We start from the raw sequence: 72089 nt of genomic DNA, 5'->3' as shown, positions 1-72089 counted from the left end.
GATTACATTTACAATATATATATATATATATATATATATATATATATATATATATATATACATATATATATATATATATATATATATATATATATATATATATATATATATGTATATATATAGTGAGTACCGAGTTTGACACTGAGCACAACCAAAAAGTAGATATTATATAGCATGCTTACAGGATCAACACTTTTGTAATACGGGCAATGTTTGTTCCTGGTGGATCAGGAAAAAACAAACATGATAATGTTTTCTTTGTAGAAGAATCGGAGACTGTCCGGGGATGAGAGAGAGGAATGAAAGAAGAAGAAGAAGAAGAAGAAGAATGAAAGAAGGAGAGGGAAGAGGCCCAAATTGAATATTAATGAGACTAACAACTACTTACCCTTCTCTAGATCAGTTGCACCGATGCAAACAAAACTAAGACCGATAACTATCATTATCAAACACCGTCTCATCTTGTTCCCGGCTGGCCTGGAATCTGTCAGAAAAGTTTGGAGCTGTGCCGTTCCAACGTCATAAATGTGTCAAGCTGCCTTGCCTCCCACAATATTTATGGAGAAGACCAAAGTGTACCAGGGGAGTGAATATTGCATAGACCTGTGACGATGATGGACGCTTCCATTATTCAACGGTGATTCTGAATATCATTTTTTCCCCCGGTTTTGATAGCATCCGCCGAATACTACTACGTCTCGTCTAGGTCAACATCGCATAGTCTTACTTCGATAGGATAGTCTTACTTGAGCTTGTTTTCTTCTTGGCTTTGTCTGCGTGAGTGCCAAGGATCCGTTGCTATATGTGGCGATTGTGGATGAGGAACTAAATTCCAAAGAGTCTTGATTAAAGGCTACATCATTCCCGCTTGTTTTTTCTTGTTTTTTTTTCACGTGCAAATTCTGCATTCTGCGAAATGAAGAAGCGGGATCTTCAGCACAAAGTGTTATCTCTCTAAAAAAAAAGTACCTAACAGTAGCAGACCAACTCAAATCTTCCAGTCACTTCACTTCAAGGAACTTTCACTCTCTATACTCCTTGCGTAAAAACCCAACCCAGTGGTTTCTTTGTTTTGTTTTATTTTTCTTTCAGCATTTTCAGTTTGATTATTTCGTGCTTTGTCATTTCTTTTTTTTAATGTATATGTGGTAAATTAATATTACTCATCTTTTTTTTTTATCATTGAAGGACTAGTGTAAGTGGTTTTGCTTAACTTGCTTTTCAAATAAAATTAAGTTGTTACAAGTAGGCCTAAAATGTATACTGATCTGACTTTGACAATGGACAATGTACATTGTGCATTCATTGTGATTAGGATGTGTAAAACCTATCATACACACGTTTGTACGTTAAGTGTTCCAACGTTTAGCCATTTAGGTGAGTACTTATATATCTTATTGTTTGTTGCATCTTACCTGATATCTGGTAAAAATTCCCAATAAGCAGGCCTTTAGACAACACCTCTCTGTGTTATTACTTGTTAACTGCACTGAACTCTCTTGAGAATACTTGGGCCTTGCACGCATAGCACAGTCCCAAATGCATCATTTTGGTGTAGGGTTATATCATATCACATCACTAATTTGTATTGTCTTTAGTGACCACGGTGTGGACGAGCAAATGAGACATAAAGTGGGTGTCATTATTACTTTTGAATATTAGTGTTGGACGAATTCTTCAGTTGGTGGCATTTGCACGATGTTGTTTCATTCTTATTTTTTTTTCTTTCAACAAGACGGCGAGTCTCGTGTCTTGAAAGTCCAGTGCCTCTTTCAATCTCATTATCTTTACTTTATTTGAGGTCAGTGTGTAAAAAACCCCAACAACAACAACCCTAATATTCCATGCATATCTTTGCATAGAAATGTAATGAATGGATGCCAGATCGGGGATAGAGAAATTTCATCAAAGTTCTCCGTGGCTTCTTCCAGACATCACATGTCGCGGTCTAATTGCATCAGCCAAGTACTACAACTGGGAATGTTTTCCAAAGTGGTCAGAACCAAGGCAGAACGCAAGACGCACACTTGGAATATAATTACTTGGTAACTTGATAGCGACGCGCACATTTCGCTCTCGTCTCCAGTGAAATTGAAATGTTATGCCTAGGTACAACGAGTGTGTATACGCTCTGGTCAGTTTTTGTGCGTTTCATGGTTCCCATACTTTCAGTGGATGGTGAGAGATCCGCATCACAAGGCGCGAGGTATAGACAGCGGCCGACCGTTAAGTGCTACGAAACGTTTCAAGTTATGTAAACTTAAACTCTAAGTGGTGTTTGCGGTATTAAACCACGATGTAGCAGAGCTGGCCAAGATTTGAGTCCGCGGTTTGACATACTGATCATCGCCCGATAAACTGACCATCACCTGATATGATATACTGATCTTCAACCGTTCAGGTTGCCTCCTATTATGTTCAGATCCTGGTTGTAGATGATTATTTTTTTTCTTAAAACTCTTCCATCTTCTTCTTCATTTCCATAATGTCACAAGGGGATAAGTCACGTTGCGGAGAGGAAGATGAGAGACAGTTTTGATCTCCCAAGTCAAAAATGCAAAAATCAACCAAGACATACTTGCCTCAATGTAGTGAGAATGGATATTAGTCTTGACATAATTCAGTCTTCAAAATGGCGTTAATTTACGAGCTCTGTAGTGACGTAACTGACATTTTACGCAGTACAGAAACAAAGACTGATATGGAAGCGATAAAACACAGCACCACCCAAACTTTCAAAGGGACGCAATAATGATTTGGCCAATTCCAAGGTAAAATATTTTTAATTGCTGCATATACAAATGTACTCTTGGGTTTTTTTTAATCGGCGATTAACATACACATAATCCACGTGTTCACAGTACAAGAAATACGTTAAGGTATAACATTTCATGGATGTAACGTCTTACAGATGTTTGGCATGCCACGCTTTCGAGCCTATTTTGGATTCCAGACCAACTGCGTGGACTATTTTGCTTCCCAGAATATTAACGCCCTCTAATGACGAAAACAGGTATAGCCAGCAGATTGAGCTGTATGACCGCCTTTGCCTTATTCGGTAAAGGCGACTTCTTGGAACGGGCTGTAATTGGCACAGCGTTTGGAAACCAGACTACTTCGAACCATCCTTTGCCAACTTTGAGGGCGTGCATAATAACAGAGCACGCTAGCCAAACATAATACTAGTAAAAGGACATTATGTTTCCTGCCGCTAGTGAGGGGATCTATAATGCATGCTGACTTTCTGTCGGAACGTACTACATCTTTGGACTGAATACAAAAACAATAACTATGGTGGTAAGTGAAGAGAGATTTATGCGAAGATCTTTAAGAGTTATACTTATAGTTTTTGCACTTTATCGGTTTGGCAAGGAAGGACACATTGAATTAAAGGGCGTGCTCCATTGGAATCAGAATGCCCCATTAGCTCGCACGCTACAGTACAGTATGCGGTATGTGATAGATGATGTGAAAATGGGGAAATAACGAAAACATTAAAAAGATAAAAAGAGAAAAGGAGAGAGAACATCTCTCCCAATTTGCCGCGATATTGATATGCCAATGACAGGAAACGTGTTACACGATACAAACACCAACAGTGTTGTAACCATGTAACAAGTGTGTATGTTAATAAGTTATCAGCCTATCAAATTTGAATGTTCATTTCATTTCATATTACTCTTTGTCTTTGTTACGTTTTTGTTTTGATGTTCGCGGTGCGAACGGCTAGAAGTATTGGACCAGTGTCAGTACACTTTCTGGACAGATCAGGGAGAATAAAAGGGACTTTTGTGATTGTGAAAGAAGATGCCATCCTCGTTCTTAAGCCGTGCCAAATTGTTGTGGTTCAGTCGTTACGCCCACTGTTTAAATGTTCATCAGTGCGCGTAGTTCACGACGCCCCGTCATGATGATTGTCATGGCTCCGCCTCCTTCCAGCTGGATTGGCGCGCAATTTAAAACCAAGGCCGTCACCCCCATCCTAGAATGGGTGTGACCATGGAATTCATGAAATCCAGGGATGCGTACCCGAATCTGGAGTTGGACGTTTTAAAGAAACTGGAGCATGCATGAGCACTATCTTCAACTGACCTCATCATCAACTTTCTGGACATAAAATCTAAAAGCCCTGTGGGTAGTGCTTGACCCTTCTGCACTTTTCGTCCTTGTGTTTTCAAGGCTGTTTCCGCCTGCAGATAATAGTAAAACAGAATAGAACAAAACGAGCTATATGTAGATATAACAGTAATGATGAACAACATTTTATTTTTCGAGTTTCTTAGAGTACATTCTGTCTCGCAGTTCGTAACGAATCGCATAATTATGGCTTCATTTATTATTATTTTTTTTTTTTGCACAGTATGATTGAATGATTGATTTTTGATGGGTCTTTTCTCTCTGTGCATGCGTTTTTTGTAAAACGGAATAACGGTGAATGAATTTTTGTGCGTGCGTGAGTTGTGACTCCCTTACACATCGGACCTCCATTTTACTGTGCTATCTGAGTGACAGAGTGACCTGGCCTCTTATACTATAGAGGCGATGGCATGATTACACCAGGGAGGTGGGGATAGAATACCCGCCTTCCTGATTACACATAATGTGTTCATTGTGTGTGTGTGCGCCTAGCAGCACCCTGCACCCCTCTCCTCAGTCTTGACTTTTTTCTTCTGACACCGTTTGATCTACTGGATTAATTTTACATCAGTCTGTTTGGGATACCTTCCTGATCCTACTGGCCAATTGTGGACTTATTTACTTGTTTACTCTTTATGGTCTATGAGCATAAAGATTTTCTGTTTTCAATTCAGAAACTAGAGACCAGTGGCCATATTTCTTGTACAGTGACAACATGGCCTATTGATATTCGCTCAACCATACTACTGAGTGACACCATTGGAAGTGAACAATGGTGTCTTGGAGGATTACACCCCTTGCTCTGATTCTTCTATGCTGCACTTTCAACTTCAATGAGGGCTGCTTGACTGAACCCATTCAAGTTAAAAAAGGGTATACAGAAGACTCTTGGAGGTCTTTTGTTGGAGGAAGAGTCTTGTATCATACCAATGGTACAAGCAGTTTTCGTATTGAACTAATAAAACATGGCGACATCCATCCAAATCCAGGCCCTCTACAGCGAAGCAATTCCACACTCAGTCAGGAACACAATGATTCATCACCAGCTGTTTTGTCTTGGCAGTGTTCGTCTAAAGAACACATCAAATATGATAGGGAAGAATTATTGAACCTTAGACCCCTTTCCACCACTTTAGTGGATGCAACGTTATGGTCTACACTAAAGTCACTTGGAATATCTTCTAAGCGCCCCACTCATAGAGGAGTTAAGGGAGGACGTCGAATTCAAAAGCAAATCAGAAACAACCGGGTTCCGTCATCTCAAAGTGTACAACATGGAGAGAAACGGCATGAAGTATCTCATCTTTCTCAGTTTGCATTATGGAATGCGAGATCCATTAAGAACAAGTCCCATATGATTTCGGACTTGGTGATTTCCCACAATATTGACATACTGGCTATAACAGAGACTTGGCTAACTGGTGACGCCCGTGATGACCGGTCTTTGGCAGATAGGGGCAACTCTCCCTTCTTATCAATTTCTTCATTCCCCACGAACTGACAGACATGGTGGTGGTATTGGTGTCTGCCTGCATAGGAGCTTTAATGTACGGGAAGAAAAGTGTGAAACTCCAGAATCATTTGAATACATGAATCTTTTCCTCACTGGGAAGAAACTGCTGAAGCCACTTCGTCTGGTTGTTGTTTACCGTCCGCAGAGGAAAAGAGATGGAAGGATCACTGCTCCAATATTTTTTCAAGAGTTTTCCACCCTTCTTGAAAGATTGATGACTGAACCAAATTTTCTTGTCATAGCAGGTGATTTCAGTTTTCATTTTGAAGATGAGAATGATCCGGAGGCATCTACGTTCTTGGACATAACTGCCGGAGCAAATCTTAAACAGCTCATTGATTTTCCAACCCATGTGAAAGGGCACACACTTGACTTGGTCTTGACCCGAACTTCCGAAGACATAGTCTGTCAGACATCATGCACTAATTATCTACCGTCTGACCATTCAGCCATCGTTTGCTCTCTTTCAGTGGGCAAACCCGAACCTATAAAAACCAGAATTCGGTTTCGGAAATTGAAGGACATAGATATTGTTTCATTTCGTGAAGACATTCTGCAGTCCAAACTGTATACTTGTCCCCCAGATGATGTAGATGAACTTATCAATCAATATGAGTCGGTACTTGAGAACCTTCTTGATAAGCATGCTCCTGTGATTGATAGAACAATTACATCTCGACCGCAGTCACCATGGTTCAACACTGACTGTCGTGAGGCTAAAAAACACCTTAGGAAGTTGGAGAGACGCTGGCGTAGTACTGGGCTGGAAATCGATCATGAAATCTTTGTCCATGCAGCTGCAAAATATAATAAAACTCTACTTCAGGCCAGGAGGAAATACTATTTGTTGGAACTCGAGGACTGTGGTCCTCGGGAGTTTTTCCGGAAAGTTGATAGATTGTGTCAGGCCAAATCTACTAGAATTTTACCTAAGGATGATAATTCAAGTCCATCCTTAGCTGACCGTTTTTGCATATTCTTTGCAAATAAAACTGAGAAAATAGTAACTTCCCTTCGAGAAACCTCCTATCGAGAGATAGCTGATATCGTGTTTCAGATTACTGAACAAAGATTTGAGGAGTTCCATGCTGTCACGGACGATCAAGTTCTCAGGGTACTGTCTGCTTCAAAGTCAACAACCTGCGGGCTCGATCCTATTCCAAGTGATCTTCTGAAAAAGTGCTCCATGGAACTGATTCCATTTTTCACCAAGATTGTCAACATATCCCTGACTAATGGCTATTTTCCGGACACGTTAAAATTTGCTCACGTCACTCCTCTGTTGAAATCAGACAAGCTTGATCCAGAAGTCCTGAAAAGTTACCGTCCCATTGCTCACTTGAAGTTCCTTGGGAAGCTGCTTGAACGGTTAATGGTCTCCCAAATGCAGAATTATTTGATGAATAACAATTTGTTTGCTAGTGCTCAATCTGCATACAGACCTTACCATAGCTGTGAAACTGCTATTGTTAGAGTTGTAAATGATATTTTGTTAGCTCTTGATAGGGGACATGAGGCAATCTTACTCCTTCTTGACTACACAGGTGCATTTGATACCATTAGCCAACAAATGTTAGTATCGCGCCTAGAAGAAAGATATGGATTTACTGGAAATGCACTGAAGCTAATCACATCTTATCTTGAAGGCAGAAGTCATTGTGTAGTTATTGGGGACTCAAAATCCCAGGTTTATTCATCTACCCATGGTGTCCCACAAGGGTCGGTAATTGGCCCTTTAGCATTTACATTGTACTCTGCTCCATTACAGGACATCATTTCACATCACAATTTGAACTGTATGATGTATGCTGACGATACTGAAGTTTATGTATTTATTGAAGGTGGTAGGCAAAATGATGCCATTCAGAAGCTACAGGCTTGCATTTCAGATATCAGGCATTGGTCTATCCACAATTGTCTCAAACTTAATGCAGATAAAACTGAGGTTCTTCATTTTATCAGTAGATTTAGACAACGTAATCAACTTGAATCTGTTACACTGGATGAAGGAGTTGTTAATACAATTGCCGACTCTGCTAGAAATCTAGGTGTCAGACTCGACAAACATCTTACGCTGAATTCTTACATAAATGATACTTGTAAAGCTGCATCCTTCGCACTCCATAAAATTGGGACAATACGACAGTACTTAAACCGGAAATCAGTAGAGAGACTTGTTCACGCTCATGTGATGTAACGTATTGATTTTTGTAATAGTATTCTGTATGGTCTTCCTGACATGCAAATAAACAAGCTTCAGAGGATACAAAACTCTACTGCGAGATTGGTGACACATGCTCAAAAGCATGACCACATCACTCCTATTTTACATGAATTGCACTGGCTACCAATAAAGGTCCGTGTGCAATACAAAATACTGTCGCTGACTTTCCTATGCTTACAGGGTCTGGGTCCCACATATCTCCAAGACCTCATCCAAAGGTATCATCCGACTAGAAATCTTCGCTCAAAATCCAAGTCTCTTTTAGTTTGTCCCCAGACTGTCACCAAATTTTATGGAGCACGAACATTTGCTGTGGCGTCAGCAGAATTATGGAATAGTCTACCTGATAAAATCAAAGATGCTGAAACAATTGATTCATTTAGAAGAATGTTGAAAACATATTTATTTCTGCAATGATAAGGCTCATGGCCATCAGTGTTTCTCAGTGTCAGCTTAATCTTAATTTTCTATTGTTTACTTACCTGTCCCATTTTCACCTTACTTCCTTTACTTGTATTGTTTCATTCTTAAAGTGCATAGAGACTTCTCCCTGAATGTGATATGCGCTATACAAGCACAGTTTATTATTATTATTATTACACATAACAATACCCAGCTAGACTCAATGTATTAAAATCGAACCCGATCCATTCGATTGCGAGGTAGACGCGCTACAGAGCCACACCACCGCCCTCTATAAACGAAATAGATGAAAATTCAGCTTGAGTTTGTGTTATTTCTCCACATGTACAATTGATTTTGCCCACCGATACCTTAACGCAACATTTTTTATCCAAAATATTGGCGTCTATATGAATGATATGAAATTAAAATTTTTGCATTATTGTAAGACTATTTATAAAGAAGAAGTTATTCATATTATTGTCAATGTAAATGTCAAAGACAATTCATTACACTTGAACCATGTTGAAACTTTCAATTTTATGAATGAATGACTGCGGCTGGTTTTATAAAGAAAGGAGATGCCCGTTTCATCTGCAAACAGAATGGAATTTATTGATCAACAGACGTATATACCCTGCATCACAAAACCACGAAGAAGTCGCCAGACATGAATTGTAAGTTAAGGGTAGATTCTGAAAGAACAGACTTTAAGCTTTAAAATAAGGTATGACTCAATAGAAAATGGACCTTCTTCACCTATCTCAATAACAGAAAGAAACCTGCACACTCTGGTTGTTGAGAAAAAGAGGTTTTGAAGTTAGGGGTCTTTTCAAGTGCTTATGTCCCCAAAAGCTCTAATATACAATGAATGGGACAAAAAACAAAAAAACAAAAACAGCCAGTAAATCGCCATAACGACCTCAATGAAGTGATTATCAGACATAACTTAAACTGCTTGCACTTTAAGTGCTATTCATGACTAGTAGGCCCCTACTCACTTCCAATGCAGTTACATCATCTCTTCAAAAGTTATCAGAATTAAAAGTGAAGACTGTGTGTGAAAGGTTTTTAAGATATGAAACGGGGTCTGTCAGACATACCTAATTATTCTTCAAGGAGTTAATGATCTAGAAAAACTGCAAACTCCCACAATTTCCAATTCGTTTTATGATTCCAAACTTTAAAATGATAATATAGAAGAAGAATTATTCTTTCAGAAAGACAAAACAAAACCTGAAGACTAACCAGGTATTCCCAGTTCACCTATTTTGAGTCCTCACAGTCCGGGGCGTGTGATTTTTTGTGCGGTTTTGTAATGCAAGGTCATCCCCACATACATAAGCCAAACAATTGGGATTGTTGAATCGATCCTTTATGGGACACCGCAGAGGATGTTCAGTGGATTCAGTTGACTGATGCAAACATACCGCTTATCTAGACAGTCTTTCAACAAGTTTAGAGATTGACTTCGATTACTATTTTTTCCCCATTTTGGACAATAACATGTTACGCTTTATAGTTTATGTGAGGTCGACTAACAATGAGTGACAAAACCAATATTATTTACAACAGCGTTTGAAACATCCGAGTTCTAATATCTTTGATTGAAAAGGGGATTGAATCTGTCTATTCTTTTCTGGTTTCCTTTTTTTTTTTTTTGGCTCTATTTTGGTCAGGTATATAATGATTAACATTCATTCAGCACACACACACACACACACAAAAATACAGTGAAATGCAGCCAGTTGAGTGAGAAAGAAAAAGAACATTATGTAGCTCAAATGAAAAAAAAAAAAATAGGGCGACATTTTATTTGGAAAAGAGAAGGAAGTTCAGTTTTGAACTTCGGGAGAGAAAGGAGGGCAGAATGTTTTGCAAGTACACATACAATGTGACATAACAACAGCACAGTGCAGATGAACATCCAGCGTCAGACATGAAGTCAAGAGTCTATTGAGGATTGTGTAAAAAAAAAAAAAAAAAAAAAAAAAAAAAAGGAAACGAGAGATTATTTCGAACGTTCATTAATCCAAAAATGATATAAGATTCACTATTTCGGGTGTTCGTTGTTCCGATATACGCAAAAAAAAAATCGTATACCTAGATGTTCGTTATAAATCAAAACATTTTGTGCAATTACTCCGAAGGTCGTTATTCTGAAGGTTGGTTAGTCCGAAACTGGAATAAGTCTCGTTTTTCCGAAAGTTCGATAGTCCAAAAATTGCATATGGATCGTTACTTCAAGAATGGAAAAAAAGAAGAATAACGAGCTTTATTCCATTTTCGGATAAACGAACCTTCTTGATAATAAACCATATTTTATTTTCTGATTAACCAACCTTCGGAAAACGAACTGAAAAATGGCGGATTGTGTGCAACAACAGCTGCGCCGCATGGCATGACGGTTTTCTAATCCAAAATTCGTGCAACTTGATACTCTCTCGACAGTTTACAAGCAATACTGTTTAGGAGCAATATGCGACATAATGGAATGGGGCTCATCCATAAGGTCACCCGCAGCCATACAGCCCATGGATTCAACACGAGGCAAATAAGGCCTATCTCACCAAAAAATATTAGAAACCTGAAATTAGGTCTCAACCAAAACTATAAGATCCCTCATTATTACTCTTGGGCTGTATAACTCGTGGGCTGTATGACTCATGGGCTGTATGATTTGCGGGTGTCGAACTCGTGTCCTGCGTCCATATTATTTAGGGGCAATGGTAAGAAAAGAAAAACAAAAGAACAAACAAACAAATGTTACTCTAAGACACATATTATAAGCCACATGACGCAAAAATACGTATTAATGTATTACTAACAAGCGTTGAAGGAAACAACGACTGAGGTTATAATGATAGTCGGTGTTGAAGCAGATTTTCTTTTCTTTTCTTTAAGCGAAGCAGGATGGCATTAATGCATTACTTATGACGTAGGATAATAGGAAATTTGTAGGACACGTATTGGACCTATTATGTGTTTAAATGCAAAACAACTTGGTTGCACTCACTGCGTCCGGATCAGGAGGAGACAGTCATTGTATTGCACACCACAGGTTAGCGGCACTTCTGGCCTCGCCCCGGGCTCGCCCTAGATGGGCTTCCCTGGCGGTCACCTGATCTATTAAAACAACTTTGAACTCTGAGTATAATAAATGAAAATAGAAAAATAAATAATGATATTGCATCAAACTTATCCTATTAATAACTCATGTCAAGTTTGGTGAAGATCTGGTCATGAAGATAAGAACGCCAAGTTTATGCCAGGGTATAATTATCACTTTGACTGAATTATTTTGTATATAATAATTACCAATGCCATTGATAGAATAATACATTTTCAAGAGCATGGACATGTAATACAACGTGGTTGTATGTCATCTAGATGTGGATAAGATTTTCAAAATTAAGTCATATTTGTCGTCGGCAACAATCGTTACCACCTTTAGTAGGCCTACTGAACATGAGACCGTGGGAGAGAAAATAACGGGAGAAAATGCGCAACGTTTACGGACTAAGCACGACGTATGCCCGACGAAAAGCGATTGGAATAAATTGGCTCAGGAGGGTTGATAAGCAGGGCGCATATAAAGTTAAGTCAAGGAAATGATATCGTAATATTGATTTTACTTATAATGTATGCATGAAATGAAGGAAACGTGGTTTTAGAAAACACCGCACTTTGTCATATGCATATAACTGCAGGTATGCCGCTAGAATTAGGAGAGAATAATTTGTGAATATCAATGATAACAACATTAGTAGTTACATAGTATCATGATAATGATGATAGCAAACAAATGATGATATTACTAATAACAATGATGATAACAGTAATGATAACATAACAATAATAATGAAAATAATGACAATAATAAAGATAAAAATAATAACAATGGCAATGATAAAAACAATACCAATAAAAATATCTGTTAAAGAGCGCTCAGGCAAGCCTATAAACTAGCCCTTGAGATGCTTTTTTATTCGGTCAGAGAGAAAGAAAGTTACACAAAAAGTTTTGAGTGAAGACCCAGAGGGAAGACACCATGCAGTGATACTCGGCAATCAATTATCACATTATTGAATGCGCGTTTCTGTAGGAAAATTTAAATAATCAAGTTAAATACATCGTAAGAAGTGTTTTGGGAGAATAGAAATAATTTCCCGGAATTCTATTGCTGACACGTGGTGCATCTGCATTACAAGCTAATTCTAAAGTCACCTGATGTGATTAAAAGGAATTGTTTCCCAACAACATGGTGCTGATATCATTGCCCTTCAATACCCCCTTGCAATTGAAGTCGGCTCAGTTGCGACAATGACTTTACGAACTGTTCTTTTTTGTTGCTGTTTTTGTAGTCGTTGAAATAATAAGTTCAGCTTCATACTTGGAATTTCCAGGGAAGTGAAAATTTCCCATTGTGGTATTTCCACTTTGGTTTGGTCTCCTTTCACTTCCATCAATGATCAATCTTTCATGGAATATCTTCTTTGTTTGTCTTTTTTTCAAACGTTTATATAACTTGTTATTGTCTGTCACAGTTGTTATCGAAATTGCTGTAGTGAATCATTGTCATCCGTTGCCCTCGTGACTGACTGTTAGACATAATACGAAGAGACAAAACTAGGCGCTCTCTATATTTATACTTCGGCTTTTCCCTCGAAATAGATTTGTGTCATCATCGTTTCTCTCGCTTATTTTTTCATCACCAAACATAATCGTTATATTCCTGTCCGTGCATGTTTTCTGTCAACAATATTTTGTTCTTCTTTTTTGTCATTAATACTAGTTGTTCATTTCTTTTCCACTTGCATTCCTTGCTTATTTAACTTCCATGTGAACGTCTAATGTGATGATGATAGATGATTATGCGTTCTTCCTCCAATCTCTCCCTAAGAGAAACAGTTTTCCATATACTCACTTTGTTTTCTTTCTCCTTTTCAGTTCTGTTCATGTCCTTATCTTTGCTTCAATGCTGCTCCCCGTAAAGTTCGTTTTTACCCTCTATTTTTGCCTTCAAATTCAAATTCAAATTTATTTCCGTTTTCGACAATAAGAATAACATGACATATCATCTCACCTTCTTCAGTGATAGAAATCGTATCAACAAAACAATGTGAATTTAAGAGAGTAAACAATACATGTACTTGTATCCTTACTTTAAAGATACATCATAATGCCTGAAGTAAAATGAAATGAAGTGAAATATCAATGTGCACTTTGCGAAAAACGGAGGGACGGAGGGACGAAAAACGGAGGGACCCTTCATTCTATATGATTCCTTTCCTCTTCTTTTTTCCCTCATTTTTTTTTTCTATTCCTGCCTACAGGTAACTTCAATTCCCTTCTCCACTTTACTGTTTAGTCCACCCCCCCCCCCTCTCTCTCTCTCTCCTTGCATGATTCCCTCGATTTCTCCCACTCCTCTCTATGAAAAACAGAGATCTCTGTAGTATACGTCAATCTATGGAACTACAACGCTAGCTCCATGCAGGGAGGGCACCTCCCTTCTCCATGGTCTACTATGGTCTGGTCGTGTAGCAACCTTCCCCGCCGTGGTAACAAAAATCATGCAGAACAACCAAGGTGTACGGCAGAGAAAAGGGGTTGCATGGAAAGAGTTCAGAAAGGTTAAATGATTAGAGAAATAAAAGACGAGAGAGAAAGTTCGTGCAAGCATGAGGGGCGTGACAGATGGAGAAGAACGTTGGAAATAGCGGTAACTGTGCATGGCAGGCAACATCAGCATCCATGGTGACTCAAACCAATGAATTCATCCTTTTCGTTGCTTATAATTGCAAACTCATCTCAGCCCTCTGATAAACAGAGATAAGAAAACACAATGATCCTATAGAAAGACCCTGTTATGAGAACTCTTTCGCTGTCTATCTGGACGGACGGGGGGAAGCAGTTACCATTTTATTTCGGCACGTAAATTAAACATTTGAGGGAAACGTGGCAGATATCATTCTTGGATATATATGCTCACAAAACTTTTTGTAATGAACAATTTTATAGTAACTCATTCGTGAATATATAGCAAAAGACAATTCAGATTCAGGTTCATCTTCAATGATCTATGATGGGACATATCAATTTTGTTTCCATTGACATTATTTTGTACAACAATTATGACAATGTAAACATATCACACATCACAGTTACTTGTTTCAGCGACAGTCACAATAAACGATAAGAGCATATTAATATATAATGAATAAATCAACTAAAATGTCCCTGTGATTAATGTGCCTCCATTGTGTCGCATAATTTTCCAAAGAAGTTCACAGTACGCCCTACAACAACAACAACAACAACAACAACAACAACAACAACAACTACAACAACTACTACTACTACTACTACTACTACTACAACAACGTCAACAACGACGACAACAACAAAATGATATCGGAATATAAGGAGGAAACTCAGAATGTCAGCAACATTTACTGGAAATCACGATTTCCAAGAATAAAAGAAAAACAAATTACATGTGTATATGATAACAATTTTGTAGCCAAAGAAAAAAAATTTCCAATTAACTGTTTTCACATTTCTTTTTGATGAAATTGATGAAATATGGGAAAAAATTGCATTACAACAAGTCGAGTGAGAGTGATCAAGTGTGAAGAAAGCGTTTGTAAAACATGATTTTCCTTAGAGAGTTTTATTTTACCAAAATTTCTCTGTTACGTTTGACTATTTTCGTTTGTATATTGTATTCTTGCGAATAAAAGTTGCAGAAAAAGATTGAAATTGGAAAAAAAGTTGAAATAGCTAAATTTGCTCATAAATCACGAGTTAATATGAACACTAACACTGATAGTCACCAATGACATATTATCAGCCTTACGCGATGTATAACCTGCTTGGTCACATGGCTGTGACGTCACATGCGTAAAGTCCCATTAACCACTTATACAAATGACCGAGTCATGCATGGTTGGTGTTACTTATATAACGATGGTTTCAACTTTCTGCTTGACGTAGGATGGGTACGGTGACACTTATCTCACATGCCAATGGCCTAATTAAAGAGAAAATATATTTATTTTGAGAGAAAAACGTAAACAAAAACAAAAATAAGAAAGTGACATCACTTTCATTTTACTTAGCAGTGTCCATCAGTGGATTACTTAATAGAATTTTTCGGTATACTGTTTCCGATTTGTCACCGTTGTTACACTTAATTGCCCTTGTGAGTACATTCCCAAGTAATAATAGATACAATAGGAATGCAGCTATCAATACATGTAAATATGGTCCTACGTATAGATATGGTGCCAGTGATAATTATGCAAAAGGATAAAGATTGCACAGCTTGTTAAAATGATAGTTTAGATGCAAATCCACGTGTTGAAAGTTCGAATACTTTTCGATAGAGCGAAGTATATGAGAAACAGAATTGTCGAGGTTCCATTTAGAGCGACCTGTCGTGGCTGAGCGATTAAGCCTCTAGCGGATAAGCTTGGATCCGTGGATACATGAGGCTCGAGTCCCAGCCCGGCAGTAGCGCCCTTTTGATAGCAAGACACTATCCTTATTGCTATAAAGTCTTTCCGAGCAGACTTTAAATGGAAATTCATGCGATACTGAATTGCTTTTGTATGAGAACAGACAAGTTTGAGAAGAAGCTTAGTGATCCTTTTTGTTTAAAAGAATGGACACACAAAAATTACGAGCTGTAAAAGTTTAGAAAAGATAGATAAAATAAATAAGATAAATGGTAGCTTTCCACTCAATAGGTACATTAAAAAATAATATCATCTATCAGCATTTTACTCTAGAGGAAATTTCGCTTCAGACTTACTTTTGCATGTCCTCAATGAGTGATTTTTGTTGTTGTGTTATTTTTGTACAAAACAGATGGAAATCTGCTCAAAGCCGAGATCACGTAGATTTGCCAATTTGATTTGCTCTCTAAATTCTAAAACTCATTAATCTTGTTACGTGTCCTATTTAATGTTCCCCATAGTTTCCCCTAATTTACTTCTCCGACTTTCCTGTTTCTATACAAAGCAATATGATATCAGGATGTTTGTAGGAGAGTCATAACCTACCCACGCATGTCAAAGCTATTGCACTTGATGCACTATATAGTAAAGAGTAGGGAAAATTCCCACTGAAGTGGTCAAACACACAAAAACCGAACACTCGCGTGGTGAGGCCTTGAGGTCGATTTTTCACTTCCTCTTCAGACAAAGGCGACTTTCAAAGAATAATAGGGACTTTTCGATTGCGTGGTCGAGCACGTCTAGGACGTGATATCGGAAAGTCCCTATTGAGTGATGATGACGGTGACGATGGTGACAAAGCTGATGATGATGATGATGATGATGATAATGATGATGATGTTGATAATGATAACAATTTTGATGATAAATTGATGATAATAATAATCATCATCATAACAATAGATTCTTGGAATGTAAAGGTTGTCAATTTTTCTTTTAATGAAACCAGTGATACTTGTCATAACCATATCGCATAATTCCAGCTCGTAATATAGAGGAGTTATCATCACCTCAGCCGTCACTAAAACTCTTGTTTTGACATGAAATAGATAACAAAGTTCAAATATAATTAATAGTATAAGTGATGAAAGTGCGTAGTGCTGTGAGGTGTGCGTTGTGCTGTGATACTGTTGATCTGAAAAGTATATTCTGTACGCTAAACACAATACTGTATATTATTTCATGTAAAGGGTGAATTCAAAACACTGTGGAATTGGTTTAAATGCATGTACAGTATTGCATTTCGTTTTTTTTAATGTAAGCTTCTAAGAAAAATCTAACTAAGAAATAAGTAAATATTGGTCTCTCACCTAAAATACCACAGCATTGTTCAAGCAGATTTGAAATGGTAAACACCCCATGCACTTCTGTTTGTTTGTTCCTTTCTTTCTTTGCCACAACTGCACATATCAAAGCAGGCATTTTTTTTTCACCGAATAGAATACGTTGATTAAGGTACGCCCGTGACTATCAACGAGAAATATGATATTGCTGTGCTGTGATAATGTTGATCTGTAAATGTTCAATACGCTACACAATACTGTATAAAGTAGTTCATACATTGGTGAACGTGAAACACGGTATTTATGTTGAATTGGTTTAAATGCATGACTACATTTTCATTTATTTGCTTTTATGTAAGCTTCATCTGTCTTCGGTGTGATCTTATTCCGAAATAAATAAAGCAACTATTGCCAAGAGTAAAGTAAATATCGGTTTCCCAAGTAAAATACCACAGCATTATTCTAGCAAGTTTGAATAGGTGATCACCACCTGCGCTTCCGTTTTTGTTTTGTTTTGTTGTTTTTTTTTTGTGTGTGTGTGTTTTGCGGGGTTGCCCACAATCATATATACATAAAAGCAAAGCAAGCATGCATGTTCACAGGGAAGATTAAGGTTCGCCCATATTATCTATCAAAGACAAGTATGACATTGTTAAGTGGATAGAAAAAATGTAGATATACCTGTCATATTTCATTTTATTCTTCAAACATTGCGACACAGTAGGTTGTTGAAGCTTTCTTATCTACAGCGATGACGCCACGTAATAGAAAGAGCACAATGAATGCTGACACGTTTTTACGGATTGTCCTATTGTGTCCTCAAAGTACATTGTTTTTTTACTGTAGTAATTATTATTTCTTCATCCAATGATGATACACGTGTTGTGACAACCTTCCCCTTAATTATGATGGGCAAACAACGCAGGGACCGCGGGTTGGTTAGCGGTAGAGTGAGAAAGGCGGCTTTTTAGAATATCGTGACAGAACAGAAAAAACCTAAGTCAGCAAGTTTGTCAGTTTTTCTTAAAGTTAATATTATAGGGTTTGTTTGTTTTTTTTATTCAGAAATGTGTGTTTGTTTATGTGTGTGTGTGTGTGTGTGTGTGTGTGTGTGTGTGTGTGTGTGTGTGTGTGTGTGTGTGTGTGTGTGTGGAGGCGCATTATAGGGTCGGACAAGTGTTAGGGGTTGGTGTTGTTGCGTCACGCATCAGGTCCATTGTGATGCCATTACATTATCCTGTTTGCACGAATTGTGTTTTTCATGTTCTGTGTACTGTGTAGACCCTGTGGTGTAGGAGATCCATATTATAGGGTGATTGTTTGTTTAACATTATGTATGTGATTCATTATCACCTTATTGACGAAATTATACCTGAAGAGAATACAAAAAGTAACAAAAAAGCCAAACACACACACACACGATAGTAGGTAGTAATAGTAGTCCTAGTATAGGGAGCAAGAAAAGGAGAAATATAAAGATGCAATGTCATGCCTCATCATTGTGTCAACAATCATTCTCTATACGCATGCCTGCAACCGCACGCCAATTGAAAAGAATTCGTGGCAAACAGGATCTCTTCTATTATTCAAGATGGGTGGGAAGCGTCCCTCCTTCATAGTACCACGTTTTACAGATAGGAAGAATAGTAGATGCAAGTATAGGACTAGTCTAGTACAAGTGGCTCGCCATGTACACACTTCTCGGAAGAGAAACTGAGCCTGTGCCATCGTAATTGTCTATACCAGGATCCGTGCTGTCATTTTGCGGCTGTCCACTTTCTACTTGATGGTCAAGAGGTTGTTTTTATTATTATTATTATCATTTATTATTAGCTTAATTGCGAGACAACGAAAGGCGATGACGCTGCATTGTGTAAAGGAGAAATTTCCCCAAACATAATTATGTGTATAGATCAAAGTCATGCAGATAATGTTTGAGAAAGAAACAACAAAATACATAAAGAGATAGATAGGTAGATAGATTGATAGATAGCTAGATAGATAGATAGATAGCTAGATAGATAGATAGATAGGTACGTGTATAGCTAGCTAGCTAGCTAGCTAGATAGCTAGATAGATAGATAAATAAGTAACGAAATTGATAGATAAATAGATGAATAGATAAGTATACCATATATGAATAAATAGATAAGTACACCTATTACATAATAAACAGAATCTTAATAAACGAATACCTTATGTCACGAACATCGAACTCGACCAGAAGGTGGAATAATGCGTGCAATAACATAAGTATTTGAGTAAGAAGTCGAGCAAAATATGAAAATGTGTGACATTCTTTTGGTATTATCTTCATGCCATGGTTCTATCTTGACATCTCCTATATCATTGGGGTACAGTTCTATAATATCAGTTGTTGGTCATTATCTATTTTGTCGTCATTGCTAATAATTATCATTCATGTATAGACATAATGCATAAGAAGAAGATATGTTCTCTCTTACAACAATCTTCCGCTATTTGCACTTTGTCGCTATTTGTTTGCTCTCCTTACAACTTTCGTCCCTGATTGTGTTAAACCTGGCGGGTGCACGTCACGAGTCGTACAGCCCACGAGCTAGACACTATAATAAGTAAATAAGACCCACGAGTTTAACGTCAAGTTAAAAAAAGGTCACAAGCTAAAGATAGGCGATCCACACTGCGTACATTAGAGGGATGGTATAGTATTTGGTGGAGAAGAGGATTGGGCTTTTAACTTTTTGCGAGATACCAAGAAGCCACCTATGAAATAATACAGAGCATGACATTCTATAGGAGGAATTCAAAGTTTATTAGATGAAAATCGGTTTTGGAATGGCTGAAACTTCCAAAACTAAATTCCAAAACCAAAATAAAACAAAGCGATCCTGATAAAAAAAGTGGGCCTCACCTTTTATTAGGATTGCTCTGTTTTGGATATTGATATCTCAGCCATTTCAAAACCAATTTTCATCAAATAAACGTTGAATCCTTCTTGAAATTATATATATAATTGTCATTCTATGCTATTTCAAATTTCGTAAGAGGTTTCTCATTATCTCACCAAAGAATGTTAGAAACCTGATGTTAGATCTCAACCAAAACTATACGATTTCTTTAAGCCCCGTGATGTAATGTCGGTCTTGTGGGCCTTTTTTGTCTAGGTTTGGACTCATGGGCTTTTTCTTTACCTAGTGTCAGACTCTTGAGCCTTATTTGTCTATATACATCAGTGTCGAGCTGGCGGCACTTTTTGCGTTGTGCCGAACTCATGGAATATATAATGACTCGTGGAGTGGGCTGTATATGATTCATTGACTGTATGACTCATGGACCTTTGTTTCAATGTCGAGCTCGTGAGCCGTATATGGTTGGTGGGTGCTGCCCACCCTGGCTGAGCTGTGTATCAGAAATGAGGTATTTGGATTTTGTTTGTATACACCGATATAAAGTCACTTGTACTGTTAAAATTTGTTTGAATACATTCCTCAGTTGCGCATGATATCATGGTCCTCCTTCCGGCTTTTTAACAAGATTACTATCGAATGTGATCATTGGTCAGAATCGTACCACCTTGATGCACCAATTTCGTATTTGTTCATGGTCGTGAGACAAACTTGGATCCTTTCATGGGGAATCTAGTTCTTTGTAACAATAAAGAATGAATCATCTTGCTTGCGTCCTTGACAGTAGTCTAATCTTAGCCTTAATAGTGGAACATAGATCTGACATTGTACAGACTTTAAGGCCCTATACAGCCTATTCAGATTTGGACGACATCTGTAAAGATTATGTGGATATAGAACCTTATAATACTCTTTTTGGAGGAAACACAAACTTTATACTCCATAGACATTGTATAGTCAAATGAAGATAAGTCAGCCGTAAATCTATGTATCGCGCTAGGATTTTGTTGCTGATGTAGAACCTATATTATCATTATTACTATTATCATAATTATTGTTATCATTATTATAATTATTATTATTATTAATATTATTATTATTATTATTATTATTGATATTATTATTATAATCATTAATAATAATAATAATACTATTATTATTATTATTATTATTATTATTATTATTATTATTATTATTGTTATAACGGTCCCTAATGCTCTTGAGTCGTACGAGTCGCGGCAAATTCTCTTTGTACTACGCTATATATGGGGTTTTCTGTGCCAATTGGCACGCAAGCACACAAAAAATTAATGTAACGATAACTAATAGGCATGATAAGTACATTGTATTTACATGGTTATGAAAAAGAAGAAAGCAGATAAATCTCCATTTCAAGTACGCCCTAATATATATGCTGCAAAATCATGCTAAAAAACAAACATGATTTCAGATATTTCCTAGTGTTTTTTTTTTTTGTTTTGTTTTGTTTTGTTTTGTTTTGTTTTTTTACTTGTTAGCTCATGGAACCCGGTTCTTGCCCCCACACTTTTGAAAACGCTCCGCCGGCCCTGTAGAGGACTTTTCAGGTGGAATATAATTATGTTACAGTATTCGATTTGTTGATGCTAGATGGCGGTTGCTTCAACTGTAATCTACGCATCTCAAAGTCTTAAGCAAAATGCAATGGCTTCAGGGAAGGTTCCTGTTACTTGACCTTTAGTGAAGAATTCATTCATCGCCGTGGTTGGTATAGGACCTACTAGTAAACACTAGTAAGTGTATCAAGTAGTTCGTCCACTCTCACCGAGCGGATAATACAGAAAGCATTCTGTGGGAAAATGCACAAGCCAATCAAGTATATGGACTGAAATCACGCCCTTATTTTAGCCAATCACACACTTACAGTGAGGACGCACCCACAATGTAGGCCTATGGTCACGTGCGAGTCCACTACACAATGGCGATGCGATGCAGATACGTAGTAATCGTGTTCATTTGAATTTGTGCAGAATACAAACCACCAAACCTAGCCTGGCCTGGACATTTTCTACAGTCTAAATCATTGTAACAGAAGACATATGTATTGAATGTAAAACACGTCTTTGTTTTGCTTTTTTATTCCTGTGTTTGTAATAATGCGCTGATGAAACAGGCTTTCTGAAGACAATCATGTAAAAAAAAAAGAAAAAAAAAAACGGTTAGAAAGGTCTGCGAGCTAGACTTTGCCACATGTTCCCATTATTCATGATTTCTCATCCGCAACCCCCGGGGTCCCGATATGGCAGCTACTAGTCAGAGCCACTGACTGAAACATCACACTCCCTCTCGCTCCTTACCTGCGAGTACAGTGGCACTTTCTAGCTTTTTTTTTTTTTTTTTTTCAATGCAACCCGGCGCTAGGGCTCAGCTCGAAGAGCAAAGAGAGAATCGATACAGCCTATGAGTTTACTACGGGCCCCTTCTTCATTCATAACATCACGATACACACACGTACACAACACACGCACACACCAACTACGAGTACTGTATTATAATGTAGATCGAACGGATACGCGTAGTAAGTAAATGCATCGTGCCGCCGCAGAGGAGAGTGATCTTTCAGGGGTCCCCATAATCTCACGTTTATCGAAATCTTTTCACTATACCTAGTACCTTACACCTAAGAAAGCCATGACGCCGTTCGGCCGCCTGATCACTATCTTACTAATTTCGTCCACATGCCTGTATCATGGTAAGTCGATCATTGAGGTAGGAAAGCTCAGATGTGCGAACAAATTTTGACCTTTCATCTTGTTGTACAAGTACGGAAGTAGGCCTATCATGTACTTGCATCCGCAGTTGTACCACCTCTCTCTTAGAAAACGGTATGTAGTATCAGTCATGATTTGCAATGTGTCTTTTCGCGTGGGTGGACTGACCTATAACATTAATAGTATATAACTTCTAACATTCAGAGACAAAGCATTCATGCGGAGAGACTCGGGGCGATCACAAGTAAGAAATTGTAAGCCAAAGAGCGTGTGTGACAGGGTGTATGTGTTTCTTTGTATTCCATGTTTTAATAGCTTGCCAACTCACGTAGAAAAAAAAAAAGCAACATGTCAAATTGGTATCTATGACCTCCAAAAGTATGATTTGACAGGCCAAAATATGAATGCAGCGAGATCCCCCCTCATCGAGTCATGGGATCTAGATCTACTCGAACTTGCGAGCACTTCCCACTCTCACCCATGCATCCCACACTATCTCATCTACGCAGTGGTGCTAGATTCTATAACTAACTAGACTGTCTAGAAGTCTACACATCTTCTTAGAAAATGGAGATCTAGAACCCCCCTAGTCTAACGTTACTTGTACGTAGAGAACACTGATCTCTCAGAAACCCTAACAACGTTAGATCGGTGCAATAACGCCAACGGAAGTGGAAGTGCATTTTTTTTTTTTTTTTTTTTTTTTTTTTTTTTTTGGTTGCTGCTCCTCGTAGAGGTCTTCTCGGCAGAAAATTAAGAGATGTACTTTTTTTATGATTTAGGCCCTACAGAAAACTTCGTGTGTAAACGTATTAAGGCACACGCTTCGTGCTTGTCGAACGATCTTTGTAGATCTGAAACACACTTTTAAATCACATTGTGCCCAAATACGTTTGACAACATACGCGCGCTGTTACATAGTCCACAGTGACGACTATCGATCAGAGTTGGTTTCGAACGCTTTGCTGAATTCTTGTTACTTCTGTTCTACTCGCCAACGTGGATCCGTCTCGCGTTGAATTTCACTCAGTCACTCACTCAGTCACTTTACAATCGTGCAGGACTGTGTTTCAGGCGAGTATTGAGTGAGGTTGGTACACAATGCATGTAGTAGCCTTAACTAACTCGTCAATTGCCAGCGCAACCATTTATACAAGGTATCGTAATTGGTGTAGGGGACGGGTAATAAATATGAGTGATATTTGCGCTCAAAGTACACGTTTTGAATTCGTTCGAGAGTTGCCATAAAATTTCTCGACAACGCCCACAACTTAAGCTCACGTGATTACCTCCTATAAGAGAGAGAGAGAGAGAGAGGGGGGGGGGGGAGGGGGCATCTAGTTAACTCTTAGTGCTAAAGCGCTCGAAATTATTTTACCTGTAATCCTCCATAGACTTCATTCGTGGCACTCTACAACTGTATGAGAACTGAAGGACGTAGAACGCCATTTGAAGTGCATGTTGCTGCGACATCCCCAATCATTAGGTCTTATGTCTTTATTTAACTTCAGTTCAGTTAATTAATCAAAACAAAATTGAATGACAAGCATAGGATATGACGGTCAACTTAACATAAGTAGAATCTATACCTGAAAATGGTAAGGAAATACAATAGGACCAGTAGTTCGCATCAGTACAAATCAAATCTAAAAGCGTTCGACAAAACTTAAGAAATCCTTAATTCTCAAATACGATTACAGAAGATCAAAAAACTAAACCCAACACTGTTGTTAAATTTTTAAAGGTATTATCGCTTCTGATATCTTCGAAACAGAAAAGGAAAAGTCTGAAGCTAATGTCATCATGAAGCCAACTTTCCTATTTATCATTAAAAGATAGAAATATCGCTATGGCGACGGGTATGCGTCCGCCTTGATACTGCATGGTTCTTCAATAGATCTGAGTATGTCTTGACAATGTGAGACGACAGTTTCCTGTGATTGGTGAATAATTGCAATCCACTTATTGGCAAAAACACAAAGCGGTGTATACAAAAGTAGCTGAAGCGAGCGAATATTAGTACTCTGATTTTATGGACAAAAAGTGTTAAAGTGTCACCTGTATAAATGTGACATCTTAAAAAATACTGTAAATTCATAATAAATATGAGGATGCAAGAGCTAAAATAAAAAGAAAAATTGGACAAAGTCAACAGAGAGTGGTGATATTTCGTCGCATGTCCAAAAGCTTGTGAAAGTGACGTCATCGAAATATTCCTGTTCAATGCTACGTTTCAGGCTTTGCGTGCAAGTGATGAGTAAAGAAGTTTCACCTGAATCAATGTGAGTAAACGAGTATTAACAACTGACAAAGAATTCACAAGTAGACTACATGTGATTCAAAAGTGTGGAGTTTTATATTATAAAACACTTTTATATACCATATAGGCCTATATAGGCCCAATACAATATTCTAGCACGAAACAAAGCACGCTAAACACTGGTTCAACACTTCTGCAATAGGGCAGTTCCTTAAAGTCGGACGTACATTTCGGACACTTTATTAAGGCCTGGATTTTTATTGTCAATGGGTGCATCTGTGTTTTTAAGTGTGCAAGATGTGTAAAGGTGCTAGTACTATAAACCCATTATTATAGTGGCACCTCGTTTCATTATGGAGTAATGTGTTAAAAATACCATGGTGTCGGACGTACGCGCACGAAATTACTTTTTCAACCTTGAAGATTCATGTTCAAAACTCTGTGATGTGTGAGGGCTTACAGTAAAACTGATACCAGTTTTGGTTGTATGAAGGATTGAGCTTTATAACACATACCAGCATTATGTGGAAAATTGATCAGATTTCCGTTTAGCCAAAGCATTTGAACACATAACTAGTTGAATGCATTCAAAAGCAGTGATGAACTCTTCTATTTGTTAATTCTTACTTCTTTTTCCAAATGCACATTGATGTAAATACCCCTCCAAAAAAGTTTTAAAAATTCACAATTTCAAAAATTTACTAACATTATCAACAGGTAACAATGATCAAAACATCATGGAACAAGAGAATAGTCTAATTTGATATCAAACCAACTTCAAAATCTATATATATGAATCAGAGCTCAGCATTAAATAAAGTTTCTGACCTTTTGTGTTTAAAATGCCCTAATACAACAATATCACTATCATTTGGGATCAATGTCGCTGAAGATACATCACATAATGTACATTGTGTACTATACATACTGTGCAGAATATGCAAAGACCCCCTAAGCTGAACTCCATGTACAGACAAAGTCTACTTATCCAGGCTTCAGAAAATGTTTTCAATTTATTCTGAACTCTAAAAAAAAGAAAAAAAAAAGAAGTAAATTCAAGAAGTTGATGGAAAACATAATGTAAGTATACTATGAATGTATTCAAGAGATGCTGCATGATCAATGTGATGTTGGCATTTTATAGAAATAGCTGTTTAGCCTATCTATAGGAGAGGTTAACAAACACTTCCTCAATAGTCCAATGAATGATAAAACTTAGTTTAGAACAGTATTTGAATTTGCAAACAGATCACTGAAGTGTGTACACAGATATATCATACATACATCAAAATGTACACGTAAGATTTCAGTTGTTACTTTTTATAATGAATTACACCTCAACATCTGTTTAAAATTAAGATGCTGTAATTATTAGTAAAGGTGAAAGAATTTCCAGAATATGCAATTATTAAATTATACCTACTTAAAAGGTTACATGTGCCCTAAACAAACCATTATGAAGAATTATATGAACAAGGCTGAGTATACTAAAAAATATCTCTAACACATTTTCTGACATTGCACTCATGCTTTTCATGTACACCAATCATGAAGAAAAAGATATTGATATGATAATAAATTAGTGCATCATGTCCTGTTCTTTCCTGACCAATAACATTCATGCACATGTATATCAATTTATAATCAATATGCCAAATTTCCTTGCGGATAGTTACATAATACAACTTGTATTAACCTACATGTCTATCTATGTTTCAAGGGCACCAGTATTCAGCACTATCAAAGGACCAGTTCACCTTACTATACAATAAGTGAATTGAGAGAATGCGGCAATTACATATCAGTGAAAGTTTGATGAAAAACGGAAAATCCAATCAAAAGTTATGAAGGTTTGAAGTGCCAGTGCCGCCATCACTGAATGAGAAGATTACTACAGCTTGTGATGCGTAACGAGTTATCAAAGAGAGAAATTATAAAGAAAATTAATCTATTTTCATTTGACTTTAACCTTAGAGGGATAGTATAGTTTTGGTTGAGATGTTATTTCAGATTTCAATTTTGTGTGTGTGTGAGATGAAGAGATACCTCTTGAAATATTTAAGAGCATACAAGTCTAAGAGGAAAAGCTTATTTGATGAAAACTGGTTTCGAAATTTTATAGGACCACTTTGTTTTATTTCATTTTCTATATAAAATCTCAGTCATTTAAAAACCGATTTTCATCAAATAAACTTTGAATTTCTCTCACATTTGTATGCTCTTAAATATTTCATAAGTGGTTTTTAATTACCCATCTCTCAAACAGTTCAAAGCTGACTCCACTATCTCATCCAAAACTATCATCCCTTTAACATGCGATCAGTGACAAGTTAAGGGAATGTGCACTATTTCCACAAAAAAGAGAGATTTTGTGACATTTTCTTTATATTTTCCTTGTTCTAGGCATGTGACATCATAACCTGAAGTAGTCTTTCATCCAGCTGTGACTGTGCAGAAACTTCATAACTTCATTTAAAAAAATCATAACTTTTGAATGGATCGTCTGATTTTTCTCAAAATTTTACTGATGTGTTCAACTAATATTGCCGCTTTCACTCAATCTACATGTAAATGAAGGTGAACTTGTCCTCCAAGGAACCGAGCACTGCAATCACTAATTTTTCGAATCTTCATCAAACTTAGAAAAAAAAAAATAAGCTGGATTTAAGGGGACAGCTGGCAGTAACAATATTTGTGTATCGTTATTCAAAAGATGATTTTCTTCAGCAATTCAAGCTTCTCTGCAAATAAGGTGCCGTATTCTGCTTCGTGTTGAATACTGGAACCCTTAAAGGTAGGGAATCCCATTTGCATGCCTTAAATGAAGAGTTGTATAAATACAGTGGTATGTTGAAGAGAGTATCATTTTAGAAACTCCCATAAAGTATTGAAAGTGGACGGTAACATTTAGTACATTTTTATTGACCGTTAGATTTTGAATTTTTTTGGGGGGCTCACCGTAAATTCCAGTACATTACTAGGCTACCTTTGCAGACCCATGCACTGCATGTGTGTCCATCATGTATATTTTGTGAAGAAAGTTCATCAAAACTTACAAACATTTCTATATACATTCTTGCCACACACTCTTTATGTTATTACATCAGCTCTTATACTTTTAGATTTGTGTTTATAGATTAAAAAAAATACAGAAGACTGCAACAAAAAGGCTTAAGTGTGGCTGACACACAGAACTACTGAGTAGTTGAGTTTTGTGCATTATTCAAATTGTAGATAACTGTTGACTTCCAAATTTCTCAGCAGTGGCCTAAACAAGTCCCCTGAGGTTCATATTTAATGTTTTGCTGCATTTTGGGAGGTCTGTAAAAGGTATTCCCTACCTTTAACTATAGGGTACTACAGTTCAAAAAATCAACTTAGCCTAGTTCAGCTATATCTATTTTTAGCAGCACGGATCCATTTTGACAGGCATGTGGTAACTGTATAGAACTACATTCTCCAGATCTGTTTTCCACTTTGATTCTAAAATTCAACATAAAATTTATACAATGTGATCATAATGCTTTGATTTCATAATCAATTTATTGGTAGAATACCCCATAATAAAGAAAAGTTAAAACTTAGTTGTGCCACGTCTGATTAACTGAAATTGTTGGAGTTACTGGAGAGACAATATGGTGTCGGACGTACAGTCAAAGTGTACGTCCAAAACCGTAATATCTCAGTTTCAGACCTTTGATGATGGTTATATTGCCTATGACAAATACTTTGCATCCTAAGTGGTATGTTTAATCTCGCTTCAGATTAATGTGAATATTAAAGAAATGTATGTTTACGGTGTCGGACGTACATCATCAAAGTGGTCAAACCTGGGAAAACTGTCATAAAAAAAAATAAAAAGCCTTGGAGTTTTCTTTGATTAATAATTGAAAAGTGTACCTGTCAACCTTCTTGGCAAGATATAGGAGTCGTGTAGTATCGAATTCTTCGGGAGATAAATCTAAAGTATATTTTGGCAAATTTTTAACTCAAAATGAGAGGAAAATTAGCCTCAGACTTCAATACCCATAATTCTTAAAATACGCGTAACAAATTGAAATCAACAATGTTCCATGAAAATATAATCTTTGACAATTGATATGGTATGTTACTTGCAGTGATCTGACGATTTTGAAACTTTGATGTTGAGGTTTACTTTTTTACGGAATTGCCCAGTAATGTTCTTTACAACAGATGATACATACTTGTCCTGTTCACTATTCCGAAGGTTCGTTACACCGAAGGTTCGTTAATCCGAAACACACACGAATTTCCTATACCTAGAGGTTCGTTCATCCGAAAATGAAAAGGGTTCGTTATTCCGAACATTTGTGGCGTTATTCCGAAGGTTCGTTATTCCGAAGGTTCGTTAATCGGAAAATGAAATAGGGTTCGCTATTCCGAAGGCTCGTTTATCCGAAATGAAATAGGGTTCGTTATTCCGAAGGTTCGTTGATTCCACAATGAAGTAGGGTCCGTAACGAACCTTCGGAATAACGAGCTTTGTTTCATTTTCGGATTAACGAACCTTCTGAATAACGAACCTTATTTCATTTTCGGATTAAGGAACCTTTGGAATAAGAAACCTTATCACATTTTCGGATTAACGAATCTTCGGTCTAAAGAACCTTCGGAATAACGAACCTTCGGAATAACGAGCTGTAACCGATACATAGACTAAAAGACTGAATAATGCTGGGAATGCACCAGACATCAATGGAACCCATTAAGACCAGCGTTTGAAATAGCTCGATGAATTTTTACAATTAGCAATATATTCATGATGGAAAGAGGAATGAATAATAGCAGCTAATTTTGATATATTAACCCTATAAAGCCCAAGCTATTTTGACCCCTTCCAGGCCCAAGGGGGGGGGGGGCACATTGTGCCCCCCCCCCCCCATGTAACTTCTTTATTATATGATGTATGACCGTCATATTTGGCACAACTCATACTCTACATGACCCAACATTTAAAATTTCTCAAGGTCATCCACTGAGGGCGCTATTTACCAAACTATACAGAAATACGTAGTAAATACGCTAAAATCATGTACATGTATTTTTCTTTTTATTTCTTTATCCCCAGTATATATGTTTTTATTTCATATCAATCATTTTCATATTTACCCAAAAGGAAAAGCAAGTCAACCTTCACTATTTGTTATGGTTGAAATTTCTCAAGGTCAACACGTGGGGGCACTACTCGTTACAATATAAAGAAATATATGAAACCTATGATGTATTGCTTGGAATGGGTACATATATTGGTATCACATTTCATATTTCCAAAACATTGAAATTTTGAGTTTGCAGATTGATAATATGATTAAAAAAATGACATTAAAGGCAAAGCTTGTGTGAAGATAACACATAATAAAAGGGTAGTCTTTGGAAAATGCTGTATTTTCTATTATTTCTATTATATCTATTGTTTGATGCCTATGTCATACAAAAAATAAAGGAAATAATAAGAAGACCATTTCAGGGTAATTCAAAACCATAATTACTTCACATTTTGGTCCTTCAGCAAATTACAGCCAACAAAACCCCATTTCATTCATTATTATATTGTTAAGTGAAATTGGAACAGAAAATCATTCAAAATCTGACTGACATGGTTGTCAGTTTACGGTTGCCATGACAACCAGCAATATCGGATATAGCTAAATTATATATCAAAATGTTTGCAATAAGATTTTAGGAAAAGTCACCAAATTTGGTTGAAATCGAGTAAAGGGTGTAGGAGTGGCAAACGCAAATATGATAGGGTGGCACAATGTGCCCCCCCCCCCTTGGGCTTTATAGGGTTAAAGCAAACATATCAATGGAACACAATTGTGTCTGTATATATATGAGAGTATGTATGAGAGATTATGAGAGAAAAAAGAAATATTATCATGAGGCATGAACATACTTTACAACTGAACCTTCCAAATGTTGATTGTTTTACAGTTGCCATGTTTACAGACGCTGCCATGGCTGAGATAATCAATTGTTACGAAAAACCTCCGACGGATTTAGCCATGGGTCCCCTCGGAAACCCGGACTCGCTCGTTAGAATGTCGACTGTGAAATCCAAAAAAAAAAAAAAAAAAATAAAACAATAAAATAAACTGAATGCCAAGAAGCAATGACCGTAACACCAGCAGTCTACCTCGCTTTGGTCGGCACCGATCCAACCGTGTCCTGACGACTGCAGGTTCCGCCGCATGTTATTTTGTCACGTCACTTCTGCGTGACTAAAATACTATAAAGAAGGGTGTCTTCTCATGTTTGTCTTCGGCAAGGAAGCTTTTGAATGAGTGCTGAGGTGTCTGAAAACTATGCACTTGGAAAACGCAAATCTCCGTCAAGACCATATTATACAGTCACTACCGCCGTAGACCTATATATGCTGGCCTCGCAGTACTTTATTATTGTGCTTCCGGGTCATGATATACGCAGATCGCCACAAAAAGGTAATCTCCGATATCTACCACCAACGGATCTACTCTGAAGATATCGTCAAATAAAGACATAACACTCGAATAATATTGCTAGAAGGCAAATCTAAAAACGAAAACAGATAAACAAACTCCTGCGATAGCAAAACATTCTTTTTTTTTTCTCTCTTTTTTTTTTTTTTTTTGCGGGAGTAAGAAATCAGCACTGTTGATATGATTTCATTTAGGCGCAGTCATGTAAGTGCAGTACAGTTTGAAATAGTACAAACAATCAATTTAATGGCTTTTGAAGATGGAGTTACATATTATAAAAGCAAAATCTGAAGAGTTTGTGCATGAGCTGCGGACAGCTTCATACGAGGAAAGTCATACAAATCGTTCCAGAAGTTTGAATGATTAAAGTTTAGTATATGAATTCATGTGCCTTCATCGCTAGTGCAGAAGACTATACAACAATAAGGCAACCGATGTAAAGAAAATGAGAATATTCAACATAGTATTTTCATTTTTTCTAGCATGATGAAACAGCACGGGACTAACCTCGTTCAGAAGACAGGGGAATAATATCATTTTGTGTCGATAACAAGTCGAAGAGATGTGTAGTTGAGTTGTGGGATCACGTCGTCTTGATATCATTCTCGCGTCCGAGAAAGTGATAGGACGAGACTATTATAAGAGATCTCGCCTTTGCGACTTCATGCGAGAAGTCACCGAAAGAGAGATCTGAGATCTAGTCCTCTCGAATTCTTGGGTCCGGGAAGGCGAGAGATAAGAACTCATCTTCTCAACTTCTAGAGTCCGATAAGGCAAGAACGCTAGAGATACGAACTCATCGTCTCGACTTCCTGAGTCTGAGAAGACAAGAAGGCGAGAGATAACAACTCACCTTCTCAACTACTCGAGTCTGAAAGGGCGAGAAGGTGAGAGATAAGAACTCATCTTCTCGACTCCTTGAGTCCAAGTGGGTGAGAGATAAGAACTCACCTAAGTGACTTCTCGCTTCTGAGATGATAAGAACTCATCTTCTTGACTTCTTGAGTCCGAGAAGGCGATTAGGCGAGAGATAAAAACTCATCTTCTCTACTTCTTGAGTCCAAGAAGTCGAGAGATAAGATCTCATCTTCTCGACTTCTTGAGTCCGAGAAGGCCAGAAGGCTAGAGATAAGAAGACATTTTCTTGACTTCTTGAGTCAAGAAGGTAAGAGATAAGATCTCATCTCATCGATTTCTAGAGTCCAAGAGGCAAGAGATGAGAAATTATCTTCACAACTTCGAGAGTACAAGAAGGGCGAGAGATAAAAAAACTCAATTTCTCGTCTTTTGAGTCCGTGAAGGCGAGACATAAGATCTCATCTCGACTTCTTGAGTCCAAGAAGGCAAGATATGACAACTCATCTTTGCAACTGCTCGAGTCTGAAAGGGCGAGAAGACGAGAGATAAGAACTCATCTTCTCGACTCCTTGAGTCCAAGTGGGTGAGAGATAAGAACTCATCTACGTGACTTCTCCCTTCTGAGAAGGCAAGGGATAAGAACTCATCTTCTTGACTTCTTGAGTCCGAGAAGGCGAGTAGGCAAGAGATAAAAACTCATCTCCTCGACTTCTCGAGTCTGAGAAGGCGAGAGATAAGATCTCATCTTCTCGACTTCTTGAGTTCGAGAAGGCCAGAAGGCTAGAGATAAGAAGACATCTTTTTGACTTCTTGAGTCGAGAAGGCAAGAGATTAGATCTCATCTCATCGACTTCTTGAATCCAAGAAGGTAAGGGATGAGAACGCATCTTCTCAACTTCTAGAGTCCGAGAAGGCGAGAGATAAGATCTCAATTTCTCGACTTCTTGAGTCCAAGATGGCGAGAGATTAGAACTCATGTTCTCGACTTTTTGAATCCGAGAAGGCCACAATACGAGAGATAAGAACTCATCTTCTTGACGTCTGGAATCCGAGAAGGCAAAAAGATGAGAGATATAAGAACTCAGCTTTTCGACTTCTCGAGTCCAAGAAGGCAAGTAGGTGAGGTCTCAGATGTCCTCTCAACTTCTCGGGTCCGAGAAGGCAAGAATCTCGCCCCCTTGACGTCTTGGGTCCGAGAAGGTGAGAAGGCGAGCAGTGATATCTCGTCTTCTAGATATTTTCAGAGAGGGGAAAAAAGCTCCACAGAATGCAACATGATTCATTTGTGCCCATCAATCCCTAGTGACCAGATTTCTTTAGTTTTGCGCTGTAGCTCTTTATCATAGTTGTTTTTTTTTTTTTTTTAAGCATCAGATTGATAAATGCCACACATCGACGTAGATAAGCACCGAATTTATCAGTGACTAGTAAAGAAGTAGCCATCATGGACATACATACAACAAACTTTGAACCTACAACCGCCTGATCACCAGACAGGCGTCATTAATTTGAATCATTGATGTTGTTGTTGGTTTGTCAATATTTCGTATAAGGTATAGGCTAGGATACATTTCTTTTTCATTACTGAATCCTTGGAATATCCTCCCCCTTCCGTCTTTTTTTTTTTCTGTCGTATTTGATTATGATACAGTAGTTTCGTTTGGTTACAAATTTTTCACTAGCCTTTAATATCGCTGAGTTTATACCTTGAACTGGCAGCATAAGACCATAAAAGTTAATATTTCTTCCCTAAATAGGCCAATTATTTTAATTGATTTTCTGATTTTGTGCTAATGAAATGAATTTAATTTTACATACTTACATACCAAGTATGATATGCCCATAATTTCTATCATGGCTGTTACTAAAAGACACTGAATAATCGGTGGTTACATTTACGTCGATGAACGACCATAGTTTGTCAATTAGTTGAAATAAAAAAAAAAAATCTAGACGCATATAGTTATTGATATGAATATTGAAGATAACATGATAGAAAACAAAGAAAGAGAGAAGTCCAAGAAAACTGATAATAATTGTGATTATTGTTTAATCTATCATTAATGTCATTGTCATCAATACCACAATAACAATAGCAACAGAAAATGATAACAGCAATGGTAATAGTAACGACGCAATAGTGATACATAATTCATGATAATCATCCAATGTAGGCACTCGAGGCACGCAATGATTGGTAATAAAAACATGCAAAACTAAGCATCTTATTGACAGCAGATCATTCAAAAAATAGAGACTCGGATCATGAGGAGCGGGATGATGCTTTGTCGAAATGATCCCAACTCTCACTAGCTAAAACAAGGAAGCGTAGATATATAGGGAATGAGATGTAGGGACTAACTGCCTACAATCACAATGAAAACCGATCACCGGGCACCAAGGTAAGTTACATTTGTGTGTGTGTGTGTGTGTGTGTGTGTGTGTGTGTGTGTGTGGGTCTGTGTGTGTGTTGCCCAACACATGAGACATTTTTCATGATTTCTGGCCGAGTATTGAAAAGAGCAAGACTCTCTTATACCAAATGACAGTGGTGCTGAATTGAATTCATGTTCATGATCTGAAAAATCCACATCCGTTCATCTTCTTCCGCACGTTGCTTCTGTTAAGAAGATAACAACAGGTCTGAATCAGTTACAACGAGGAGAAATCGAACCGAACACAATCATCTTTATAATTATCCCCTCGTGTGCAGAGGTGACTCTCCATATTACAAAGGTCAGCAAGAAACATCACAGCGATGATGGGAATCCCATCCGCCAAGTTTCTTGGTTACTTTGGCAGAAGCCCACATGTGAAACAGTTCATCTACTCGGTTAACTCTTTTTGGACCCTCAGCCCATTGGCCACTTTATTTGCACAAAAAACCTCAACAAGTTGCCAATTGACAGCATTGAGAAAGTCAAGGGTTAGCGTCCTGTACTCAAGAGCCGGATCTACTAATAAGGGGTTTTTATAATTATCTCATAGAGGAATCTCCGATCTTGCCTCATGTCGCCAAATGTTGACAATGTGGCTTTCCAGATGAGACATCAAAGTTTGGTTAGTTGTCGTATTACATGATCGACACATGTTTTACAAGACGATGTTTGGTTCCAATCCTCTCCCCATCCATAGTTTTCCTGCCTGTTGCCAAGAGTCTTGATTGTTTTGGTAAACGTGCAGTGTCTATGCATACACAATGTATGCATTTATATAAATATAGCACACACACACACACACACACACACACACACACACATATATATATATATATATATATATATATAATCATATATATATATGTGTGTGTGTGTGTGTGTGTGTATGTATATGTCAAGACATTCTACATGTTCTATGTACATAGAGAGACAGACAGATGGATAGATAGGTGTATAGATACATGTGTACATTGTATGTGAATATGTTTATATTTGTGTATGTTTATATCTATATTCTGATACCGTTGTAGAGGACGTTTTGTTTTTAGTCATTCATACAATACATTTTGTATCAAACTTTTGTATACATGTGTGTTTATATATTTGTGTATGTGTATATCTATATTTTGTCACCATTGTTAAGAACGCTTTGTTTCTAGTCATTCATTTAATACATTTTGTATCAAACTTTATGATTTGTAATTTTTGTGGCAATTCGTCAAATATGTCATTTCTTAATTACTTTAGTGACCGCTCTTCAGGTTCATCATAACAGCGTTCACAATTTTCCCCTAAATTTTAAATAATTTTCTTATGTGATTCCGCGAAGTGATATAAGCTCCGCCCTCCATGACTAATTACAAAATTTGTTGTCTGTTTCTTGGGATTGGGGTGATTGATCGCTTTGAAAATGTGATTGCTAAATAGTAATGAATTGTTCTTTTTCACATGAAAGAAACCATTACTGGAACTTGAACTTCAGTTGCCTCGTCGCATTTATACCATTCAGGAGCACAGCTCTCCGTATTTGTGTTTTTTGTTCATTAGTTCAGGCAGCCGCTTTCCGGGAACGGAGATCACTGTGGGAGTTGAACACGCTAATTAGCTGCTTCACTGGACGAAGCGGTCTCATGTACAACGGCTACGGCTGCTGGTGCGGGTTTGGGGGCAGCGGAAAACCGGTTGATGGAATCGACAGGTGGGTCTGCTGCATGCATTACATAAAGCTTACCCCTTTCGTTGTCAATGTCTCAAAGCTTGATAGCTATATAGCATGGTGCTCCAGACTTTGGCTATGGAAGGGTTATGTTAGGGAACACACACACACACACACACACACAAACACACACACACACACAAAAGAAAGTAAATCTCGAGGAATAGAGAAAGAGATGAATGACTATTGAGAATATTTTGAATTAACTCTGCTAACGGTTACTAGCTCTTATGTTGAAGTTCAAGTGGTTTTATTTCATCTCCAACAAATTGTGAATACAATGAAACGTTTGGATATTATGTGGTTTTTGCTTTCATCAAAATTGGGAAACAGGTAGGGAACTGTGGTGCAAAGAGAGTGTAATAATTCCTGAATATAGATTCGATTTTCCGCGTTCCCCCTCTGCCAAGAAATTTCATGGAGCACGTATACCCCTTTTGTAATTTAGGGGTGAGATTTATCCGAACACACTATATCCTTAAGCAAACGCCAAACACTTTTTTTTTTTCAGTAATTTTATTAGATTTCTATGATTTTCACATACAGAACATTCATCTTGAATGTATGCAAACAGTATGCACTTAACAATGATTCATCAAACGAACAAAGATCAGTAGTTACATGACAACATGGAACACGTACATTCATTTTGGAGCACCTAAAGGCAATAATTCTATGTTCATCTTATTTCAAACGGTATAAAAGTTCGTTTTGGTGCTGTTTTTCGCAGATGCTGCATGGAACACGATAACTGCTACGGGCGTCTTCAAAGTGAAGACTGCGGGGTGTATTTTCTGAACTACGGCTACACAAAGAGCGACTGTGGCAAGCGAAACGTAAAAGCTGTCTCCTGCAGTGAGTCTCCCTTCCGAATCCACAGACCATCAAACATGTATATACATCGAAGCAACCTCTTTGTAAAGTTGGCACCTTCATATTGATAGGCCCCTGAAAAGTTGATTCACCTTTCTGATTCTGAAATCGAACAAATAAAACACAGAAAGTTCCGGAATGAGGAATTTCTGCAGTCTAACAAGGTTTCTGAAGAAGAGCGATATCATCCTAATCATTTCAGTTAGGTCGTATGTCTCGTGTTAATCAGGCTGACCTTCGTTCGATTTCTCTTTCAGATGATGATGAATATGATTCGCTTCATTGTCCTTTTAGTGCTTCATTATTCCAGCTGTTGGAAAGAGGGGGGGGGGGGGGAGGAAAGGGAATGATTTCCTAACCATCAACACGGAAACAAAATAGACCCTACAGATTTCAGTTATGATCTATTCCGAAATTGATACAACAGTGTGGGGTTTTTTTTCACAGATCACAAATTAATTGGCATATTTTTATGTGACTGGTTTTCCCTTGTCCCTCCTATTTAGTAAACAAACTAAGAAGCTTAGTAACTAATTAACTAGGTTGCAATTTCCCTTTTTGATGCCATCCATCCAAATTATTATCATTATTATAAACTCATTATCATCATCATCATCATTATATGTATTATTATTTTAAGTATTATTATTATTGCTATTTTATTATGATTATGATTATGATTATGATTATTATTATTATTATTATCATTATTATTATTAAAGTTATTGTTATTACTATTTTGTTATTATTATTATTATTGTTATTGTTATAGTTATTGTTATTATTATTTTGTTATTACTATTATTATTATCATCATCATTATTATTATTATTATTATTATTATTATTTTCGCATTTATCTCACAGCTGATAACGTCGGTTGCGGCCGGGAGCTCTGCGAGTGCGACAAACAACTGGCCCAATGCCTGCTGATAAATGTCGACAGCTACCACAAGGCCTTCGCCAACTTCGAGAAAAGCTTCTGCGACGTCCAGAGAGGAGGGCTGGTCATCGACGACATCGTCGAATCGAGCTCACCAATCTCCGTTGTGTCCGGTGATGAGAGAGCCTCGTATCGAATCGATGACGGCACAGGAGTACACCAGACAATAGTCCAGTAATCACCGAAACCTTGTACAAACATCCGTACTATAATACCTGTGTATGTGACCGCCTAGCTCAAAACCCACAAAAGGAAGCCAAAACGAGCTTCTTCTTTTCTACATACTTAGAGTAAGACATGGAGAGTAAGACCCAAGCTTTGAAATAATTCATTTTCTTTTTTTAAATTGGACCATTATGATCCGTGGAAGAGTTAGGATGTTTCATAGAAAAAGATTGGGGTCACTTAGGTGTACTGTGTAGAAGTACCAATAAAAGACTAATGTATTCTTCTTCTCAGTCCGCCAGTAACACCGCCTGTCTGAAAAAAAAAAATGGACTTGAAACAGTGTTAATACAGCTGTAGCTCTATTTCAGCTTTTTAAAGTTGCCAAATTTAGATAGGGGGTACAGAAAAGAATACACTCCCAGGTAAAACAAACTTTAAAAAAAAATGAGTCGATCAACCCCAATGATATATTTCTTTTGGTCCATGACAGAGAATGCTAGTCTGCTAATTTCTATGGGTTTTGAGCTGGGCAGCCACATATTAGACACCATTAAAAGCAGCTAAAATGGGAATATCTACCACTGAGTAGGCCTACCTCGCGCAAATGTATACACCTGTCAAACGTCCAGAAAGTTATGAAAAAAAAAGAAGAAAAAACAGGGAGGAGTACATTTGGATAAGGAGGATTGAAATGAGTTGTGTTTTAAAGCTCCACTTTGCTAGGGTCCGTGATAATACAGATTTGGGGGCATTTCATTAAGCGTTTTCGTCGGATATTTTTCTGACAAACTGTTACAAGCTACTGAGATCCTTGCATCTGATTAGCTGAGAGCAAATTTGTCCGACAACTTTGTCGGATAAAATGCTTCATGAAATTCCCCCCCCCCCCCAACACCCAGGTGTATCATTATGCTTAATCTCTGGGAAAGTATAAAGTCTTGCGGGAAGAAATGATATGACATATTACTGAGGCTCTCCATGCAGCCATTTGTCTCCAAAATGCATGATTTGTATTCACAATTATTGTTCAATAAATATATTTTCTTTCAAAACAGAGAAAGAAAACAAAACAAAAAGAGGATACAATTATGCGATCGTTTATCCCCCATGGTCCATTCTTATCATCATTTGGGTTTACTTAATCCTCAGTTCATAAATAAGAGATGAAAATGTAATGTGTAAAGGGATAAAAATGGAATTTGGACCAAAGTGGGCTTAGAGACACATAACGAGGCAAAGTTCTTGAAATAATTCAATTACGCAATACAGACGCACAAGACAGCTGAGTAAATTCTGTATTTTGTACATTTTAGTTTGCCTGTACAGGCGGCATGAAAGAAAGCAAAAAATATATTATGACGAGTGTCTAGTTTGGATATTTTTTTTTTTTTTATTTGTACTGGTGTTTTTCTGCTTTGCTCTACTCATTTGCTAGGTGGTGCAAAGTCCTTGATATGGAGGGTATCGTTCCATTCTCTTCAAACAATTGATAGTACCACACACAATAACAGGGCTAATTTAATATTTGCCTTCTCCCCCCACCCCTTCCCGTTGCTACTCCTAGTGGTCCATGTTGGATGGATGTACAAGCATTTGCCTTCATATCCACATACCCTGTCGCATAGCTTCCGTGTTTTTTTTTAATATATATTATATTGTTATTCCGCAGGAGTCTCCCATGAGTGAAAAAAAAGAAAAAAAAAATGAAAAGTAATCTTGCATGAAATGAAATCCGATTATAGAGACCTTCCTGTTTTATGAATTATATCTCATTCTCCCTGATCACTCCCACGTTGGAACATTTCTGATTTCGATGTCTTAACATGGTGAATGTGAATATTGGTTGCTCTGCTATTGGTCATGTTGACAGGACAAGATCGTGTCTTCTGATGACACATATTATTTTTTTTTTTCATTATAGAATTTAAATCAATTGCAGGGACGAACATGCATCCCGTCCTGTGTAATATAGACGAAAATCGTTGTGAAGTGTCTGTACATTATACCTGCTTTACTTAAACTTGATCAGAATATGAGATGTTTACTATTTTTTACATGGATATACGCTGGGTATTTTATACGTACTGAAGATACTTTGGTATTTGAACTTTTTTCGACACGCGGCTGTGTACACTGTTTGGTTCAGTCATTGGATCTGTGTAATCCTTGCAATGCATATCCGCAATTTTTATAATGAAACATTGCTTCAAGTATTGAATATTATTTGCCGGAAAAGTCTTTTAATTTGTCAGATATCTAAGGTAATAATGTATTCAATTATTCAATCAAACAAACAAACACACACACACATACGCCGGTACCCGCATACACACACACACACACACACACACAAGTGCACACATACATGCACGCATCAATAATAAAAATGCGGAGTTAGATGGAAGGTTACAATGAATATTTTGTCTTAATTACGGTCTGTGCAAAACAGATATTATTTGCAATGAACTTAGTCCATGCATTTTGTTAATACTTTTTCGCTTTGTGTACTCTGATGTCAAAATGTTTCCAAATTTTATTCAACTAAGATATACTACTATATAAGGCGTAAAGCAGAATTCTTCTTGTTATTACAGTGTACATACACTTTGAAACTTTGTGAGTACGTTAAGTGGTGCGGTTGGTACCAAAGTAAGTCTATGTGAGACACATGTACGTGTATATAATTCACCTGTATACTGTAAAATGTCAATATCTCGCTATTTCTCCCTTTTAGATATCAATATGACCCAGAATGTCGCATTAAATTCGGTTTTGTGAATATACTTTGAGTTGAAGATTGCGGTGAAACTGGTAAATAATTATACTCTATTGATGAACACCATGATTAACAGGAAAGACAATATTCAATGTAAGTACTGATGAAAAGAAGGTGATAACGGAAAACGTACATGTTAATTTATATATACATATACAGTATATGTATGTATATATATACATATATATATATATATATATATATATATATATATATGTGACCCTGCACCTCAAAACAAACAAAAAGTCGCCAGACATGAATTTTTAGTTAAGACCATATTCTGAAAGAGCAGACTTTAAGCTTTATAATGATGTATAGCTCACATCAAATGGACTCTCCTAACCTATATATATATTGGACGGAAAGCACAGACTCAGGAAAAGTGTGAACTGAGAAAAGAGGCTTTGAAGTACAGTGTCTATTCAAGCGCTTAATCTTTACCAAACCGTGCTGGCTCTGCGATGAATGGGACGAAAAACAGGAAGTCAACCACCAGAGTAACAACAATGAAGGGATTATCAGATTAAATTGAAATTAAGCATGCCTCATTAACACAGTCTGTCCATAATTAATGCCAACTTTTAAAGTAGTAGCACTATCCTTTCAACAGTTATTAGAGTTGAAAGTGAAGAGCGTGGACAAGGTTTTTCAGAAATGAAAAAGGGATTCTAAAGACACAAATAATCACATTATTCTACCAAAACTGTTCGAGATAAACTACTAAAAAAAACCACACTTTCCTGCCCGTTTTATGGTACCAAATTTTAGCATAATGTAAAAGAAGACCCGCTCTTTTAGAAAATATGAAAAAGTCAAGTTCGGCTAGGTTGACCAATTTCACTTATTTTCATTCCTCGCGCAAAATCAGTGTGTACGACTTTATGTTCGTTTTGAGGTGCACGGTCACATAGAGAGAGAGAGAGAGAGAGAGAGAGAGAGAGTTTGATCGCGACATGAGTATAGTCTATTCTTGTCAATTCAATATATCTGTGATCAAACTTGCAGAAGACAAAAAGAAATATACGATATTTTCAGTCATAACTTTTCAAGAACATTTCTTTTCATGCAACAATTGAAGTGAGATATCGGATAGGAGTTTTTTTTTTTTTTTTTTTAATTTGTCTCCATCTGTGCAAATAGAATTAGTAACATCGCAGCTGCTGTGAGATTCCAGTTTCGGTTGAGATGAGGCTTCATATTTCTAACGTGTTTTGATGATGATTTGGGTTTTCGTTTTTTAATAATGAGAAACCTTGTTATGAAATATGAAAGAGCATATTATTCTACGATATTTTTAAAGTTTATTCCGTTAAAATTGGTTTTGAAATGGCTGAGATGTTTAAAAAAGCGTTCGCTTAGCCTTACTTTGTTTTTGGATATCTCAGCTTGATGATGGAGTTATGCTATAAACCAATTCTCATCAAAAAGCTGAGTCCTCAATTCAACTAAAACTATACCATCCCTTTAAAATGCTTTAAAATGCTTATAGTCATTTTGTGATCAAACTCTCCTTGTATCTGTCTCCAAATCTTGGCATGTTTGACACTGCGACATCTCCCAAAATACATGTAGTACACCATTTGTGAAATGATGTCACAGCTATAATTAGTTGTGATGAACAATCAACTCTCCTTGAATGTGTATTATGCTGTTAATACATAGGAGATATCATAACTGCTTGAAATAAATGGACATTCGGAACATGCCATCCACGAAAGCGTTATGCTGTTAATAACCCTACTTTCATAGATGTAACGTGTGTGTCATAGGGAAGCACACGAGGATGAAGTATCGCTAGTAAAGAACAAAGTAAATGTCCACTGTTAGGATAATCATGGACAATATTGTAATGGAATATCATGCGTTTTATTCGAGCGCATTATTTGTTCTTTGTGGACTGGAAACGTGTGGAGCTGTCTAAAATTCGTATAGAGATCAGTTTTGTTTATTACAGAAAAGGATTATGATAATGAGCAATAGTATTCCATGTTTCGACAACGTCATTATTTGATGGTTTGAAAATTGCAGGTAACACTACGTATTGAGTAATTGCTACTCTTTTATTTCATTTGGCACAAAATTCATTGCCGTAAACCATAGATAATTATGTACATCCCTCAAACATTATCATCAAGATACTATTCAACAACTAACAACTTCATCAAATTACATATGTACTGAAAAAGAAAAAAAAAATGCTCAGTAACCGTACAATGTTTCATGATCAAAGTAGACAACCTACTTCACAATTTGTTTTTCATTGTCTAATAAAGATTGCTTATGATTTCGTGTGCTTCGTATTTAAGCTAGTGGATAATTCATTTCAATTTAGACTACTATAGTATATCCCGACTAGCTACTGGAAGAACTTGTTCAAAAAGACAGTGACTGTCAAAAACTGACGGACACAATTTGTTAGCGCTTCCTTCAACATGCAGACACATAGAATGTACAATTATATGTAATCTTGTGTGCACTTGTGCACTGATACGTGCCTGCTTTGTTTGTCAGTATAGGGACTGTGGAACGGTTTTCATGGGTGGTGGTGGGGAATTTTGGATAATGACTGCTTTAAAGGGATACTATAGTATTGGTAGAGATTAGAATCAGTTCTAAACTTTTTGCGAGATACTTAGAAACCACTTTATGAAATGTTAAAATGCATGCAATACTAAGATCAATTTAAAGTTTATTTGATGAAAGTCGGTTTTAAAATGGCTGTGATATAAAAAACAAAGTAAAATAAAGCAATCCTAGCATGAAATCGTGGGTCCCACCTTTTATCGGAATTGCTTTGTCATGGATGTCTCAGCCACTTCAAAACCAACTTTCATCAAATAAACTTTGAATCCTTGTTATTATATTTTGTCATTATCTCAAAAAAAAAAAAATCTTAAAAAAAGTTGGAAACCTAAAACACCATTACAATCGAAACTGTTCACCCCCCACTTCCAGAATCTGGAGCAGAATCCACAATATTTTTGTTTTACCAAGGTAATGAGATTGCTTGGGTTTTTTTAAAGACAAAATGATGTGGAAGTTTGTCCCTTCCCCCTCCCCCACCTCCTCCACGTCCGCGACCTATGTGGCTACACTGAACTTATCGTGATATACACGTACATTGTATGCCACATCTACTGTAGTCGGAACAAAAGCTTGATGCATGATAGGACCACTTCAATACGACACAATTAAAAGAAGATTAGTTTAGGAGCAAGTCGCTGAACGAACACGAACGAATGCAAGCCTTCTGACTTACTGTACCCACCGCTGACGAGCAGAGTCCGCTTGGACAGTAATAATTCCAACGTTCAAAACATGTACATCTCCACATGGTCGCATGCATGCGTGCCGCATGCGCACGCAGATTAATTTTGAACAGCCCCTCAGCCATATTTCCTAATAACTAAATTTCTAATAATTTTCAGATGATATGAATAACGAACTCATCGTCTTTCTTTTCTGAATGAATTAGTTTCAAATATTCCATCCGAATAGCATGCACCAGACCGCTCATTTTCAAAGCTGAAAATGCAAAAGCCCCCTCTAGTGGGAGAATAGTTCCTCACACACCCTCCCTGCCGGTTTGCCGGGACCTAAGATTTTCAAATAATTTGATCAGCAAATGAAAAAAAAAAATCAAACATTTTGGATTTTGTTGTAGCTGTTTGTTTCTTTGCATTTTCGATCAATGACCACAGTCTCTTTTTTTTTTCTCTCTTTTTGATTGATAACTTTTCAAATATTCCACCCAAAATTTGCGCACCATCACTGAATTTCAATGCAAATGCAATTGCTCCGTATTTTGGGAAGTAATGGGTTCCTATCCCTTTCCTCCAAAATGTGAAAATACAAATGTTCCTTATTTTTTGAGAAGTATTACCCCTTTCTTCTACTCCCGCCCCCTTCATGGTGTCGGTAAATATGGAAAAATCAAATTTGCTTTGGGTTTCTCTTTTCCAATTTCAAAAAAAAAAAATATCCAACGTTCCATCATACGTTTACAAGCTCCTTGTTGATTTTCCAAAGACGTACTGAACATAATTATTATACTTACCTTCTCCCCCAAGAAAGAAAAATCCTGCCTGGGTCCTTGCCCCTCCTAGACCCTGTCCCGCTCGATCACTTAACATCCTCTGGAAGCTCCCCTTTTTCGAATTTTGACACCCCCTCCCAAGTCCTGGTTACGAGCATCCACTCTCACATACACAATTAATGCTAATATCACGTGTTGAAGGGCAAAGCATGCCTCATCATAATGCAAACAAAAATAACATAGTTACATAAATTCGCTAACAGAAACTCAGACATACAAGTTATAGGAAGCCTAAGGGGGGGGGGGGGGTCCACAATACCGAACAGTATAAACGTCCATGACCAAAACTACTATTTCCTGTATCAATGGCAGATACATACAGAAAAGGGAACTGTGCCAAGGCAGGTTTTTGGGTTGATTTTTTTTTTTTTTTTAGTTGCAGGTGAGTGGGTATTATAAGCTGTTGAATGCCGGTTCACCTGTTGCCTTGGAGGAGTTACTGGTATGCGGTCTGCCCGAAGGGTGGCTCCTGTTTTGCACTCCCTTCTTTTCTTTCTTTGTTCCTCTCTTTCATTCTTTCTCCCCCACACATTCAACCGAGTTGCTTGTTATTTACCGGAATGCATGTGAATTACCCTCATGCCAATCTGCAGATATCCAACCTTGCTGGATATACAAGGGGCATAACTCGACAAAGAAAAACTGTGATAGGTGCACAGATTCAGTCAGTACTGTCGGGCCCCATAATAGCGCTCCCGAAGTGAACCCAATCCTGCCCATGGCCTCACCAAGTGCTCACATTGTCTCCTCTATCTGCTCTGATTAAAAAATGACCTGAGATAGTATAGCTCACGTTAAATCCAAGATATGGAAATCTTGGCAAAAACAGCAGAACCATGCTGAATTGACACCCCATTAACAGCATACGGAAAACATATGATAATCTAACATAGCCGTCAGTGCTGAGAGTCATGTGAAAATCAACAACCAATGTCCGACCAATCTTGTGTGGTTGGCCAGAAACCCGCCCGGCCGTTGCCAATACCATTGCCAATATTTTTATAAGTGGTCACTGTCGTGGGGCCCGTTTCATAAAACTTGTCATCAGTGACAAGTTGTCATAGATGTGACAAGCTACTGAAATCCTTGCATCTGATTGGCTGAGAGCAAATTTGCCATAGAAATGTGGCAGTGGTCACTGATGACAAGTTTTATGAAACGGGCCCCAGGTCCATCTTCATACCAAAACCTGTCTATAGCGGCAACCCAAGGGAGTCGAATAAAGTGGCTGTTGTAGACAAGCTATAGACAGGGTCGTTTAAGTAATCATCATCATTTCGTACAAAAACCCAGCTTTAGTGCTTTAAAATAGCACATGTGAACAATAGTTATAATAAAATTGTTTCTAGAATAAACAGTCTACAAATGACACTATGGCTTATTGAGAAAAAACATGTGACATCTCCTTATATTCTAGGGTTTATTGCGAAATGGTTAATGGTAGAATGTTTTATGTTATAACTGATCTAAAGATATGTATCAAATGTGATAACACAAATATCATTTAGTCATTGCTCCAAATGGTAAACAATAACTTTAACATGGTCTTCTCTTGGGGGGGGGGGGGGGATAGGGTTTAGTGGTCGCATACGGCAGGTGGCCGATATAGACGTCGGTCTCTATAGACAGATATGACTGCATTTCGGTATAGAGCGTTTTGCAAGTGGTTTGCAATCGATCAGTAACCAATGAGCTTCCAATGTTGATAAGTGTATCGTAGCTTTACCGTGTATGTATATATTTTTTGTCATATACGTTTACATTATCATACATGTCATATACCGCAATAAAAATAGTATATAGGGTCTATGTGTATTTTGTCATGACATTGTATGTGTAGGGCCTCTGAGAATGACGGTGCTTGTTGCCACTGACGGAATTACCGAAATAAAATAAAGAAAGTTATGAATCGCCGATATGATAGGCCGTTTTGTTGTTGTTGTTTGTTTTTGTTTTTGTTGAAGTCCCATGGCATGATGATATTTATTTTCAAGACCTAACTACTTAACTGAATATCCCATAGTAATAACAATTGGTGGGAAGACTAGAGTTAGGCAAGGTTTTTTTTTTGTGTGTGTGTGTGTGTGTGCGTGTGTGTATGGACGATACAAATTAAAGTGATGGTATTGTTTTGGTTGAGATGGGCATCGATTTTTTTGTGTGTGATATAAACTACATATGAAATATGAAAGAGCACAAATTTTATTAAAATTGAGGAAACTCAGTTTTGAAATGGCTGAGAATGAAATATGTGACCTAGCTATTATTGGGACCACAACCACAAATATACCATCCCCATCATGTCATCCTTGTCTATCACTGCAGTTTGATTATGACAATGTTATTTTCAAACTATGATATTTCAGATTTCAAATAATAATGTAATGGGGTGAAAGGTGACAGGTCAAGGTCAAAGGGCACTGAGTTTTAGCTTTCAGATGTCTTGTTCTTGCTATAACCTCCACTCGGCAGGTCCAAGACCACTGTAAGTTGGTTTAATGATTTGAAATCATTGAGGTCGGTGTTCCAGATCACTAAACTTCATCAGTAATGTGAAACGAAGGAGAAGGACATTGAATCTTTGATGAACAACAATTTACAGTCAAATAACTCCAAGTTTGAAATGCAGCCATGCATTATGATACTGATATCTCAATGATGCTCGGTTACAATTCGTTACTTCGAGGGCCATTATTCCGAAGGTTCATTAGTACGCACTTTTTTATTTCTGACATTTTCATATCAACCGATCTTTTTTTTCTATCTTTGGGTGAACTCACCTTGAAGAAAAAAAAAAACGAACCTTATTTCATTTTCGAGTAAACAAACCTTTGGGAAAACGAACCTTATTTCATTTTCGAACTAACGGGCCCACGGAATAACGAACCCTATTTTCCGCATTCACAAATAATCTTTTGATTAACACCAAAATATTCGGATTAATGAGCCCTATTTCGTTTTTGGAGTGACGCACGTCTAGGTTTAAGATATTTGTGTTTCGGAACAACAGACCTTTGGAATAATCAAATTTTGGAATATTGAACCTTTGGAATAATCAGTTTTTTGAATAACGAACAACTGGAATAATCAATTTTTGGAATAACAAACCTCATTTCATTTTGGAATTAAAGAACCTTTGGAATAGCGAACCTTATTTCATTTGGAATTGATGAACCTCCGGGAAAAAGAGCATCCGAATGCTCTAACCTGTTCGTTGCTTTAATTTGAAAAGTCACCCACACTTTAACTCATTGTATGTGTGCAAGGATTCGAGAAATTGACTTTACTCCACGATACCAAACATGGTGTACAGGAAATGCACATGCGAAATTGATTACAGAATAGCTGTGATGATGATAAAGTTTATAAAGAAGATGGATACGGGACATTGTTTGTTTGTAAAGGATGGAATTATGACAATTGGAATGAAATAGCCAGGTAAAACTGAGCGAAGTTTTGCTTTCGGAATTACGAACCTTTGGAATAATCAGTTTTTGGAATAACAAACCTCATTTGGGATTAAAGAACTTTTGGAATAACGAACTTTATTTCATTTGGGATTGATGAACCTCCGGGAAAAAAGAGCATCACCCGAATGCTCTAACCTGTCATCAAATATACTGTATATTTGCTTTGGAAAAGTCACGCAACCTTTAAGACATTTCGTGGGTGCATGGATTTGAGAGATTGGCATAACTCCACAAGACCAAACATCGTGTATATGACTGTAATGCACATGGGAAATTCATCACAAAATAGCTGTCATGACGGTAAAGTGTTCCTAAGTGTAGGCCCTAATAGGCATATTACATATATCATATAATTGGGCATTATTTATTTGTTTGTAAGGGATAGAATTATATGACTATTGGAGGAACTAGCCAGGTAAAGCTGAGAGAAGTTTTGTTTTAAACAAAATTATATCAAACCAAGTTGAATTGCTTATACACAAATTCGGTCACCCATTTTATCCTCCTTACTATGTGACCCGTCGATAAAAAAAAAAAAAAATGAATGAACGGGGAGAGACGATACGACTGAATTATGCTATGCGATATGAGACAGTAAATACCCTTTGATTTGGCATCTTTTGTTAGCATGAATACAAGCACAAACCCCTCCCAAAACCAACCTACCGAAACGTACTAGACTATGGCAATTATAAAATGCTGCTGAACTTTGAACGTGTCAATGCGTGCGCTAACTCCCACTCAGCTCTGTTGATGAATACTAGAAATAGGGGCATGGGTGTGGTTCTTTTGGATTGGCTGGATTCGGGTCATGTGAAAAAGAGGGGAAAAAAACGCATGAAAAGAAAGAGGAAATAGAATCGCATGTTGTTATTTTTTTTTCTGCATGCTTCAGACTGTCTAAATCAAACTGGAACAAAATGCATTAGAAGCTGTTGATTTCAAGTAATCAATTTCATCTGTATTGCAGTCTTCTTGAAAGAATCTGAGTACTCCTGTGGAAAAATTAGATGACGAACTTATTCTCTGTTACTGAGCGTCATTCATAGTTTTATTGGTAGTTTTTATCTGAGAAAGTACACAAGAGAATGTGTCATCCTTTCATGAAGTACAATGGCAACATTATGCACAAGTCGAGGTTCAGCAGAATAGGACATAAAAACATTTTTAGTTGGACAAGTGAAGCGATTCACTGTAAAATTGGTTAAGCACCATTATCAAGCATTTAAGATAAGTCCATCATCAGTTAGAGTACATAAAATCTTTCTAGTGATACCGCACTTGTTACAAAACAAGGAATATTCTTGAAGTTAAGATGATTGGAAAAAAATACATTGTCTTATCTATTTCTGTGTATTTTAGCGACTTTAATCATGAATATATCAAATGAACGTGAAACAAGTTAAGCTCTTTTTTTTTAGCTCACATTTTAAAAATTTTCATAAAACAATGAAAGTGACATTGTTGGTTACCTTGAATGTGAGAACAACTGAAGACGTCATTGCAAACCATATCTCTTATTGATTTGTGCATAAAAATGTCATGAATGTCACATATTTTCGTTGGTGAAGCAGCAAATACATGCCTAACTTAAGACCTTATCGAAATGTTAACCTTTCTATGTTAATGAGATACACAAGATTTGTTTGTTGTGAGATATGCAAGTTTCTTTTTCCTTGTTTTGTTTCAGAACAAATTTTATGAGTGATAATCAATAGTTTATAGTAATAATGATGGCAATGATCCGACGGGAGACATGCAAGGTGATGTTGGTATCACTTCATCTAACCTGTATCTCTGAGAATCATGTGAATGTGTATTGTGTGTGTGTTGGTTTTTTTTTGTGTGTATTTGCATAACTTCGAATCTCATAAACGTGATTTGGAATTGTTCTCTTGATTGCTGCCATTGTGGTTTCACATCACAATATCCCAGCATATTTTCAATCATGCGATGAGATACTATAATACCTCAATCGAAACCTTCCCGACGTCCGCCATGGATAACTGCGCCAACAGAATTGGGTGTGTACGAGTATTTTAACACAATTGTGGGTGTATGAGTGTGTGTGTGTGGGGGGGGGGGTGGTGGAAATGGAGGAGCAGAGGTAACGGTACTGTAGGCTGATTTCAACTGGGGAATTTGTTGGGCTTATCCTTCACTGTGTACTTGGGATCGTGAAGCAGGATGTTCCATTTTGTGCACTCCCAAGCCGCATTGCTAACAGAAATACATACTGAGGCTTTTTGCGCCCTGTAAACCACTGGTATATAGCGAGCAACTTACGAAAGCAGAGTCCTCGTTGTTGAATCAGGTGTTCATCTATCATTTGAACGGAGAAATTTGGGCTCGAAACCTTATCGTCTGGTAAGCTGATAGTATTATCAAATTAATGTAAATATTTGTTTTTTGTTTTTTGCAGTCGTACTGGGATTTACCCCTATACGTATGGAAGGATTAATACTGACTGCCATTTCACCCCACGCATTTCAGATGCTGAAATAAGTTTAATACTTTCATGTAGATTTAGTTTAGATTGTATCAGATCAATAACGCAGTTATTGTGTTTCATTTGTTGTTGTTTTTTATATAAAAGGGTCATTATCTCTTTTGTGTTTGTCATGTATTCAGCTATCATGTTTTTTGCATTTTTGTCATGTATCTTGCAGCCACGTGCATATAATTGATTTATTGATTCATACAAAACTCTCTCTCTCTCTCTACACACACACACAAACACACAAATGCAGGCATATATATATATATATATATAAAGTATATGATATATATATATATATATATATATATATATATATATATATATACATAATACATATATATATGTATATATATATATACATATATGTATATATATATATATATATATATATATATAAATGATGAAATAAACTGGTAATGCATCTTGACAATGACTCCTGAAGAAGGTGGAGGCCGCTGAAAATTTGAGTCGAATAAAGTCATTCTTTATTGACAAAAAAAGCATTACCAGTTTATTCTTCGTGGAGCCAATACGTGAATTCTCAATACACACACATATATATATATATATATATATATATATATATATATATCCATATGAAAGAGAGAGAGAGAGAGAGAGAGAGAGAGAGAGATTAGTGCATTATTACCGTCCAAGAACTTTATATTGTTGCACCAGATTTTCGACGCATCACGTATGTTCCTCAGGGTTCCGGACAAAATCCTTAAAAAGTTGCGTGATGCGTTGAAAATTTGGTGCAACGATGAAAAGTTGTTGGACTTTGATACTACATTATTTTTTTTTCTTTTCATCTTTTGTGTACCAGAACCAAACCTTCGACTGAAGTTCTCATCATAGTTCACATTTATGCATACAGTTATACATACATTAGTGTTGAATGTATATAAACTCAATTTAAATTCAACTGATTATAAACTTTCCATCCATATAATTCTATGAAAAAGCTGGTCTTAACGCTTTACACTGCCAAGAGTATTAAAAGGTAAAAAAACACGTTATTTCTGTGTTAAAACATCAAATTTTATCAGAAAATTGCTGAAAATTGATTGGTAAACTCATTCATTCAGCCAACAACGCCATGCATGTATTGTCATTTGTTTAACATTCGATATTAATTCCACTGACTTGGTGGTAAAACATTAACTTGAAAGATTTTGTGGTAACGTGTTGTTGTTATGTCCTTCCCCTGTGATCGTACGTTAAATAAAATGGCATTCGATTCTATACAATAGTGACTTTTGGAATTGACTAAAACCAATCCACATCAACAACATCAAAGGGTACGTCTTTCTTCACGATCTCACAAAGTGAAAAAGGAAATTCATGGTCAGAACGACATAATTATTTCCTGAAACAGTGACATTGAACCCATACAAACATGACGTCGCCTTCCAAATTTGCCTTCCAAATTGCCTTTATAGTCCCGTTTTTAAACAAGATGAAGATTGTAATCAAGACGAATTCGCTCTAAACCCCTTAAAGGGATGATACAGTTTTTGTCGAGACCTGGCTACAGGTTTCTAACATTTTTTTTTTAAAGATAATGAGAAACCTCGTATGAAGTATGAAAGAGCATGTAATTCCAAGAGGAATTCAACGTTTATCTTATGGAGATTAGCTTTAAAATGGCTTAGATAATTATCCAAAACAAAACAATCCTAACAAAAAAAGTTGGAACCCAATCTTTATCAGAGCCCTTTGTTTTACTTTGTTTTTGGATATCACAGCCATTTCAAAAATGATTTTCATCAAATAACCATTGAATTTCCCATAGAATGGTATAGTCTGGAACATTTCATAAATGGTTTCTTACTTAGCATCTCGCTAAAAGTTACCAGCTCAATCCTCATTCCACCAATGAATATATAATTCCTTTAAAATAAGTTATTCAACTACAATGTTTGGTGTAACATATTTTTCTTAAATCGACATTAACTTCAGTAAATAAAAAATGACATCATGTAAGAAAGCCTGGTTGATTATCTTTAAAACGATTATCACTTCCTATGACTGGGTATTCCTGGAATGTGCAAAACAGCTGAGTATGGGGACAGATCAAAAGTGAAAAGTCGCAACAATTCTGCTTTTGATAATACATTGTTTTGATGAAGAATAAAAAAAAGGCCACTGAAATAAGCAATGCTGGAATGTGAGCGCTTTCAAAAACTCTTATTTCCGAAACATTAGATGATTGTTTGGGCAAGATTTACGTTTGATTCTAACCTGCTGATACTATTGCAGTTTTCAATTGTTGGATGAAGCCTAGCAGAGAATCTAATAATAATCTCACAATGCATTCTTTTCAAGCACATGCCCTTCCTGAAAAGACGATACAAATGGGGATTGCACTGTGTGGCGTAATACGTTTGCTCCATTTGGCAACATTTCACATTATTGACCAGTTTTGATACTCAGTCGTAACATGTATTTCAGAAATGCATATTATATATAAACAAGTGAGTTGTCATTGTAATGAAAATTAATCATGCCTTGATGAAACTATTTAGATGAAACTAATACATCATGAGCGCAACGCATGTATACTATGGTATTATATTCGACAGAGGCCATATGAAATTGGAGTGGCATTTGTTCATTATAACTTGATAATAAAGAAAAACGCCTTGAATCTTTAGATGATTTTATGTATTATTGTTTCCATCTAAAAAAAAAAAGTAGTGTACGGAAATTCAGTGTAGAGTAAATGATTTTTTTTTTTTTAGTTTGCAAACATTCTTAGCATATGACATCTTGTATGAAAATGCTGGAAAGTCTAAAAAGCGAAAAAGGCAACGCTTGTTGGGTGCATTCCCTCCTAACATATACAAAATAATTGACTTTGATTGATGTGTAATAATAATATAAAAAAAAAACGGAATGGGAAAACTTCATTACACAAACTAAGACACAGAAACCTAACAAACCCTGAACAAACATTCTGGTCAAATCCCGACGCTAAGTCGCTATTATGTCGAGAAAAAAAGGGGGGGGGGGGAAGAGAGAGAGAGTCTTTATAACACGGTTAAGAGCTATATATTTTTATATGCTATGTTCCCATTTCTCAATTTTTTCATGAAATAGTTGTCATAACTGCAACCTTAACCATGTTAACTCCTGGAAAGAATGTATAAATTGGTAACTGTTGTTAAAATTATGTCCCTTATACGTTACAATATGTTTATTGAATGTCGTATAACAAGAGGCCCAATGCACTTGCTTTTCTGGAAATAAAAAACAAACGCAAACCGCGATAACGTATGTTACACGGCTTAAAAATATATTTTTAAGGACTGTTAAACCAATAAATTAATCATTCTAAAATCAAATAATTTTAGTAAGTGGCGGAAAATATTCTTGAGCTTACGAGTGCTGATGCAATCGGTTGTAGTTTCTATGATTAATGTTAAATAAAACGTGGTTAATAAAAACTTTCTTGAGATCAATATAATTATTACCTTAAAACATGCTAACGTATGTTAACAGAAAATTTTTGACAGGTAGCGGATGGTGAAAAACAGCATTCAAAGCACGGAGGACAAGGCAAGCTGTCTTTAATATCCGCAATGAACAAGGAAAAGCGTAGATGCAAACATATATTAAAAAAAGAAGAATGTCTCTTGATTCTTTTTTTTTTTTTTTTTGGTTATCAATATATTACACTGACAAGATTTTATTTTATTTCTTTATCATATATATATATATATATATACATATATATATATATATATATATATATATATATATTTTTTTTTTTTTTTAAAGAGAGACAGGAATTTTACCATGTAATATCCCCCACTCAGTGGACAATAATTCCGGCTTTATATCCAGCTGTGATGTGAACATGCTTTCCAATTCAAAAGCACACGCCACTGAATAGATGAGTTGCAATAATCATGTTCTGCAGTCTTTAATTTGTTTAATACACAGGCGGAAGAGTCAGCGACACCAAAATGTAACAATTGAGCCGAAATAGTGGGTTTGATCCACGCGTGATTTTTTGTGCAGACTACTTCCTTATAATAATATCATAATTAATTATACACTATGCATGTATATCGGAGGAAATGCAATAGGCCAGAAACATTCTCCTTCTTGATATTCCCGATTTTGCCTGACTAAGAGATACATTAGAAGATGTTAAAAAAATGTGCAACACTTACTGTCATTGAAGTGTTCATATCATTACTTGATTTGTTGCATTTCCATGAAACTTTTTTTTTCTGTTTAAATGGAATCGACAAGACTCTCTCTCTCTCTCTCTCTCTCTCTCTATATATATATATATATATACATACATATATATCGCAATGCTTTACTTTACTTTACTTTGCTTTACTACAGCCTTTTCTTGTAAGCAATTTTTCTTGTTATTATGTTAGGTTATTTTTTCTTTTAAACGGGACAAACAAGACATAAATGTGACGAAGGGCTGTTTTCTTGTTTTTCCTTCCTCTTCCTCCCAAAGATAGATATCTGCAATCTCTGTTGAGTTGTTTTATTTTTGTTATAACGCTTCGCGAAGCTATGGTGCTGCCCATTATACCACCAAAAAAAAAAAAAAAGAAAATCAGGGACGATGGGATATAATTTTGGTGTTTCAAAGTTTTACTTCACTCCTTATTCAAGTTTACTTTAAGAAATAAAGTGAATTAAAGTGCTCCTCAGATTTCAGTAGGTTTGGCTATTTGTTAAGACAATTACAGGGTGTTAAATTTTTATATCCTGACAAGAAATAACGATACTACACGAAACAGCGGGAATAATTAATGTTCAATAAATAGGAAAAATCGTTTGTATTATAGGTATAAATTGGAAAAAAAAATTGTGCGATAGAAGAATAGATATACGTCATACAAAAATACTTTGACAATGATTTTACATTCTGAAAAGAAAAGATATTATTTCTAGAAATTATCGAGATATAAGTTTGATATGAAAAATACTTTGAAAGTTTTAAAACAAGCCATGAATATTCCGAGTAAAAACTCTGACATTGACAAAATTAATTTGAATGGTGAATTGATTAATGATCCTCTTCATATTGCAAATATTTTTGATTCTTATTTTTCAAAAATAGGTGAAAATTGTGCGCAAAATATTCCTGCAACAGAAACTCATTTTACTGAACTTTTAGGTCAGCGTAACTTTGATTCCATATTTTTTACACAAACTAATAGATCTGAAGTTTTTGATATAGTTTCCTTTTTTGAAAACAACGAAGTTCTGGTTATGATGACATAGATAATTTTATACTTAAGGGTGTTATTTTCTCGGTTGCTGATCCACTTGCTCATATATTCAATTTGTCAATTTTTAACGGTGTGTTTCCCGATAAAATGAAATTAGCTAAAGTAGTCCCAATATTTGAGAAAAGCAATAAACTTGTAGTCAGTAATGATCGCCCAATTTCATTATTATCCTCGTCTAAGGTTTAAAAAAAACTCATTTACAAGAGAATGATAAATTGTTTTGTAGGTACATGAAGTTTTTACAAATTCTCAGGTTGGTTTTCGGGAGAAACATAGTACTACGCATGTTGTTATGCATTTTGTTGATAGAGTTGGAATACGTGGGAAGGCCTTGGAGTGGTTCAAGAGTTATTAAGTTGATAGAAATGAATTTGTTACAATTAAAAACAATGGTTCAGTTATCAGAGAAATTAAATGTGGCGTCCCACAGGGAAGTCTTTTAGGGCCGTTATTGTTCATTATTTATATAAATGATTTTTGTCGCGTATCTGATGACCTCTCTTTTATTCTTTTTGCAGATGACAACAATGTAGTTTTTGCCCATAATGACATTGATTTTCTCGTTCACAAAATCAATATTGAATTGAAAAAAAAAGTGACAGACTGGGTCAGAGCTAATAAGCTATCATTTAATGCTCAAAAAACGAAATACATGCTTTTTAGTAATACTGTTGATAGTTTATTAAAAAAAAAAAACCCACAAATATAGTATTAGATGATTCTCATCTACAAAAGAGTATCATATATCAAATTCTTGGGTGTCATTGTAGATGACAAACTTCCCTGGAAATCACATGTCGATAATGTCTGTAACATAATGTTTCGCGTAATATAGGCGTTATAAATAGATTGAAATTTCATATTCCACAAAAATCATTACTTATGTTTTATTCGTCGTGAATATTACCTCATCTTAATTACGGAGTTTTAGTTTGGGGCAACACGCATCAGAATTTATTAGAAACAGTGTCCCTTTTGCAAAAGAAAGCTCTCCGAGTTATTTGCTATTCCCCTGTACATTCTCATACAAATATGTTGTTTGCCTCTAACAAGCTCTTGAAAATTACTACGGATTTGTTGTTGTTGTTGTTGTTGTTGTTTTTTAATCTAGGGCAATTTATGTACAAGTATAGCAATAATTTGCTTCCGTCTATTTTTGATTCTATATTCCTCAAAAATCAATCATTTCATGAATATCCCACCAGGCGTTCCAATGAATTTCATTTACCTCTTTTACGAACGAATTTTGCTAAAAACACACTTATTTATGTAGGCCCGAAATTATTGGAATTCTTTGAATCATGACATAAAAAACGCCCCAGCAATATATTCTCTCAAAAGGAGACTGAAGTCCTTTTTATTGCAAACGTATGATTCTACAGTTACGTACTGAACTAGCCATTTTGCCTTTTTTCTTACATACTGACCTACTCACGTTGTCTCCTCTTCGAAGAATTAATTGTATTTTTTTTTTCTGGATGTTTGCTGTCATCTATGCTATTGCCCAAAGCGTCTAGGAGTTGAATTTCCGTATGTTACTCCTGTTCATACGTCCCTCTATTTCCTTGTCTTTTTTTCAGGCGTTAAAATATTTCATTTCCCCCCCCCCCCCCAACCCTCCTGTTTCTCTTGGCAGGCTTCTGCCGAAGATCGCTGTCTCCGTTGTGCGTTTTGTTTGCTATTTTGTCTTCTTTTTGTTAGTATTGTCCATTCCGTTTTGTCCCGTACAACTCTTTTTTTTTTTCAGTAGATGTTTTGTTGTCTAGTATTGTTTCATGTTTGTTCGCGTCTATGAAAGTGTATTTTTCTGTTAAACTAACTTTCAGTGGGCTTCCAAACTTCTTCCTCTACTTTTTTTTTTGTATGTACGATGTTTCAATTTATCTTTCCATCGATGTTCTTTTCCAGAGGGGCCCACATTCTACAAGCCCTGTCTTTTAGTGGGTCCCTCCATTTTTCACACCTTAAGCAAGGTTATACATGTACTTCACTTCGATCACTTCTGTTTCTACAATGTATAATTACTGTAAGGTCCTCAATTATTGTAGTCTTTTCATTTCACAATGTTCTGTTTACCTTTTTCTCTGTTATCAAAGGAAGTGAAACATTAATTGAATTGAATTGAAATAAAAAAATAATAAGATTTGATGAGGTAAAGATAAATTATAATCGCCAAATAAGTTTTCCATTAATTGGCTTTAACGTATACATAGCAACTTTAAGTCCTTTATGACATACTTGTTAAAGGGATGATAGTTTTGGTTGAGGTGGGAATTCAGGTTGTAACTTTTTGGGAGATGATTAGAAACCGCTTAAGAGCATACAATTCTTAGAGGAAGTCCACATTTATTTGATGAAAATTTCAATTGAACATTTCAGTGACATTGTCTGTAATCAGCGTTCCATTTTAACGTCAGTCCAGATGACAATCTCAAGTCTGGAAAAATGGAATTTACACATAGCATTCTACCAAATATTCTGCTAGCCATCCGCAATCAGAGTTTGAACATGACCGCGAGCATGTTTGCACAATACCAACTTTGTTTCGAGAAATGCAGACTCATAATACTCTGCAAATTTGCCCACCAATTCGTTCTTCTTTGCAATTCATCCAAAGTGTTTACATGATCTGCGCTGTTTACTGCCGGCGCGGCCATGCCCGGATCTTCATACTCCAGCAGGTTTTCCCCCTGTGTGTTTGTTTTAGGTGTGTGTTTCAATTCCATCCAGAATGGTTTTTCTCTTCTCCTGTGTTTAATTCGCGCTAAGACCATCAGGTGACGCCTTCCCTCGCACTGCAGGACAATCGCCAGTAACGCAGGCAGAATAAAAAAACAACAACAAAGCAAAACAAAAACAGGGTCAATATTCTAGCACAGCCGACATATAATGTATTCAATTCACCTGCAATTCACCTGCTCAAACCGAGGAGGGCAAAAGAAGTAGAGAGAGAGAAAAAAAAAGATAAGGGAATATGAGAGAGGGGGTGTATGGTTCGTTGAGCGGTATATCAGAACTGCACTTTAAAATGCCTATTTATTGTCAGCAAACAGTTCAAGAGCTTCTTCTATAGCCAGACGATTGTCCATTGCCCTGCGCAATGCATACATTATCAACGCTGTTTCTTTTTTCCTGTGTAGGCAACCGTGTCTAAGAAAAATCAGCGCCATCTAGTCAACTTATTGTAACGTATTTTATGGGTTCTTGTTCCTTTTTTCTTTTTCTTTTCTTTTTCTTCCCTTTGTACATCGCTATTTTAGGTTTCATATAGTTTCGTCATTATTACTTCGTGTCCTATCTCATTGCATAACAAATTTAAATTGATATTTTTCACCAGGAACCTCCGTTTGTTTTTACTCAGCATATGTATAGATGTCAAGTGAAAAATGAAAACAAACGTGCTTGAACTGTTCATTGTGTATCCAGTGTAAGACCAGTGCGGTTTTACTTACCCAATTCAATTAATTTCAACAGCTTTCTTTTTTTTACATAATTACGTAAAGATATTAAAAAAAAATATTAATTCAATCTCAAACAGTAAAACAGTCTTCGATCCAGCTGTATTAAGTGGGGATAACGTCGTATCTTAGGGAGTGAATGACCTGAACACTTGTCATCTAGTTGACTTAATATCTAGCTGTTGGTGGTGTGATTGATAAGCTGCTATCGTGTCTATACGATGAAACTAGAGGATGGTGGGTCAACACGTAACTGTTGAATCATGGGACTTAAAACGAAAAATTCTGTGATAGATAAGCGGGCTTTGCGTGTTAGTCTTCAAGTTTGGTAAAATATCTGAATTATTTACAGCGTCGTGATTGGTCAAAACGCGTCACATGATGTGCAATATTGGCGCAAATGTGATAAAGGTGTGCAACAAAAATTGATTTTGTACACCCAAGGCGCTAACAGAGCGGGAGAAGACAACTCTTCATAAATCTGAAAGCGTTGAATCCATTAAAATGGAAATGTTTGCAAGTTAGAGCTGTAACTGAAATCATCAAAATAATGAATAAAGTCAGTGTCCCACGACCAAAGAACCGACTGATGTGATGGCTAAAACGGATAGTGATAACACAAAGACATCCTCAAAAGTCGCAAGAAAAAGATCAAGTATTCCAAACAAAATTTAGAGAGTCTGCGAAAAGAGAATGATACTAATGACAAAAAAGCAACAACAACAACAACAACAACAACAACAACAACAACAACAAATGTATTCTCCGACATTATTTGGACTAGTCCGGCTGGGATATTACAAACAAGGTGAAATTTGTTCACTCAAATCGCACGTTTGAGGTCATGATTATTGGTGAGTTTGAAAAAAAAATGAAGGAGAGAGACGTTTTCAGCTCAAACCTTCGATCAGGTCAACGGACATGCAAACAATATGGAGCTCTTAGGATCAGTCGGGCACGACATAATGGTTGCAAAATACAGTTTTAGTCAATGTCATGATCTATTTGTGCAACCGTCGTTATAGTATTACGGAGATTTGGACGATGGTAGGTGATTTTACAGTGGAGATCGACGTCCACAGTAGCCTTACGTAGGCTATACAGGTATACAGGAAGAAGAAAAACTGTCTAACAGTGAAGAGTGGAGAAGGTCAGGGTGAAGTACCAAACAGTGGCCGGATGTATAAGATTTTAAATAGCAATTCATGTCCCACCTTCCAGTCTTATGTCAGAAGACTGTTTTAAAAACCAAAATTGTACCTGGCTCTGGCACAAGACCACAAGTAACAGCTCTTGAGCGTAGCTTTTCTTGTGCAGAACTTCCGAATAGCCCACTTGAGGCAAATATCATCCGAAACAAGCTCGAGTCAATGATATAAGATCATGCATAAGCCTAGTTATGTTGGGCGTTTAGCCAAGTTTACACTAATCAGTCGCGACATCTATGGGAGCATTGGACAGTGCAGGGTGGCAATCAATCAAGGGACATGATGAGTGTTAGTGGCCGCAGGCATGAAATACATTGTAGTAGCGTGAGTGAAAAAAAAAGAGGAGCAAGAGATATGAGCTGCGTTCTTTGCCCAACACCTCAACCAGTGTGAAAGCTGGTAATTTGACTGCTACTTCTAGCTCAAGTTCTGAAAGCTAGGCCTGTACAGTACAGAGACCAGCACTAGGATAGTCATGGTAGTTTTAGCAATCGCATCAGGACAATAAAGGATGCACTCGGCTCGCTTTAAATAGTAGGCCTACATTGTATATCTTGGTTATTGCGTTATAGTGAAGAAACGGCGGCTGGCGGCGATGTTCTGCTCCATCTTCCCAGCCTCAGCTCGTCTCGAGTTCATAAACAGCAAAGCATCCATAAACAATTCCATTTTTGTGGATGCAACACTAAAATTTATAATCAAGTTTTGCATCAGATCCCACTTTAAATGTGTTATTATGTTCTGTTTACTTTTGGAAGGGAATTTTGGCCTGCTTTGTGTTTAACGACGAAATAATTCACCTCTCTGATTTTAGTGAGTTTTCGGATGTGTTAATTTTACCCAAGCCTTCAAAGATGGCATCCCGTGAACTTTTTGGTAAGTCGCAAGGGCGTTTCTTTAAGTTATTTCGCTGTGTCACTATTTTATAAAAGAAATTACGCACTTGACCCTGTTGTGCATCCGTGTGTAAATGCAGTGAACAGTCCATACCTTTAGACATTGTTGGATGGTGCACTAGCGTGCACTCGCCGCAAGCGGTACTGACGCAACCAAGGGCCGTACCTTGTTTGTCCTACCATCCGACCCCATTTTAAATAGGCTGTGATAAATAGGAAACGTAAAAAGATGATAATTCCATCAAGCCGGGCACAGAATGAGAAAGTTGTTGCCTTCACTTTTTTTCTTTTTAAACCAGATAGAATTGTCAGTTGCAACCATAGGCGTATTCAGGATTTTATTCTTAAAATAAAAAATGACAGAGGGGGCCATGGAAAGAGGGGGGATGGGGGAGCTGTACAGTTTGGGATATGCATGAAGAGACAGAGGCAGTAGCCACCACCCCCCCCCCCCCTAAAAAAAAGCGGGAAGCAATGAATACCTCGTTAATACGGAGTACGTGATACCCTTGTACCCTTACTTCTTCTTATTTCAGGTAATCTACTCTCTGTTCACTTTCTCCAGTCAGGGTCTAGCGTTCACCACTCTAAAAGGGAGTCAGAGTTTATCATTCGGATATCTCTGCCATTTCAAAACCAATTTTCATCACATAAACATTGTATCCCTCTTAGAATTACATGATCTTTCATATTCTATGAAATATTTCAAATTCACACACACACACACACACACGCACAAAAAAAAAAAAAAAAAATGTTAGAAACCTGACGTTAAGTCTCAACCGAAACTATACGATCCCTTTAACGGCAGTGAATCCCGTGGGGACAGATGGAACAGTGACAGATGTCACGATAATAGCATGTCACGATGATGGCATTCTCACGCTAGGATGTTATTAAACGAGAAATATGAATAGCAATCACGAGAAATAAACCGACTTAGAACCGACTTAGACTTAAAACAACTACTAGGAAAGAAACCACATTGATCTTTCAGCTCCTATAGTTTCTAACAAAGAATTACTAACTTCTTTTGTGAGATGGGAAATCTCAAAATGAAATCTATAATGGAGTATATTAGGAGTAGGTGTATGTCATAATGCAGGTGCACAGCTATTTAAAGGTGTGGAACATGTTATTATGATTTCATATAAGACTATTATATGTATACAAAGAGATATATCAATGTTCTTCATACTTTTACGGCGTCCTTTATTGAAGTGATATCGTTTGAAACACATGATGAAAATGGCACTTGTTGAAAATTATTGAAGACAATTTTTTTTTCAGTATAATTTTATGCTTGTATAGTTCTTGTAGCAAAAGTTACACGCAAAGATGTATTGGAGAGTACCGTATAGAGTTTCCCCTTTCAGTCCGACTAAAGTTTTCTAACTTTTAATTGTTTTTAGGTTCCTTATTATAACGTTGGGCAAAATATATACTAATTTAAAGCTTAAAGGACAAGTTCACCTTCACAAACATATGGATTGAGAGAATGCAGCAATATTAGTAGAACACATCAGTGAAAGTTTGAGGAAAATTGGACAATCGATGCAAAAGTTATGAATTTTTAAAATTTTTGTGTTGGAACTTACACTACTATGGCTCGTGATGTCATATGAGTACAACAGTATAAAGAAAATGTAAAGAAAATTCAACATATTTTCACTTTTTTCGCATAATAAATGAGCACTTGACTTGCCTCTTTCTAAAGGCAATGGGAATAATATTACCCATAACATATGTCAGTAACGAGTCAAGGGAATATGTGCTTTTTTCAAAAGATGAAATTTTGTGAAATTCTCTTCATATTTTCCTTATATTGTTGTACGCATGTGACATCATACACTGCAGTAGTCTTCTCATCCAGCGGTGACTGCACAGACTTCAAAAATTCATAACTTTTGAACGGATTGTCCGATTTTCCTCAAACTTTAAATGATATGTTCTACTAATATTGCTACATTCTCTCAATCCTTATGTTAATGAAGGTGAACTTGTCCTTTAACATCAAGGAAATTTATATGTCAAAAAATCTGACATTATATGTGACTGTGCATCAGAAAACAAAAAGTCGCACACCTTGATTTTATGTGAGGACTCAAAATAGGTGAAACGGGTCAACCTGTAGTCTGTCTTGACTTTTTCATATTTCTGAAAAAAAAAAGAATTCTTCACCTACATTTTCAAAAGTTTGGGATCATAAAACGAATGTATTTGTGTTTTTAACTGTCCTTCTAGAACACATTTTTGTAGAACACATTTTTGTAGAGGCTCCTTTTCAATTTTTAAAAATCCTTTACACTTTCTTCACTTTCAACTCTAATAACTTTTAAAAGGATAATGCTACTGCTTTGAAAGTCAGTATTTCGTGAATAGAATCTGTTGACAGATCATGCATAATTTTCTGCCTAATATGATAATCTCTTCATTATTGTTTCTAAGGTATTTAACATCCTGTTTATTTTTTGTCCAAATCACTGCACAGCTAGTACAGATTTGTAAGATAAAAGGCATTTACCATTTGCAGATGAAATAAAAACCCAGCATTATTGCTTCAAAATAGTTAGGGATAGAAACACCAATGTAAAAATTTTAATGAGTAAAACCAAAGTTAAGTATTGTTAGATATACAAAATGTGAACAATGGTTATAACACAAATGTTTCCAGACTAAACCGGATACAGTTATGGTTTACTGAGAAAAATAGTGATATCTCCTTACATTTTAGGTTTTATTGCAAAATTCTTATATTATGGTACGATATTTTGTGATACAACTGACCTACACATGTGCATCAAATGCAATATCTTGATTTCTTTTTAATCGCTGCTCCAAGTGGTAAATAAGACCTTTAAGCACTTTGATCAGGGAGCCTGCTTGAATAGTCCCTATAAACTGGAGCCTCTTTTCTCAGTTCACACTTTTTTAGCGATTGTGTGCTTTCTTTTGAGTATTTAGATAGGAGAGTCCATCTGAAATTAGTTATAAATCTTTTTAAAGCTTGAAGCCTGCTCCTTCCATGGGTGTATGCAGAGTTACCAAAAGGTCCACATTTTCAAGGGCCTTTCCACAATGATATAAAGATCAAGCACTAGCAGTGAGTCCAAAATCTTGTCAAATGCGTGACGTAATTTCTGACCCAATTCAAGCCATTCAGAAACTGAGCCTGACATCTGCTTCAAGCAGTGCTGTAGTCGATTTTCCTGTCTCCCAGCAATTCCTTATTGCGTGTTTGTGTGTTTCTTTGTTTGTTTGTTTGTTTGTTTGTTTTTTGTTCATTTCCATCTGAAAAAGATGGCTGGATAGCCCATATTCAGCTACGTTAAGCTTGTCTTCTATGGGGTCCAGTTGGATGTGAGGTGTGACCACTTCACCGGGTTAAACACCCTGCACTTTTCGATGAATGAATGGCATAAACGAAGCGGGATCTTTTCACGTGCATGAGTTGTTACTCTCTCATACACGGGACCTCCATTTTATGTCCTATCCAAGGGACAGAGTGTTTGCCTCTTGCTAGAGGGGACGGTATGCTTACACACAACATTACTCAGTCCAGACTCTGGTTCGAACCCGGGCCCTTAGGATTGTGAGGCAGACGCGCTACCGACCGAGCCAACTCACAAATCAAATGATGTTTCAAAGCAACTGGTTGTGTGAAACCTGCGCCTCACTGTGCGGTTCAGTACCGTCGTTTGAACTTACAATGTACATGTACAACGTGGGCTACCTTGCAGTTCAGTTATAGACCCCATTACTTTATAAACCTCATCGTTAACTTTAAAGAGTTCAAGATTTGATGTTTTATCGTCCCACTATAAGATTATTTTGTAAAATGAATAATCAGCCTCTGCATTTCTTGCCAAATTTTGATAATTATCAGTTTTGCTTATATTCTACATACTAGTCAATGTACCCGTGGAGTGCCAGAAATCCTCTATGGGGATTCACCCAGAAATGGTCAAGGTCACTGGGTCAACGGAGGTCCGGTCCAATCTTGGCCAAACTCGCTGGAAGCATAAGAAGGCGTACACCTGGGAATCTCCATATAAGTAGGCCTACATAGCGCCCTCTATCGGGTGTCTGATTATAGTTCTGGGGGAATTCCCACATTAGTAGGCCTACATAGCGCCCTCTATCGGGTGTTTGATTATTGCAGCTGACGAAGATTAGTTATTTGACCTTTTACCCCAGTGACCTTGACCTTTTCAAAAATGAACCCCTTAAGGGCAATTTTGCGGTCAACCTGCATCCACATACTAAGTTTGATGGAGATCGGACCAAGGACCTGGGAGGAGTAGAGGAACAAACAGACAAACGTTGCTCAAATTATAGTATGATTATCGTTGTGCAAATGTATTGATTACACTGTCCAAAGGCCTTCCCATAATTTTCATAATGTGATTGGCCTAGATTTTAGCTAAGCTGACTGGCATTAGGTCTCTTCCAAGGCTGTACAAAAGGGGGCAAAGACGAGAAAGTTGAGCCCCCCCCCTTCCTCTTAATCGGATATAAGATATCTAATAATTTGATTAGTACTGAGAAATGTCGCATTTTTCTTTTATTTGTTGTTTTTTGTTAACTATATTTTTCGCACCTTAATTGTTATAGTTTGACACTTGTATCGTGATAAACCTCTTCAGTTAACGATGTGTATTTTGTTATTACCGGTGAATGCTATACGCACCTCCACAGACTATATAAGGCAGGAAAGGCACACACTCGGAACAAGACGTAAAAGGGCCATGATAGCCAGTCAAATTGTCCTTCAATATTACTTCTTCTTATGTTCTTAATTAAAAGCTCTCTTAGGATTTCGCTAAAAGTGTGCACCAGATCACTGAATTTAATTGTAAATTGTGAAAGCTCCCTCGTGTGGGAGAATTAAGACCCTTTGCGCATACCCCTTGCCTTTTTTATCTTCGTATACGGTGAATGATGCACATACGGAGAAAATTATGATTTAGCCCTCATATTGTGCTGAATATTTTATTTCTCATTTCTTTGATCAGAAATTTGAATAATATTCCTCTTAAAAGGTGTGTCAGATCGATGAATTCAAGTTTAGATTTGCAGAATTGAACTTCCTCGTGTGGAAGGGGTGATAATACCCCCATATCTACATATTATAGTACAGCGAAAGGGTCATAAAATGCATGCATGATATTATCATTGACATTATGTATTATGTACACGCGTGCGCATTCATTTTCTTATCTTTCATGGTAAAAAGGTCCACTTATAGATAACGACCCACCCAGAAAAATCCTGGATACAGCCCTACCTTCAGAATCTACCCTTAACTAAAAGTCCATGTCTGGGACTTTTTGTTGGCTTTGTGATGAAGGGTCATATAATTACGGCTTCCACCCCTCCCTCATCGAAAGAAAACAATCTCTATACCTCTCCGTACATAGTACAAATTCGTACTTCCATTATTTAGATGCTGTATTTCTACCCCCTTTCATTATTCTCTCTTACCTTCTCTCACTCGCACACACACACACACACACACACATACTTCTTATGGCACAATGTGCCTGGTTGATACCGTTTGCTGACTATCGCTAGTCACCTTGTGCGAACCACGAGGGGTCGGCATCATTCGCCCGTTATCTTATGAGGGTGGGTATAGGGGAACCACTTCAGCGGGTTGGCGCCCTGCTCTTTGCGATGAATGAATCAAGTAGGATCTTACATGCGTGCGTCTAGTAGGTAACTCACACATGCACGGAACCTCCATATTTTAATGTCCTATCCGAATGTTAAAATTGCCTCTTATTAGAGGAAAATGAATGCTTACACACCACATCGCTGAATGAGACTCGGGAATCGAACCCGGTATCCTTGGATCTGAAGGCAAATGCGCTACCAGCTGAGCAATATCACGACCCTGCCTCCAAAGCAGCTGGATTACAGGCGCACGCCACATCAGCGCCCAGCCACCATTTCACTTCCAACAACTTTTCCTTCTGCAATAAACTCACGTGATAGATTGTATTTCCATACATTATATCATTCTAAACTACAGCAAAACCTGTCTTTAAGGACCGTCTGTCTATGGCGGTCACTGGGAAAAAAAAAAATCCCCCCGAAATTGTTGTATTATAGACCCTTGATACAACGGTCACCTGCCTAAGCGGCCACTTATTTATTTATTTTTTTATTCCGTGGTAAATATCCAACTGCGTATAGCAGCCACAAAAAAAAAAATAAACAAATAAAATAGAAATAGCCGAACCGTTTAATCAGCCCTAAATACAATGGTTTTTTATGTTCATTGCGTGAACTCTACCGCGTCCTCGCTCAGCCACAATCACTCAGACATGATTGACAAACGCAGCTGTTTGCCGTGAATTAGTCGTCCTACCTTTATCTTGACTAGATCTAGACTTCAGTAATGTCGCCCTGAATAGATGCTACAAAGGCAAAGACAGCTCCTAGTGACATCTTAGAATTTAATGTGCCGACTAATTGTTAATTACAATACATTTGAATAGGGACAATGGGATACTTCTCTGGGTATTGCTTGTATGTTTGTTTTTTACTTCAGATTCGCAAATCATCGATCCCCTGGAACTCGCTCATGCAAACATCATTCATGCAAAACCGGCAAGAACCAGTTCCTCCTTTATATTAACGCCTTGAAACGTTATCAGATATTCAACCAATAAAATTCAAAGAACAGTAGTAGGCTATTGAAAGAAAATATTAAATTGAAGTGAAATGTAAAAAAGGAATCCCCCTACAGCAGCTCACCCAAACTTGTTTGCTGTTGCTTTTTTTAGAACAGAGAAACATGTATTTAATCTTTTTATGCAAGGCAAGTTTTGAAATTCAAAATAACCACCTGTATACAGTGACTACCTGTCTATAGTGGTAACTTTTGTCGTTTCCTTTGGGAGACCGCTATAGACAGATTTGACAGTATCGTACTATTAATGAGCCTCATTTATTTCGTGTTTTTATGCAAATATTACGTTGGAAATGAAGTAAACGAAATGAAATATATATAATCTCTGTGTGTGTGTGTGTGTGTGTGTGTGTGTGTGTGTGTGTGTGTGTGTGCGTGTTTACATATATTTGTTTTGAAAGCGCTTTGGCGGTTAGGAATCTGTATGTCTTTTGAGAATATAATTGCGTTCTTTGCTGCTGTCTTTATGATGCCAATCAGAAGGTTAGAATTATCTCATAGGTATTGTTAGAGAAACCCCCTTTGGATATGGCTTAAAGGTCCGGTTTACATTTGGGAGCAGTGATTTGAAAAAATGTTCAAGATATCGCTTTTGATGCATAGATAATTATGTGTCGGTCAGTTGTATCACGGATATCCTACCTATTTTTCTCATTAAACCATAACTGTAGAAGATTTAGTCTAGAAAAAATTCTATTGTAACTATTGTTCACATTTTGTATATTTGACAATGCTTAAAATCGATTACACTAATTTAAATTTTTACATTGGTTGTTTCTATCCCTAACTCACATTTCAGAACTATTTTGAAGCACTAATGCTGGGTTTTTGATTCATCTGCAAATGGTAAATAATGCCGTGAAGTGTATAATATTTCCCCACAAGACCACAACATCTTACAGTGACACTAATTTCTGTTGCTAACTTCCTAATTGATTTTGTCTGAACAATTTCCTGGAAAGTCAAGTTATCATCGGTATAAATCTGATTAGAAATGATATATTTTTCCTCTAATTTGCAAATGACAAAATATCTTATAGAAGTATCTGTAAAGTATATTATTCTGAAGGATACAAGGCAGTCAATATCAAGAAGCGCGGAGAAGGTACAAAGACAGAAACTAATAGCTCAAAATGCAGATATTATGTATGAGGAGAAATAACAGATCCATCTCTTATTGCAAGGAATATTTGGATCTCTCATAATGAACGAAAGAATCACTTCATTTCATATCATCTATTCATATTGTTCATAGTGTATGGCCTGCAGTTTTTGATCAATCAAAGTTAAAGCCGATTTGTATCCTCTTTTAACTTGTGAAATCAGAGTTGGTGACACGCGTTACGTAACCCTGTCCTGCGGACAGAATGGTTGCGATGGAACCAGTTCAGAAGGCACTAATTGTCGGCATCATCTGGCTTCAAATCTTCAGTGGACTACATCAACACGTTGTGCTCGCCGGTAAGACCAACTTGCGTTTGACATATCATTTCAGGAATATATATGTATATATATATATATATATATATATATATATGAAGAGCTTGCAACCAAAAGGCGCTAAATCCATTCCGGCTACTTTCGAGTAAATTGATGTTTTTTAATTACACATATTACAGCTTGTTTATTCATTAGCTCTATGCTCCTAGTGGAAGAGCCATCACAGTAGGTAACAAAAATGCACATTAAAAAAATCCTGCACACACCATTTATTTTTTATGAATTTTTATATTTCAGATTTTTTCGGATTTAGCGCCTTTTGGAAGAAATCATGGATTTAGCGCCTTTTGGAAGAAATACTTTTGAGTTGTTCAATAACATTGGTATTAGGGAATGTCATTAATGTACAATCCAGGTAAATACAAGAGAACTGCATAAATTTACATCACAGTAGCCACACATACCCACACACACACACACCCACACACACACACACCCACCCAAACACACACCCACATACACATACACACACAAATGCACCAAAACACACACACATCAAAATGTGAAATCTTTCCCAGCATGCTGCTTTTAATTTTACTCATAATAGCAGCATACTGTACACCTATTCATTATACATTCCACACATGCAAAATACAACTGCAGCAGCAGCAACAACAAATAAAATAACAACTAATAACACTCTGCACTGAATATCATGAAGTCTATACAGAAGGTACAGTGACTCAAGGAAAGTGAGGACTTGCAGAGATTGTGAAATCATGTTGACTGATAGTATTTACTTCAGGTGAAAATAAAATACAGGTTGTGATGCAGAAATCTGACTGCAACAGACATGAAAACAAATCACTATGATAAGCCCTCACATTGTATGCTTTACCTATTAATACTATAGAAAGCATCGCAAGGCTTTGCTGGAGGCTTTTTGATTTGGACTAACCAAACATCTGTTTAAAAAAAATTGTCAATTTGCTAAAACTGTAGTACTTATTAAGAAGGCAACAGATGCACATGAAAGCACATCTGTGGACAAAACTCTTTGTTTATACGTAAGTCAACAGCAATAAGGCCTACATCTAGGCATATGTAGGAGCCTACTGTGAATCACATTGTCTTTTTTTGTCTTCTTACCATGTTCATTTCTGAAAAGTAAAAATTGAGTCATTTACAGCCAAAACAGGAGGTTTACTGCATGAAATGCATACCATCAAGTCCATGGCAGAATATCTCAACTAGTTAAAGTGCCTGCCCTAGGAATCATAATGTCTTGCCATAAGCTCGAGTCAGAGTTCCGTTCATCATTGGTGGCCACTGTTGCTTCATCCTCATTGCCAGAGATGTCCACTGTATTCAATATCAAGGAAGTCATTCAAAGCACTGGCCACTTGGTTAGTCCCTCGCCGAATTCCTGTCCACCGCCTAAATGCAAGCAATATCACCTTGATGTTGTTTTCCAGGGATGTTTTCTCCTCCTCTCAGCTTAAGTTTAATGATGTCAAAAACACACAGCCACTCGAAGTACGTTGCACCTACCGGTGTACTCAAGAAAGCTTGATTCAGCATTCAATGAGATTAAGACCACTGTGATGGTTCCGTTGTCTGGTTCAGTATGCATGAGCTCAGAAATGAACGATAAGCTCTGTGATTTCTCGCAATCCTCTGATTCACGAAATCTTGGCCTTTCATGTACTGCTATGAATGCATCCTGTCACCCTCCTGGTATAAGGTATGGTAAATGTCATCGATGTGCGCTTCTTCTTCTTCTTGCGTATGAGGCAGCGGCAGCTAAATAACGTCCCTCATTT

At 36.9% G+C, this 72089-nt stretch overlaps 2 protein-coding genes across 2 annotated transcripts in view; one reads left to right on the top strand and one right to left on the bottom strand.

The window, feature by feature from the left end:
* LOC140236581 (acidic phospholipase A2 Cc1-PLA2-like) overlaps window positions 1-443 on the bottom strand; it is a 9283-nt gene extending 8840 nt beyond the window's left edge. Inside the window, exon 1 of the mRNA XM_072316507.1 lies at window positions 389-443. Coding sequence (XP_072172608.1) covers window positions 389-443 — 55 coding nt within the window. The remainder of the gene's footprint in view (window positions 1-388) is intronic.
* A 22146-nt stretch (window positions 444-22589) lies between these two features.
* LOC140236865 (basic phospholipase A2 homolog LmutTX-like) lies at window positions 22590-41250 on the top strand. The gene is made up of 4 exons (XM_072316806.1): window positions 22590-22701; window positions 36304-36454; window positions 37203-37327; window positions 38212-41250. Exons 1-4 carry the CDS (start codon window positions 22641-22643, stop codon window positions 38463-38465), a joined length of 591 nt encoding a protein of 196 aa, XP_072172907.1. The 5' UTR covers window positions 22590-22640; the 3' UTR covers window positions 38466-41250.
* The last annotated feature ends 30839 nt before the right edge of the window (window positions 41251-72089 follow it).

This window comes from Diadema setosum, chromosome 13 (assembly GCF_964275005.1).
Source record: "Diadema setosum chromosome 13, eeDiaSeto1, whole genome shotgun sequence".
NCBI classification, from domain to species: Eukaryota; Metazoa; Echinodermata; class Echinoidea; order Diadematoida; family Diadematidae; genus Diadema; species Diadema setosum.
This window is presented reverse-complemented; position numbering and strand designations above follow the sequence as displayed.

What these genes read in the sequence shown, in the direction of transcription:
- LOC140236865 (XM_072316806.1), top strand. Translation starts at nt 22,641, where the DNA reads ATGACGCCGTTCGGCCGCCTGATCACTATCTTACTAATTTCGTCCACA. An exon ending in GTCCACATGCCTGTATCATG is followed by an intron (nt 22,702 to 36,303) that starts GTAAGTCGATCA and finishes TTTGTTCATTAG; the next exon opens with TTCAGGCAGCCGCTTTCCGG. An exon ending in CCGGTTGATGGAATCGACAG is followed by an intron (nt 36,455 to 37,202) that starts GTGGGTCTGCTG and finishes TGTTTTTCGCAG; the next exon opens with ATGCTGCATGGAACACGATA.